Source organism: Muscardinus avellanarius, assembly GCF_963383645.1.
Source record: "Muscardinus avellanarius genome assembly, chromosome: 5".
NCBI lineage: Eukaryota > Metazoa > Chordata > Mammalia > Rodentia > Gliridae > Muscardinus > Muscardinus avellanarius.
In genome coordinates, this window is record NC_137790.1 from 52054791 (window position 1) to 52126879 (window position 72089).

The 72089-nt window shown below is 36.7% G+C and overlaps 1 protein-coding gene across 1 annotated transcript; it reads left to right on the forward strand.

Annotated features, from left to right (window-relative positions):
- Positions 1-6011: 6011 nt before the first annotated feature.
- Positions 6012-43856, forward strand: ZPLD1 (zona pellucida like domain containing 1; the record flags this gene model as incomplete). Its single annotated transcript, XM_080696360.1, has 10 exons — positions 6012-6147; positions 19691-19911; positions 23625-23806; positions 25592-25664; positions 30189-30286; positions 31716-31796; positions 37113-37284; positions 38452-38560; positions 43219-43248; positions 43681-43856. The coding sequence occupies 10 exons, from the start codon at positions 6012-6014 to the stop codon at positions 43854-43856; spliced, it is 1278 nt and encodes a 425-aa protein (XP_080552486.1).
- Positions 43857-72089: the final 28233 nt, after the last annotated feature.

Genomic DNA, 72089 nt, shown 5'->3' on the forward strand with positions numbered 1-72089 from the left:
GATGGTAAGGTCTCTATTGCTATTTCAATCTCTTTGATTGTTATTGGTTAGATTAAGTGTTCTATATCTTCTTGACTCCATTTAGGTAGGTTGTATTTATCTGGTAAGTTGTCAATTTCCTCCAGCTTTTCCATTTTGTTGGATAATAATTTTTTAAAGTACTTTCTGATAATCCTCTGGATTTCTAAACTGTCAGTAGTAATGTCTCCTTTTTCATCTCTTATCTTCATAATTTGGGTTGATTCTTTGTTTTAGTTATATTGGCTAGTGGTTTATCTATCTTGTTAATTTTTTTCAAGAAATGAACTTTTGGTTTTGTTGATTTTCTGTATTTTTTTATTCTCTACTTCGTTAATTTCTGCTCAGATTTTAATAATTTCCTGTCTTCTACTGGTTTGGGGGTTATATTGTTCCTGTTTTGCAAGGGCTTTGAAGTGTGTCATTGGGTTATTTATTTGAAGATTTTCTGTTTTTCTTATGTGAGCACTCAGTGGTATAAATGTCCTCTTAATAATGGTTTCAAAGTGTTCCAGAGGTTTTAATATGTTGTATCTTTATTTTCATTTGTTTCTAGGAATTTTTTTATTTCACCTATTACATCTTCTATGAGCCATTCTTCATTCAGAAGTGTGGTGTTCAGTCTCCACATGTTTATGTTGTTTCTCTCGATCTTCTTATAGTTGATTTCTAGTTTCCTTCCATTATGGTATGAAAGGACAGAGAGAAGTATGTAACATATTTTTAATTTTCTTATGCTAATTTTATGGCCAAGGATGTGATCTATTTTGGAGAAGGTTCTGTGAACAGCTGAGAAAAATGTAAACTCTGCTGTAGTTGGGTAAAATATTCTATATGTGTCCAACAGGTCCATTTGATTAATGGTATTCTGTAGTTTTGAGGCATTTTTACTGAACTTTTGTCTGGAAGATCAGTCTAATATTGTAAGAGGCATGTTGAAGTCTCCCAGTATTATTGTACTGGGATTTATGTGTGACTTTGTGTCACAAAGAGTTTGTTTTATGAAAGTAGCTGCACCTATATTTGAGGCATAGATGTTGATTATTGTTATTTCCTCTTGCTGGATTATTCCTTTTATCAGTAAAATATGACCTTCTTTGTCTCTTCTAATAAGTTTGGGCTTAAAGTCTAACTTGACTGATATCATGGCTACTCCTGCTTGCCTTGGAGTTCTGTTATCATGAATTACCTTTCTCCAGCCCTTTACCTTGAGTTTGTTCCTATCTTTACTTGTAAGGTGTGTTTCTTGTAAGCAAAGGTGTATGGATTCTGCTTTTTAATCCATTTTGACACTTTATGTCTTTTTATTGGAGAATTGAGGCCATTTACATTCAGTGTGATTATTGAAGATAATTTTTAATTTCTAACATGTTAGATTTATATTTTGTTTGAAATACTGTTTATTCTTCTTTGATCTATTGTCTTGCTGGATAGAGAATCTTATTTCTCTGGTTCTGGTGTGTATTACATATTCCTTCTTTGTAGTTAATCTCTTTGAGTATTTTCTCTAGCACTGATTTTGAAGACATAAATTTCTTCAGTTTCTGTTTGTCATGGAAGCTATTTATTTTCCCATATAATTTGATAGATAGTTTTGGTGGGTAGAAAATTAGGGGCTGGAAGTTGTTTTCTTTCAGAGTTTTGAATAAGTTACTCCAAGCCCTTCTGGCTTTCATGACTTGGTTTAGGAAGTCTGGAGTGATTCTAATTGGTTTGCCTCTGAATGTCACTTGGCCCTTTGTTTTTGTTGCTTTTAATATTCTGTCCTTGGCTTCTACATTGGTCATTTTGAAAATTATGTGGCATGGTGAACCTTTTCTCTAATCCAGTCTAAATGGAGTTTCCTGGACCTGTATATCGACCTCTTACTCTATGTTTGGAAAATTTTCTGCTATTACTTCTTTGAAGATATTATTGATCCCTTTGGTTTCACCTTCTTTTCCCTCCTCTATGCCAATAATTCTTAGGTTAGCTCTCTTAAAATGGGCTCATATTTCTTCAATGTCAAATTCCTGCTGTCAGATTTTTTTCCTAAGTTATAAACTATGCATTCACTTTTGGAGTGATCATCTTCTAAGAGTGAGATTCTATTCTCCATGTGGTCTAATCGATTGTTTATAGTTTGAATTGATTCCTTTACTTCAATGATGGCATCCTTTATTTCTTTTAGACTCTCTCTAAATTCTTTTTGATGGTCCTGTATTATTTCTACAGTTATATTCCTGATTTAATCTTCTGGAGATCTCTGAAGTTCTGTGCTAATAGGTTCTGATTTTGTGGGGTTGTAGGCATTCATTGCTACATTGTTGTTCCTATTTCCCATGATTTCAAAAATTTGTGCCTTCTCTGGTTTCTTCCCTGGGTCACCATGACTTCACTTAGGGTATTCTGGATTTCGAGTGTGTGGTAATCTCAGCCACCACTACTCCTTTATTGGGTTGTATTTCAAAGTCTCAGACCCAGGGAGTTAATTGAGGCTGCGCAAGACTGTGTGGGTGCTGGGCTGGGCATTTTCACACAGGAAGCTGCGACTAGGGTGTGGTATCTCTGCCACTGCTACTCTTCACTGGGTTGTACTGCACAATCTCAGACCTAGGGAGATTATCAAAGCTGTGAAAGTCCCTGGGGGTGCAGTGCTGGAATTTCTCTTTTAGGGGCTGCGATTTCACTTACAGTTGTTGTGTGCACTGATCTGGAGCTGTCACGGGCATGGTAAACTCATTGCCACTGCTGGCAATATTGACTTCTCCTTCTTCTAAGGTTTTTAGTCTCTATGACAGTGCTTTTGTTTCTCCTCAAAGTATGAAGGATGTTGGCATGCCTTTTTTGGATAAGCATAGGTATGATTTAAAGCTATAAGGCTAAGACTACCATTGCCTTTAGTAGATTGTTTTAAATAGCATGAAGTTTATATCTATTTTTGTTAAGGGATACGTATCCAGTTTTGTCTATACAAATATTTTTATTGTTTTCATAATGAAAAATGAGGGTCTCCCCCATTTCTAATAAAACATTTTCTCTTATAGTAACCATATGAAATATAATTATTTAAAAATTGCAATGGTAGTTTAAGAATTTTTTATTGTTTATTGGGTGAAAAGATCTATTAAAGTGTATATAATTTAAAAAAGCTAAGGGATACATCATCTTGTCTAGCTTTGAGTCATGTATAAATTTAAGACTTTTTCTGATACTTAAATTTAATTTTTAGTAAAGAGTTTTAATTTAAAGAGTGAATATGGGCAGATATTTGTAATTCATTATAGTTAATATTCATATCTGGAAAAGTTAGGAAGAAAGGGATACTTGTAAGACTTTAGTCTATTTCACATGTTTTAAGATGCAGCATTTTCTGATTTGATTATTTTAATTTTATTCTAATTTCTATTTTTTATTTATAATCTTTTTAGAAATGCTTTTTGTATGTTTCTTTTAAGTTATTTTAAAAATCAGCTCTACCTAAAAGAAATGGATTATCATAAATGTATACCACTTGTCAGTTACTTTTTGTATTTGTTTGAATCTTATTTTAGTGACCATGGCATAAGAAATTCTTTGAAAAAATTGGGAAATATATGCCACATGAAATGGTTTATCAATAATTGTATGCCACTGGTTAGTTAATTTTTGGATTTGTTTGAATCTTATTTTAGTGACCAGGAAATAATAAATTGTTTGAAAATGGGAAAAAAGTTAAAGAAAGCAGCCAGTGATGGAAATGTCATCTGGCAGAATTGCTAAATTTATTTACTAACAATGTTTAAATAAACTGGTGCAGCCAACTTGATTATTAAAATTTTCTGGAATTGGAGTGTATTATTTAACCATTCAAACCCTTTTTCTTTTCCCTCTATATGCAGTAATAATTCTAAACTCATCTAATCATTACAGGTATATAAATGTGAAACTGTAGGTAAATGATCTGGCATATCTTTTGTGAAGTGTGCCTTCAAATGTTTTTCTCCTATTAGCAAAAATAAAAGCTAGAAAGCATTTCAGTATAAAACTAGCTTACTAACTTAGACTCCTGACTCTTAGTTCTTAGGACCTATTTCTATTCTGTGTTGGAAGACTGTGACAGTGAGGGTCTAGAACTTCCAGTAGCTGCTGGAGATTATTGGGACACCTTGCAAAAAAGGAGTGGCGGGTTGTGGAATAAATGTGTGTATGGTGGTGTGTAGCACTCTGAACCAAGCTGTTCTCTCTCCCAGCAGTCTTACAGAAACTACAAAATTGCAGGGTTGTTTTGTTCTTGCTTTATTTTAGGTTTATTTAAGAACTAGATAATAATGGTGTAGAAATTATGTATTTGGAGATGGTACAGAAGTGATGGCATAGAAATAGAAAATGAGGGTATAGATGTGGTTATTGGAACTCAGGTGTGAGTTGGCCACTTCTGTGAGTCTTTTGTTTGTGGACTGTCCCAGGGGATCAGAACTAACCAGACATATGGCTGTTCTTCCCAAAGTCATTAGGTTTGTGACTGGGTTAGTATATTATAATACCTAATGAAGAAACCTACTGTTGAATTAATCTTTTTGCAGACTATTTTTGAGACTAAACTCCTGTCTTCCTTTCCCACATCCTCGCCAAAATGACTTTGTTCACCATAAACTTATTACTCTAAAATGATGATATAAAAGCAAGATGTATTTCCTTCCTTTGGCTAAAGAATAAGATAGTTCTTTAATAACAGCTTAAACATCATTTTCACCCCAAACCCAAGCTTTTAAAATGCACTAAATTATTTGAGTAAACCTTTATAATTTTATTTTCTTTGGCTTTTTTTGTTTGTTTGTTTGTTTGTGGTACTGGGAATGGAGCCCAGGAGCATTCTACCGCAGAGCTAAACCTCCAGCCCTATTTTTTAGGCTTTTTATTTTTGAAACAGGGTCTCACTGAATTGCAAATAGCTTCACAAAGTAGCTGAGACTTTCTGCGAATAGCGATCCTTCTGTCTCTTCCTCCCTAAAGTTGGGATTACAAGCCCACCATGGCTTCTTTTGGCTTTTCATACATAAACCAAAGCCAGCAACATGAAAAACTTTAATTCAATATACAAACAGTGCTGTATAAATGAGTTGGGAGTTTCTAAAGGATGTTTTTATTTTAATCAAACCAATAAAAAGGCACCCAGAAAAATTATTAAACATCAGTCTGACTGGTGTTTAAGTATTAAAGTCATTTCTACTTATTTGTTTAGCTGTTGCCCATATCTTAAAAAAAACAATTCTAATTACTTTATGCTCATATATCCATATCAGTCCTCATTATATATTGGGGAGTAGTCATTGTAGGATCTATGACATAGTTCACATGATCTTGCTGTTCATTCTTCCCTTGCTTTATCTATATATTTTCTGAGAATATAATACACGAGCCATTGATTTTTTGAGAAGTTACAGTAACTTTTTTCAATTGAGATAAAAAATTTCTGACAGTGTTTGGTCATAAAGAGTATTGACAATTCTCTTTGATTATGAGTATGGAAACCACTCTGACTTTATGTATGTTGATATTATATGTGTTCAGTTGTCTCCAAATGGTAAGTCTCCTTAGCAGAGCTGTTCTACTCTTCTAGATACTTGGTTTGAACTCCTTTTATGTAATTTTTTTTATCAACTTTATGATTTATACCTTAGACTTTCTTTTTTAAACATGCTTTTATTGGTGTGTTATAGTTTCACATCATAATATAAATCATGTTGACTATGACATAGTTTAGCTTTTATAATGCAAAAGCCTAGCTTTATTTCTATTAGAAGATTGAAGTCAAATTACAAAAATAACATTGAGATATTGTGAATAAAATATCTGCCATCATTTTTGTCATTATTTCTGACCATCTTCGTTTTTCATGAGTTTTGACCACGTGAGTAAACCTTTATGATTTTATTTCCCTTTCGCTTTTTATGCATGACTCTGTATCCATCCATGAACTGACTTCTCCTTAGTTTTATCAGTAAGTAGGAGTGAAGGCTGGTGATGTTAACATGATAAACAACTCTTTTCTAGGTTTTGCAATGGAACAAGTATGGTTGTTGCTGCTTCTAACAATAAAAGTGCTTCCAGGTTCTGCTCAGTTCAATGGTTACAACTGTGATGCCAATCTCCACAGTAGATTTCCTGGTAAGTTTGAACCTAATCTATTCTCTAATTGCTCCTGGAATAAAAAAAATTATGTTTGAATAGTAAATCATTTAAATACATATGGAAAATGTGGGTTTATCCCTTTACATTACATGGAAATTAACAAGTGGCAAATTACAAGAGACATTTTTCTTGAGTTGTAATTTATATCCACATTAACATACAAAGTGTTCATGACAGTTAATATTATAATGGCTAATCCCAAATGTGAAAAATTGTCTAGTGGGTCATAAAATAGGGAGAGTCTGATTTTATTCAAAATTTTGTCTAATTGATGACTGTTTTATAAGTTAATTTAGATTTGTAAAACTGCCCTTAAAGGCAAATAGAGCTATCTAGGAATAATGATTAAGAAAATGATTGTGAAATATTATGTGAAGCCCCCAAATACTATTTCAATGAGATGTGGGTTATAGCCAAAATATACAGGTGAGCTACAGAATTAATTTCATAGAAACATTATTATTATGATTAAAATGAAATTTTGACAATATTAATGAGCATGTTTCAAAGATTTCTAAGGTCTTTGCTCAGTGAGATTCTCCATATTTTCTTAAAGTGTTTGTCATTTTGTAATCACTAGAATTGTAGAACCACATTTCAAAATTTACAAAATAATGATTAGAGAATTTGAAAATACTTTTCCAAGCCTGCCATGTAAACCGTGTACATTTGACTCTGTTTTGAATTTTCTAAATTCCCCAAACTTCTGTGTTTGGAGCATGCGAGGGCAACAATGCTCCGTCACAGCAATCAGGAGGTAGCTACATGGCTGAAGTGAGATTTCTATTTTAAACATGGCCTACTTTAAACATGGTTTTATGAACCCAGATCTAGTGTTCAAGTTCTTTGCATGTAAAGTGAAATACAGAGGCTGTGGTGTGGAGTGTCTAAAGGTTAATTTATGAAGTGTGATAAGGCAGCGTCCCTAATGGTTTTAAACATCACAAATTAATTATTTTTGTAGTTTTTTATTAAGAAAAAATTCAAACATAGAAAAGTATAGAGGTGAGTAAATATAGCACTTATACTGATTTCAAAATTTATTCAACTATAGACATTTATAAATTATGTTTAATGTATCTTTACCACTTCTATCTCTGGAATATTATAAAGTAAATTTATTTATGCTTCCTTATACATTTTAATGGAAAAGAACTTTAAAATCATTATACTTCATGTATACATCTAAAAGATTTAATATTTCATTCAATATCTTCTAATATTCATCAAGTTGTGTCTAATTTTTTATTTGTTCTGCAGAATTCTGACACTCTAAATTTGGCTGATTGCAGTTCAGAGATGTAATTCCACATGGCCCCTCTCTGCCTGCATAGCCTATAAACTAATTAGAACTAGATTATTAAGCAAATTCGGGTTCAATTGTTTTGGCTTTATCTATTATGTTGTATAATGAAAGTGGTCTGCCTTTATTTGATAGATAATGAAGAGCCTTTGAGACCTCTTAAATATACTTTTAAAAAGGTTTGATGAGGTCACCTTTCGTTTTTAGAAAACAGATATTGGGAAAAGCGAAAGAACCAAGTTCAAAGGGACTAGAGGCATAGAGAAATATTATGAAGGCAATGACAGTGTGAGCAGAGAAAGGAAACAACTTTATCAGGTATTTTTGTGGTGGACTCAGTAGAAACTGAAAACCAACTAAATTTAGGAGGATGAGAGAAAGGCAAGATTAAAGGAGGTGTTGGACTTTGATACCTGGATGTTGATACTGCTAACTGACACCCCAAACTACAGGGCACTTGCATAATTTAAAGAAAGAGTTTGAGTTTGGAAATAATAGGTTAGAGGCATTTTTAAAAAGGATGTATAGTGACATATTCTTTTGAATAGTAGGAAACAGAGACCTGAGTCAGAGAAGTCAAAACTGATGACAGCTCTGTGGGAGTGGAATCCCTGTGCAGTGTGAGAGCAGTGAGTCAGGGAGAGGAAAGCAGTGAACTAATTGAAAAAAAGGCCATTACTTAGATAATTTTGTGGTGAAAGAAAAAGAATAGTAATCTGAACCTGAAATTGAAATGATAAAACAGTATGTTTGGACTGGAGAGCCTCAAGGAAAGGGAAAGCATTCAGAGATTGGAAATACTACTAAAGGAATAATAGATGTAATGAGAAAGGAAAACACAAACAAGATGAATGGTGAAGGAAGGGAGCCAACCTTGGCAAAGTAGCTACTGTTTCTTTGGTTTAAGACAGGAGAGACCAAGACCTAGAAAGAGAAGGTTAGAGATGCTGACTGCATTCACTTCCACATGCAGTGGGAAGCAATGGTCTTCACGGAAGGCTGGGACAGAGGCCTGGCCAGGGAGGTAGGAAGGGTATTAAGTACATGGTACTGCTATGAGGGCGTGAGAAGCTGTAAAGTAAGTGAGATAAGATACAAAAAGATTGCTCAGCAGAAAATTGGCTGATGTTGCAGTTATATATATATTTGTAAATGTGCACAAAACTGGTTAATCAACCAAGAAGTCACTAAAACAGCATAAGGACAGTAAAAGAAGCATATGGTGAATTTTTAAAAAATTACACTAAAACATTCATTTATAATGGCCTATACTGACCACTTGCAATAAAATCACCTTGGATAGCTGTCATAGGTGTGGCATTCACGACTTCATTCCAACATATTCAACCCGAATGTGTTGATGAAAATCTGAATTTTAAACCCTGTAGATGAGTCTAAAGTCTATTATGGCTAAGAACAAGCAACACTGTATTCTGTTATTTTATGGAGTCAATTATTCCAATTAAAATATATATCTTGAGAAAATAGGATTAAAAAGTTTCTAATCTTCAAATCCTTTCCCCCAACTTAGTTGAGAAAGAAAACACTTTTTATCATCAAATAAGCATTAAAATAAGGATTTAATGCACATCAGAGTCAATTACTAAGAGATTGCAAGGAGCCAGGCATGGTGGCATACTCTTGTAATCCCCACGCTTGGGAGGCAGAGGCAGGAGGATTGCACAGGTTTGAAGCCAGCTGCACTGGCTTAAGAGACCCTGTTTCCAAATAAAAATATAAAAAAATAGGTGTCTGGAGTGTAGCCCAGAGGTAGAAGGGTTTCCAGGAACCCCAGTACAACAACAACAGCAAAAAAGAGATTGCAAAGACAAAAATAAATCTCACCCTTTTATACAACCAAGCAGATGCAGCCTAATATATATATATATATATATTTTTTTTTTTTCAAGGTAAACAATAACTGGTCCTCAAGTAAGAGGACTTGACAGCACCATTTGTCACACATCCTAATTCCACCTGGTAATTGGGGTGACCATCTGTGTTAGCTTATCATCCTTATCCAGGGGAAAAATAAGCTTTTTATTTCCTTATGATAGGAAGCAGTTTTGAAATTTGAATCAAGGTTCACACAAGAAGAGGTTAGCTCTACATCTTTTCATAAAAACTGGAAGATATTAGTGGTACTTCACTTGATGTTTGCAACTCAAATAAAGGGCTCTCAGATCATTGAGAAAGACATACCTAGGTCATAAGGCTTATAAAGGTCCCATCTGGTTTCTGAAAGGATTTTTATATATCACAAAGTTAGGAGAAAATACAAATTTCAATGTCCAAAGTAAATGTTTTAAGAAAAGGGAGGGAGAAATATCTTATTTTCAAAAGAAAAAGTCAAGCCTCTTATTTTAATGTGAATTTTTCCTTAATAGAGTTAAAGAGTTAGCAGTTTTAGTACCATCTGATTTAGGCAAATATATATGAATATATATATATATATATGCAAATCTATATATATGAATATATAATGTATATGAATATATGTAACATATATAGATATATTAAATATAAATATGTAAGAGAGAGAGAATGAGAGAGACAGAGAGAGAGACAGAGAGAGACAGAGAGAGACAGAGACAGAGAGATACAGAGCTTGTTATAATTTAACATTTGTATTTAAAGAGAACCCTAACAACTAAATCAGAAGTTCTAAAAGAGACATGAAAATATTTTATGAGTGTTATTTAATACCATTTTTGCAGGTTGTTTGCAAAAAGAACAGAGTGAGCAAATAAAGCCTGAAGGTTAATTGCTCATTGCCCTCCTGCCTTTTGGCTTCTTTTCCACATCAGGATCATCCCTGATGTCATTGGAAGTTCTGTGAGCTGATCAGACTCTAAGCAATGAGGCAGAATGAGAATGAGCCTGGCAAAGGAGAGGGCCATCTAAATGCAAAGCACTGTTAATAATGATGAGAGTAATCATCTCACCCCATCTGACCTTTGCTGTTTCCTGACATTAGAACTATTTTCTTTAATTTCCATGGCATTTATTCTTGGGCCAAGAGAACCACCATGGTCTAATTCATTTAAATTTAAAGAGATATCCTCTCATTTTAGATGTAGTTAAATTTCAGCTATCCAAGCCAATAGTAAGAAGCAGACTCATTCTTTACTGAAATTATAATTGTGCTATTCCCAGACTAAAATTCAAAACACAGTTGACTGTTTAGAGTAACAAAGAGATACATTTGGCCAGGTAAAACCTGCAGAGAAATGCACCTGGTTCCTATGATTGATTAAAGATTTCTCTGGCACTAGCTGATATTCTGAAAGAAAGTAGCATATGAGGTTTAGGCTAATCTTGCAGACCTCTAAAAAGTATTTAGGTGATATTGACACAACCAAAGAGATCAATGGATTTATGGCACTAGAGACTTTATGGCCTGGCAGTGTTTCATGGTGAACTAAGGAAACTCAATGTAACTTGTAATTTTTTAGATTGTAATTTGGTATTCTATTAAAAATATCACTAGCCGGCCGTGGTGGCGCACGCTTGTAATCCCCGCGCTTGGGAGGCGGAGACAGGAGGATCGCGCAGGTTCGAAGCCAGCCGCGCTGGCGTAGGAGACCCTGTTTCCAAATATAAAATAGGTCTGGGAGTGTAGCCCAGAGGTAGAAGGGCTCCCAGGAACCCCAGTACCACCAAAAAATAATAAATAATAAATAATAAATAAAAATAGCACTAATATGGAAGGAAATAATATGGTCCATATATTGAGTGCTGGGCATATCACAGAATTTCTTCTTCTACTCCTCACAACACACATACAAAAAAAAGAAAACTAAGAATCACTGATTCCATTAATAGAATTCATAGGTGAGTTTTTTTTAAAATGAGCTATTTTTTTCTGTTAGACTTTGCTTAACCATTGCACTGACCTGTTCTCAATAACTAAATAATAGTGGATAATGAAGTAATTATCCCAAGGAACATGTGCTAGCCTCTGTGTAAAATAAGAAATGCCACTTCTCCTGCCTCACAGTGGTAGCAGTGTTTTGGTCTCCATGTTGTCAAGAGGATGGTTGTTTTCTGGTTTGTACCCGTGAGTGTGATTACTGAGAGAAGAAGCGGAAGAACTGATTCAGGCAGCAATTACTAATAAAAATCTTACTAACCTGCAGTGATAAAATGCAGCAGAGAAGAGAGCATTCAGTAAGTTCAGTGAATGAGTAATGCTTAGTCCATGGACTTCTTTATTTTAAAAATGAAATTATCTATTGCATTGAATTTGCACTTCCTTTGCATAAACACAACCTATGTGCATTTATTTTTTTATTGCCTGAAAAGTTGACCAAACTCTTCTGGTTCCAAAGAAGATGGAGCAGCAAATGTGATTATAACTCTGCAAAGTTTGCCTCAGACTGCATATGAACTTTCTACAGCAATGGAAATAACAGCTTGTATTTGCTAACGAGAAACAGATGTTGCACTAAAAAACTAAGGTGGCAAGAAACCTGTTCAATGTAGAGAGGAAACTTGAATTCCTAATCCATTTTAAATTCTTTATCAGCTGTTGGTATTTTGTATAGATGCAATATCAATAGCCCTTTAGGAATTCTTGCTGTTTTAGTACCCAAATCTTAATCTTGTATAAAAACTTGGTGGGGGGAAATATAACTACTTTAAAAATCAGTTAAAACAACATACATAACATCTGTTATTCATGCAAATTGTAACCCTCCATAGTGAAAAATATCACCTCTCATTTCAGAAATAGAAGCAGACATCATATATAAATTACTCCTAGAGTCTAGTGATATAGAATAAATTAGTATTAAAAGAAGTAAATTATTGGCAGGTGATATTTTCTGAGGCACATCAGAGCACTCTTCAGCATACAAAATAGTTTCCTCCTACTATATTGAATAGATTTTTGTTTAAACTATTAGGTTTTATACCAATTCTTCATTTAAGTACATAGATAATTCCATGGATATTAGTATGGTCACGTTTCCATGATCCTTGTATCTAAGTTGTGCAGAACCTCCACCGACTTACTCACTGTGGCCCTCCCCACTCTATCTTATGCCTGATCTATTGAGTTTCCAAGGTAGCATCTTGCCAGGGGCAGGAAGTAGATTTTTCCTCTGGATTCCTTGACCATAGTGGGATAGGAAATACCTTTCTTAGAAGCACTTGGCATAATTAACTTTTGAAGTAGCCATTATGCTTCCTCTAGTTATTAAACTGTTGTAGTTTGTGAAATGGGTAGACAGGAAAAGGAGAAAATGGAACATTAAAGTATGCTTATTTAGGCTACACACATGGAGACATTTTTATGATAGAAACTTATAACATTTTAATTATTTTATTCTTTCCCTGTAATCATACATTATGATGAGGCTTTGAATGATAAAGGTATACATGCACACAGCACTCAGCGAGCCCTCCTCCAGTTTCCACTCCACTTATTTACCTCCCCATGCATGACATTGTGATTGACATGGATAAATGTGTGTATTTTTGAAACCAGACTACCAAAATAACACATGCATGTCTATGTTTATAGCAGCACAATTCATAATTGCCTAACTGTGGAACCAGTCTAAGTGTCCATCAACAGATGAATTGATTACAAATTATGACATACATACATTGGAATTCTAAAGAAGAACAACATTATGCCATTTACAGGGAAATGGATGGAACTGGAGAATATTATGCTAAGTGAGATTAGCCATCCACATAATACGAAAGGTTTAATGTATTCCTCTTATGTGAAAGTTAGGAAGAAATTGGACCATGGTGCCTTTTTATGAGCCATCTTATTGAGATTTAAACCCAGTTAATTCTTCAGACAAGGAAGAGAGTTACATATAACTTATCTCTCCTTTCTGACTCTTTTTCATTAAAACATTTTCCTTTTCCAAGCATATAAATTATACAAAGTGATATTTGGTGAGTGTGCTTAACTTCTCCAAGTGGAATCCACCTAAGAGCTCTGTCCGGGCAAGAGATATAGTTGTGACTTAGCAGGTCAATTGGCTGAGAGACGTGTAACATTGGCATCATCTAGGTGCTTGTGCAAAATTCTGAAACTCAGTCCCACTCCAAATCTACTGAATAAGAATATGCATTTTAACAAGATTCTCTGGTGATTCGGATGCATGGTAAAGCATAAAATGTCTGGTTAGAGAATGCTACTCATAATGATCTTGCTGACTTTATGCAATGAAACAATACTGTTTATGTCATCCCTGACTGGACATTATGTACTTGTTGCTGCTAAAGATAATAATACATGAACAAAATAAATATATCCCTATTAAAAGGAAGTGACTTAAAATCATTACTAAAATGAAGCTATATAACTAGTCTCATACAAGTCTCATATTAAGACTAATATATTAGAAAGGTAAAATACAGCTGGGCGTGGGAAGCTGAGACAGGATGATCTCACAGGCTCGAAGTCAGCCTCAGCTACTTAGTGAGGCTTTCAGCAACTTAGTGAGATGCTGTTTTTAAATAAAAATATAAAATTGGTCTGGGAGTGTAGCCCGGAGGTAAAATCCATAAGTTTTATAGTATTTAATGGGTTTAATATTCTCCATTCAAATTCAGCAAATTTGGACTTTAAAGAAACTAAATTCCATTAAAAATTTTGAAAACAGAGAATGGCAAAGTACACATAGGATATATAAAATGTGGACACTCAAGAAGAAACCACATCAATTGTGCATATATTTTTGTGAATCTTGGAACGTGATATTAAAGAGTTAGAAACCATGAACATTATTTTGAAAGAACTATAACTTATTTAATAAATATTTTCTGAATATTGTTACACACTCTGTAAAAACCCAGAGCTCTCAATGAGTTCACAATCTAACCAAACAGCAAATATTTACTCCCAGATATAATGTAAAGACTCACAATTGAGGTGATACGGGCACAAGAGGATACTTATATTTCGCTGAGAAAACTACGGAAAGTTTCATCAAAGGACAGCATTGATACTAATTTTCTGTTCTCAACTTATCTATTTTTATCTGAACGCTTTCGTGGGTAGCTTCAGCTGTTATTATGATTTATTATGGATATACTAAGAATTTGGTGATTCTTAAATTGATATTTTTGCTCTTTCTATCCACAAATATTATACTCACACTTCCAACTACTTGCTTTGCTTTTCTGCTTGAATGTCCCATATAGACCTCAGCCTCTCAAAGACTGAGCTCGTCTTTTTCCTTCTGAATTCTTTATCTCAGAAAATAATTTACTCCACCCCCCAATCTAGAAACCTAAACTTTAGTAACACCCCTTCTTTTCATATAATCATCAAATCAGTGCTTATAAATTTGAGACAGCTAACGTTATTTTATTTCTTCATAATAACCCTCCCCTACCAAGACAAGGCTGTATAAGATATTGTTCATAAACCTGTCATATTATAATCAAGTTGTATTATAATTGGCTGCTTGTCCTCTGTCTCCTTTATTTGACTACAGGCTGCTTGAAGTTAAGGAGTATTTTTGTCTTCAGTCTGGCCCAGAGACTGACAATGTTTTTATTTTTAATTACTTTGTTGATAGGAGATAGCATGTAGTTTAGAGTTTGAAAATAAATAGGGTGAATAATAAAATCAATGTAAAAATTATAAAATAAACTTTAACATAAGTAAAATAAATACTATACGATAAAAATAAATAGGGCTTTTATCTAGAGCATTAGTACTGATGCACTGACTTTGTATGTTCAGCTCTTGTAGCTCTTCCCTTAATTTTTTGATAACATAGACTAGTCTCTAGAATTGCTTTTCATACAGATGCTTACTTTTTTAGATCAACAGTGAACTCTTTAAAATTAAGTACACACATTAAGAATCCTACCCTAAATATACATATATACATATATAAATATATATACATATATATACATATGTATATATATAGTCTTCAATATTAAAATCAATACTGATTTTGATATTGAGTGTATGCCTTTATTTTTTGTCATTTATTTGTATTTAATAAGAGGTTTAATACCCAAGTATTATACAATGGAATGTAGTAATTTAGGCCAATCATGGATAGCAAAAGACTCAAAAATTTTACTTGTTCCAAACAGTGGTTATTTAGTAACTCTGAAAAATGTCTCTACTTCTGGCAGAAATTATCCTTTGTCATCTTGAACTGTCATTTTTTTTCCCTCAAAGCCTCTGAAAGAGTAAAGTTGAGGTGAACAAATTTTTTTTAGTATTTACAACTTGGAAAAAAAATGTTTCTCTGAAGAAAAGTGAAAAGTCTTTAGAAGACAGAGTTAGAATAGATTTGAGCAGATTTCAGTTTTTAGACTGCAAAAGCCTTTAATTTTTTTATTATATCTTCAAGTGGGATAAGCTTATAGTGAATTCAGTTCCACTGCAGGGGTTACAGGTCTTCAATTGCAAAGCAGAAAATGGTAAAGAGCTTTATACCTAAATACAGCCATCATATCTACTTGTTAAGATATTTTAAGCATCAGTTATTCCCATCAAATAAGTGAAGAAGTTGATGTTTTGGGCTGGTTTAAGTTAAGGATGATGATACCTCTTTTTGGGGACAAATTTACTGATATCTATTTAGTTCAGTACCTTTATGAAATGCCCCGTAATGCAATGATACTTGTTCAATGAGCATAAAGCAAATCTTAGTGAATTCTAATAGTTGAGAATTTTATTTGATAATCAGGTAGACATTTTATTACCATAAGTAGACTATTTTATATGTATAGTTTTCCTACGATTTTCTCTGTGCCTACCCCATGGCTTCATTCCTGTCCATTTTTCATTCGCATTTTAAATTCTAATAAAAATGGAACTGTCTGGTTTCCAAGTAGACTGGGCATATTTCATTATTTATAATGTACCCTCTGTGTTATAAAATGTTCACTCCTTCCCATAGAGAAATTTTACTGATATTTCAAACTAAGATCAATGGATCAATGGCATCTTCTCCGGGATGCCATTCCTCACTGGCCTGTACAGGCCATGTTGGCTTTCTCTGCCACCCTATAGCTATCTACACAAGCTGTCTGTCCTTTGGGCCATGTTAATATGCCTACTTGAACAGACTTTGATACTTTTTTGTATTGTCAGTCTATTGCCTCAGACTTTGCGTAATTAATTAATCACTCATGAGGTACATCCGTCAATATATTTCCTGCTTTCTAGGCACAAATGCACAAATCATGTATGACTTTAAAGCAACATAACAGCATAAAACAAAGTGGCATACTTTAGACATTGCTACCAGGGGAAACTTTGGTAGAAGAAAATGAAATTCAGTCTCAACAGATGAGTAGGAGTTACACAGGTAGACCTTGGAGATAGGAGGAACATTTCAAGTAGAAGAAGGCACTGACTGAAAATCTCCTGTATGAATCTGTATTGGGATTTTAAAAAATGTTCACAGTACTATGTTAGGGAATAATTTATGTATAATAAGATGTAGCTTGAAATTTTAACATTTATATAACCCCAACCAGATCAAGATAGAGATTATTTTCATCTCTCTCCAATTTATTTGGTGCCCCTATTTGAGAAAATTCTGTTCTAGGAGGTACCTGCTATTGTGGCATAAACACTGTGATAGATTTTTAAATAATTAAAAACATTCAGTATAAACAATGTAGGAAGTTATGAAGAGTCCTGAGGATATGAGCCTAGATGTGAATATGGCCAAAGTGAAATGAAGGACTGTTGAAAATATGAGTAAGAAGTTTCCATGACTGGATTAACGTATTACACACTACACCAGTTGAAGGGGGTTAAGGGCGGAAATAAAGAAACCAGTTAGGAGGTTGATGCAATATCCCAGAGGGAAAGATAAAGATAATGGGCTAAGGAATAACAGGTAGATAAAGAACAATAAATACATTTAGAATGCATTTTGAACTTTATAGATACTCAAAAACATTATTTTAAATAAACAAAATAGAGCCAGGAGTGGTGGCAGACTCTTGTAATCCCACATTTGGGAAGCTGAGACAGGAGGATAGCAGTTCACATACAGACTCAGCTACTTAGTGAGGCCCTTTGCAACTCAGTGAGACCCTGTTTCAAAATGAAGAATAAAAAATAGAGTTGGGGTTGTATCTCAGGGGTAGAATGTCCCTGGGTTCCATCCCTAGTACCACCCACAAAAAGAAATAAACAATATAATTATAGGAAAGGGCATCACTTAAATGTTATGGATGCTGTTAAATAGTTAATGTTACCAAAGGCCATAGAGATATTTTCCCCAACTTAAATGGTATTTATTATTTTATTTTGGTAAAGGCAAATATATTTTAATTAATTCATTTTTTTTCTATCAGGAACATTGCTTGGAGTTTTCTACAACAGCTATTCTATTATTTGTCTTTTTTCCATGAAAAAGATTTCCCAGTTTTTGTAGGTAATTAAAATGAGTTTAAAATTATTACCATAGATATTTGTAATTGACTTATTCACATCTTCAAAATATGACTCATTTTGCCAGGAAAAAAAACAATATAGAGAATAAATATTCCAAAATGATGTGCTATTGAACACGTCTTCTCTTAAATTAGGACAGAATTATGTAAGCAAATTAATTCTATGCTAAAAATCTTCAGTGGCACTTACATATTTCTTAAGTGAACATCCTATCATTTGCCAAAAATATATTTTATTTTGTTTGACTCTGATTTTTTGAACAATCAAGGTAATTTATCCAAACGGCATAATCAGTTCTTATTTATTTGTTTTCACATTTTGAAAATCTGATGCTTTTTTCAGGTTCTTTATTTAATAGGTGAAACAAGGTTAAAATGTGGTGAGGTTACTGTGTATAGTTTCTTGATGCTGCCCATAACAAAGTACCATAAAGGTGACTTAAAACAATAGAAACTTAATATCTTGTGGAGACTTAGAACCTTGGAAATTTACTGTTTCACAGTTCTGAAGGCCAAAAGCTCAAAATCACAGCAGGGCCATGCTACCCCCTGAGAGCCCAGGAGGAATCTTTTATTGTCATTTATTAGCTTCTGGCAGTGTTCCAGGACAAAGTAGTGCACACCTGGGCTTCCAGATGCATCCTTCCATCCCTGTGGTCACCTGGTGTTCTCCTGATACCTGTCTCTTCAACTGCAGGCATGTTCCTCGATAAGTGCATCAGTCTGATTTGAGTGGAGCCACCCTCTACTCCAGTGTGACCTAATATTTATGTACCTAACTGAATTTTACAGCAACTCCATTTCCAAAAACAGGCTGAACCTAGGACATGGGTTAGGACTTCGCCACTTCTTTCTGGGAATGGGCAGAATTTAATCCATGGGAGCCAATGAAACTGATAAAAGTGAAATCTGCCAACAGGGAAATTATTACTCCCCAGTAGTCAGACTGTCTATTTTCTATGTACATTTTCTTTATTATGTGTAGAAAAAAATGACTCGAGATGGGAAGATGTGTGTGTGTGTGTGTGTGTGTGTGTGTGTGTGTGTGTGTGTGTGTTCTTACTTCTCTAGACCTGGGAAAGCCTTTATAACTGATAAATCATAAGGTCTTTGAGAACCAGGCAAATGTTGTTTTATAGTTTCATGCCTAGTTCATTCTTTTATTGAGGCATGAAAAGTCATTTGCAAAAATTTTCTTAGAGCAAGGCATGCAGTTTTGTTCATAATATTTACACACTATTTTTCATTTCCTTTCTCTGATGTGATTAAATATAGGCTAAATAAAATGGGATTCTTCAGGATGGCTTTTGTTTTTATATCCGGGATGAGTTACCAAATACCAAAGTGCTTAGCAATTTGGTTAAAGGTGAATTTTAACTGCTTCATTTGTACACTTGGGAAAATACATCATTTGTGCTGAGTTTTACTTCTGACAGGTGATCTGAATAATTCAGTTACACTAGTTCTGAATTTCCTCAGTAACCTGATTTTTCCACTCAATTCTCCTATCATTTAACAGTACTCAACTGACATTTAATGCACATCCACTAAACAGCAGGCACAAGGAAACAGAGGTGAATTATAATTTACACTTGAAGGGGAATGGGTCTCTCTAAATAACCAAATCAAAGACTGTTTTTTCTGGCTTCTTTTCTTAATAACTTGCACATGGGATTTTGATGTATTCGAGTCTAGAAATGAGTGAGACTAAGAAGATGGTAAATGTAACAGGGAATATAAAAGTTATTTGTATACTTTTTGCTGTGCTTTTGGACTTACAGTTTTTTTTATATACCTTTGTTTCAGCTGAGAGAGACATCAATGTCTACTGTGGGGTGCAGGCCATTACGATGAAGATTAATTTTTGCACAGTACTTTTCTCGGGTTATTCTGAAACAGACCTGGCTTTGAATGGAAGGCATGGGGATTCCCACTGCAGAGGTTTCATCAATAACAACACCTTTCCAGCAGTGGTCATTTTCATCATCAATCTCAGCACGTTGGAGGGCTGTGGAAACAACTTAGTGGTAAGATTAGTGTGAAATTGTGTGCTAGGTCTGGGGTCATAAATAAAAAATATCCCCATTTCATAAAATAATCAGAAGCCTGATATGTCTTTCCAGAAAAAAAAATTCAATAAAATGAAACAAATCTCTTTCTTTTCACTCTAAGAGGCTGGCCCTCCCAAATACACAATTCTATCTTCCAATAATGTTTCTGTTTATAGTAGCTGGGAAGTTGAGAGCCTGAGGTCAGCTGTGTTCCTCTAAGCAACATTCTTTTATGTAAGGTGACATGGATGGGCATTTCTTGGCAGTTCATCATTAGCCACGTTCTTGATGATTTTTAGGAAAACATCTCACCAGGCAAACAGTGTTTCAGTGAGCTTGGCTGCAAACCATTTGGCCTGCTGCTTTAGTGGCCTTATTCAGAAAGAAAGATTAAAGATAGAATGGGAAACTTGGGATCTTCTTTCATGTTTCCCACTGAGTGACTGACCTCAGTGCTTTGTAAAAGGGGGATGTCAGTGCTTTTGGCACGAAGTTCTTTATTGTGTGGGACTGTCGTTTACATTGTGAAATGTTTTTTACGCTCAGTTGTACCCATGAAATCCCAGTAGCATACTTTATCCAGTCATCTTGAAAATCAAAACGGTGCTTTGAACATTTCTGCCTAAAATGAAAACTAGTAGTCTACACCATTCACTTATTTATTAATTAATTGAATACAAAAACATAATTGAATAAGGAATTGACTCTCCAGAGAATTAAGTGAACTGAAGTGAATATATTTTGATGGCGAGATTTCAGTAACACCAAAATACACTTACTACTATATTTTTCTTGTTTAGATATGATTTTTTGGTTAATTATAACAAAGACCAAAAGGAAATACAATGCATATGATTGCTTAGCCTATTGAAAAAAGAGAAAATACCTTTTAGTTTTCACAAACTATTGTTTGAAAATAAAAGGGAAAGTTTGATTATTCTAAGGCCATGCTTTCTCAGATTTGGTGGGGCCTAAATGACAGGGAAAGAGATTTCATTTGAATCACCTTATTTATCTCTTCCCAAAGGGCAGTTAAAATATTACGCCCAAGACCACTTCCAAGCCTGCAGGTTGAGTATTGTTGACTCTTTTTATTAAAAACGTTTATTCATCTCTCTGAATTGTGTGCAGAGGTTATGAAGTGGGCCTAAGGGAGAGTGAGGTAGGTTGATTATTGCATGTCTTGTTTCCCTGTAGAGGGAGGGAGCTGGTGTGGAGGCTCGTGGCATTTCTCTTCCTCCTACCATGCCAGAGATGGATGTAAACTGCCTAGAAATAATCCAGGCAAAAGGCTAAACTAAAAAAAAGTGTGTGCCTTTTGCTTTTATAAAGAGATGTATAGTTCTGATATAAAAACTACTGTATGTGCATGTGTTCCCAGACAGAATTGTTATACTTAGAAAAATCAAGCAAATGGTAGGAGAAGGGGAAAGCTTACTTATTTTTCATATTGTGTCTTAAATGTCCCCTGCTTTGGAGTCAACTGTGAAGATATTCCTACATGAAAAAAATTAAGTAGACTACTAAGTCACTGGTTTAGCATAAAAATGTTTTCATTAATAAAGCTTCTTGCTTTTTTCATCAATTAGGTAATCACCTCAGCTTTGCCCATGCATTATTAGATTATTATATAAAATTTATTCTTCTATTGTTGAAAATACTGTATCTCAGGTCTCAGTAATATCAGGTGAAAATATTTATTAAATTGTGGGGAGCCATTAAGGCTTTCCCCTAAATGAATATTTCTGACTCAGCTGACTGCCCTTTGCCCAGAGTTAACAAGGTTTGGGGTCATGGAAAGTTAAAAATAAAAGGTCTGGGAGAAGCCGGGCGTGGTGGCGCATGCTTGTAATCCCCGCATTTGGGAGACGGAGACAGGAGGATCACGTTGGTTCAGAGCCAGCCTCTCTGGCTTAAGAGACTCTGTTTCTACATAAAAATGTTAAAAAATAGGTCTGGGAGTGTATCCCGGAGGTAGAAGGGCTTCCAGGAACCCCAGTACCACCAAAAAAAAAAAAAAAAAAAAGGTCTGGGAGAAGATCAGATGGTGACGGCATGAGGGTACTGATTAACCTATCTGTAAAATATGTGCTTTGGATTGGTCTTTATTGTATTCTGGTGGTGGTAGCACAATGATTTTGATTGACCTGTAACTGTATAAATACCTCTGGAAAAACAAACCCAGTGTTGGTGCAATAGATGATATTGACCCAGAAGTAGGCGTCGGCCGGTAAAGATATTGACCCAGGAGCAGGGGTCGGCCAGTAGAGATAGTAGGCTGGTGCCTCCTCCATTTTAGAATAAATTAAGTATTCTGAGAATCAAATTCTTAGAGTTGAATTCTTCATCCTCACGCCTCTCTTCTGAACCCGTACTTTTGCCGGCTGGCTCTGGCATTAAATACTCTTGTATATTTTCATGGTGGAAGAAGAAACTAAGTTCTTTGTATGAAGATCAGGAACATTTTTGATTATTCCTAAAATGGTGGTTTTTCAGTTTCACTAGGATGGGAGAATCCAACGAAAGCTAAGCCTTCCCAAGAAAATACACAGACATCATTTCCCCATAACTACTGCAAGTTTAGTATCCTTTTGAAACTGATCTATGAACTATTACAACAGAAGAGAATGAGAAACTCTGTGAATTATAGAGAAAGACCTTGGGAAGAATAATACTTAGAAAATTTGAGATTTTCATTTATGTGTTCAAAAATTATTTGTGGGGTCCACAGTGCTGATGATGTGTTGAAGATGTGGAAGTGAGCAAGGCCAGAATGGTCCCTGCACATAAGGAGCTTACAGATGACTGGAGGGTACTGTGAGCAGGCTGCTCCTGTGCTGTTCCTACTCCTGTGAGAGAAATAAACACCGCATGTAGGGGAGCCAGGGAAGCTTACCAGGAAGACTGAGATCCTAAGAGGTAGGGAGGAAGGGGAGGGAAAGGAGTATCCATCCACAAAGGCCAAAGTAACAAGGATGTTGGAGCAGGAGCACTGTTATCAAGAGTGGCATCCAGGAGATATAAAGCCTGTAATCCCAGTACCTGGAAAGTTGAGAGGAGGACCACAGATTTGAGGCCAACCTCAGCAACTTAATGAGGCCCTAAGCAACTTATTGAGACCCTATTTCAAAAATTTTAAAAGTTAGAAAGGGCTGGGCATATAGCTTGTAGTTAGAATGCCCATATTCAATCCCCAGTAATTAACACATACACACATACACACACACACACACACACACGCATTCACACACGCATAGGATTAAACACATGATTGCACACATGTTAGCATGGAAAATAGGGTGAGATTAACAGGTGAATTTTAAATCATGCAAAAAAGTTGGACTTTATCCATGATTTATTTTATTGCTGCATTGTAGTCATAGATCTTAAGAGGGTACAAGATGGTAGAGGCATATATGCACACATCACCATTATTTTTTCATTTCTTACTTATAAAAGGATAATAAAGTGTCTCTGGTAAATATGGGGTTTCATTTATGTAAAAAAAAAATATATATATATATATATATTTCATTATGAATAAAATTATGTGTGTATAATTTTAAAACCACAGTATATTATTACAGTTGAACCAAAACTCAGACCTTCCCTGCTCTAATGTTGCATTTGCATATTAAGTGCTTAGATTTAAACATTTAATCATGGATCTTGATCTTCCATTCTAACAGGTATCCACAATTCCTGGTGTCAGTGCTTATGGAAATGCAACTTCAGTGCAAATAGGAAATATTTCAGGATACATTGATACTCCAGACCCACCAACAATCATCAGCTATTTACCTGGGCTTCTTTACAAATTTAGTTGTAGTTACCCATTGGAATACTTGGTTAATAACACCCAGCTTGCTTCGTAAGTTGATGTTTTATTTCTTTTGGAATACTTTTATTGGTGGTTTATAATTGTTCATTATAGTGAGGTTCAAAGTGATAAAAACATACAAGCACCTAGCACTTGATGTGCTTCCTTCTGTGTCCCACCCCACTATCTGCCCTTCCTAAACATATTAGTAAGGCTGGTAGTGATGACTTCATAAATGAACAAACATATCACTATTTGAACTGCTTCCACCATCTGTTCTTTTTCCTCGTCCCCACATCCATTTCTGGTCCCTTCTACTATTCTACTGACCTTTTTCTTCATTCATCTAAAGTCTCTTTTGTTTCCTATTTTCTCTCCAGCTTCCAATTAAGAAAGTAAACACATGACTCAACTATCTGAGGCTGACTGATCTCACTTAGCATAATATTCTCTAGTTAATCCAATTTACTATAAATGACAGAATTTTGTTCTTTATGGCTGAGTAAAATTCTATTGTGTGTATATACTACATTTTCTTTATCCACTGTTCTGTCAACAGATACCTAGGTTAATTCCATAATTTTGCTATTGGGAATTGTGCTGCTATAAACGTGGGTATGTCTATATCACTGTAGTATTCTAATTTTCTTTTGGAAAGCAATTGAAGGGTAGTGTGGCTAGGTCACATGGTGATTATATTCCTAGTCTTTCAAGAAACCTCAAGAATGAGTCTAATTATCAGTCTGTCTATCTAACCTCAGATTTTCCTTGTCCCATTTTCCCAAGAACTATGAGTAATTGAGCAGCACTGAATCCTTGTGATGCTTCCAGTGTGTAAGGCATTCAGTAACTGTACTGCTGTGCCCTGCCTTATCTCTGCCTTCTGTTATATATTTTCACTGATTAATTCTACTGCACCAGATTCCAGAGTCTCTGTGACTTTAGCAGAGGTGTACAAATACCTGTGTCTACAGGAAAGGTGGCACGACACAAAGACATGGAGCTCTAGATGAGGACAGACATTGTTCATCTTCTTGTATTCATTTATCATCACAAAGTATATACTCCAAGGCATAACTACATCTACACTGCAGCCTTGTTGCCTGGATTTTGTCAAATATTTTTGACAAAATGAACTGACTGAGTGAAAATGTTTCCTCTCCAATTTTAGGGCTTGCTATTATGAAGTATTATTTATTGTTTAAGTTTAGTTAAATAAAGAAACAAGGAAGCTACATTCTGCTTCAGTTAAAAAATAGCTATAAATGTTTTTAATAGCATAGTGATTATAAACACCTCTGTCGAAAGCAAAATTTTGATGTGGAAAATGATAAAAACAAGCCTTTTTGGTCCAAAGGATACTGATGTAGAAAGAACCCCCTCTCACTCAGTCCCCAAACCCCACACTGAACACAGTCATCAGCTTTAATATCCACAGAAATCCACTCATTCATTCAATCAATATTTATCACAAATCTACTATTTACCACGTAATGTTCTAATAAAATTGATGGAAGTATACTTGCATTACATTCCAGTTTTTATGGAATGAGAATAAGGACTTTTATTATTTTAAAAAAGTGTTATGTATGTAATGCAAAATTTAAAAAGATGACTTTATAAATAAAATGATCATGGAGGGCAGTGTCTTTACTTGGTTCTCCTTTATGATTATTTATCTTTTCAATGATTTAAATAGTATACCCACTCCAAGCCTACTTAGAAGTGTGTCAGGCTTACTCAAGAGTTTTGCTGCCTGAAATCTAACATTCAGATATAACTAACAAATTAATTTAAAATCTCATCAGTGCTTTACCTCTTCTAAATCTCTCCCAGATCCTCAGCTGCTATTTCTGTGAGAGAGAACAATGGAACATTTGTCAGCACTTTGAACCTGCTTCTTTACAATGTAAGTTGATGAGTGAAGGATGGTATTTTCCCTTTCACTATTGTGAGGAGCCCTTTATGTTAGTGGCTTTTATATAAATATCTACTGAACGTCATATTAACCCTATTATACTTTGGTAATTTTTATCTATATTTACAATTATTTTCGTATTTCTTAGTCATAAAGGTATACTGCTAACTCCATCAAATATTCTAAAAGTTGATAAAAGATATAAATTCCATATTATAATTGTGATTCTGTAAGATACTCCAAGTATCTTTCTACATTTATATATACATATATTTTTGTCTCTCTGTGTGTGTGTGTGTGTGTGTGTGTGTGTGTGTGTGTGTACAACCACAGTCAGCGTCAAGATTTTTTTTTTAATTTTTTTGTTGTTGTTGTTGTTGGTATTGGGGTTCTTGGAAGCCCTTCTACCTCTAGACTACACTCCCAGACCTATTTTATACTTTTTATTTGAAAACAGGTTCTCTGAAGCCAGTGCGGCTGGCTTTGAACCTGCGCCATCCTCCTCTCTCCGCCTCCCAAGTGCAGGGATTACAAGCGTGTGCCACCATGCCCAGCAGCATTAAGATTTTGGGAATAACATTTTGTCATACTGAAGGATGGAAAGTCCAAATGCATCCTTGGTGATGAAGGTGTTAATATTTTCAATATGGGTTTTAGATGATGATAATTTTGTCACACTCAAAGTAATCTGGATGGACGACATGGCATTGTCTAAACTTTTATCATGTAAATATCGACAGTGGCAGCAAAATGTGAAAAATACATGGGTTTCTATTTATAACTATAACATTAATCCCCCAAATGATATTTTCATGTTGATTAAAAATTTTTATTCATACATTTTAAATGCCTGATTTAAATATCAATTTTTCAATCTATCAACCAACATTTTTGTAAATTATGAATCTGATTTTTGCATTATTATTCATGTCATCATGGTTCTGAGTTATAATTCATGCAACTGATTTAAAAGTCAGTGCTTTATACTTTGAATATAATGAGCTATAAATATTGTAGTAGGACATTTTCCAAAGGCATTTTAAAAAATCATGTTTATAAGTTTGTAGTCTGACACCACAGAGTTCCAAACAACAAATTAAAATGTGTTGGAATGAAGATTGCCTTCTTGTCATTCCTAAACTTTCTTCTGCAAAGAGAAATTGCCATGTCTCTTAGTTTTATAATACTCAGCAAATATGTGCCAATATTCATAGCTGATATGGCCAGATATTTATTATTGTGGCGAGAACTATTTATATAAAAATATTTAAATTGAGAAATCACTATCTGTTGACTTATATGTGTTCTCTCTGAGGTAGAATTGAAGTAACTGGTTTGGCTTCAGTATTACTTATTATAATTGAATGAGACAAAAATGAGAATTCCCAATTTAAAAAAAAAAAGAATCTATCTACATGGCTTTTAATGATATCTTTGTTTTCTGTGAAATTAAACTATTCTCTCCCTGGAAAAGAATAAAAATCAAAATGTATTTGATTTTTCTGATGTTTGGCTTTGAGGACATATTTTTTGTAAATTCTCTCTTTTATATTAAAAGTGGTATTGTAGCTTTGTTTTTAATATTACATGTGTTCAAAAGTTTCTGAAACATTGATGCTAAATAAAAGCCCATAATTTAATAATAATTTTAATATTTTAATTCTATAGTAAAGGTAACATTTTTGATATCAGACTATAAATGAAATAGGTGGTGCCAGAGTTTTTCATTTTTAATCAGTTTGCATTATAAGTCTTATTAATGGTTAAAAAAAACTAAATTTAAATTTCAAAGTTCCTTACTAACTAGGTATTTAATAAAATCCAACAATTTTCGATGAACTAGTTTTATATTTATTTTATTTATTAGTTATATGCTGTATAAGCCTGAAATGTCTATTACAATTTGTAAGCCAATATTGACACATTACTGTTAACTAAAGACCATTATTCCCCTTTAGTTCATGCTTCCTGTTCATTCTGCGGGTTTTAACCATTGTAATCACTTGCATCCATATTGCTATGTCCTACAGAAGAGTTCCAATGTCCCAAACTGGTTTTTAATGTGCCATCCTAGTATTTCCCTATCAAGACATTAAAAAATTAGTAATTATATTAGAAAAAATAATCTTTTTTCCTAATTCATTTCAAAATGTGCTTATTTTTCTCTGGAACACTAACATTTAGGTATCCAAGTGTAATTCTGATGTAGCATTCAAAATTAAATATCATTTTCCAAACATTAGTGGCTATACTTATCTATTTCACATGCAAAATTTACTTATTTGTAGCTCTAGGAATGATGGAAATCACATTACATAGCTACTACTGCACACTTATTCTTTGGTTTGTTATTTTTTAGTAAAAAAGTTGCACACAATTTGGATATAGCACAATATTTTATTTTTGTGTATGCTAGGATATAGTAAATGTATTCAGGAAAATTATATTTATAAAGGCCAGTAATTTATTGTCAGTGAGATTTCCATATATAAAGATTATTCTGAGTTAAACCTTGGCCTTACTTTTGTATAATATAAAAATAACAGTTTTCTCTTCCTTGGAAACTGAGGATGCCATCATGTATTTGAATTGTACTTAAATGTTATTACATTCTGAATTGGGACAGAAACAGCAAATCTCAAGTTGGATCGTGGTAATTATGAATACTTTAAAAAGTTTAAGAAAAGCTAAAATAAATATAACTTAAGGAACTGTGTAGTACTAATAAGGATAAAAACAACCATACCTCTTATAAGCAATTTGAGGAGGAAAGAAATTACGATATATAAGTAAAACCACAACTGAATCAGATATCATTTACAAATGACTTCATGGAGTATTACTTGTAAAAATGTCAACATCCTTTTGGACAATATTGACACAATTATAAGATGTAAGAGCAATATAGTTAATGAAGTATAGTTTATTTGGAGAGTTTAGAAAAGGAGACAAATAACGCTAGGCGTGGTGGCGCACGCTTGTAATCCCCGCGCTTGGGAGGCGGAGACAGGAGGATCGCGCAGGTTCGAAGCCAGCCATGCTGGTTTAAGAGACCCTGTTTCCAAAAAACAAAAGTATAAATAGGTCTGGGAGTGTAGCCCAGGAACCCCAGAACCACCAAAAAAAAGGGGGGGGGGAGGCAAATAGATTGTTAAATAATAATATCTGGATTAGACATGGTGATAGTAAAAACAGAAAATAATTAGAAATGCAGAAAATAAAATAGGAGGGTACCAAGATTAATACATAATTTCTCATTTATTTGGCTCTGTGTGGGCCTGAAATGTCCCACACTAATGTGATGTTTTCAAAAGCAAAACATTAGAATTAGTATAGTTTTAGTTTTCCAAATTCAAAATATGTTGCTTTCTTCTCAGCCTTCTAGACTTTCACCACATTGTGTTTTTCTTTGGTGAGTCTGATATTTCAATATGAGCATTAAAAATATTCTTTTGCTACAAAACAGCAATATAGTTAAGTTACTAAATTGGTAGGGGGCAATACTATAAGCTAAATGATTTAGTTACTAGAGTTTGTTTTGTTTGTTTGTGTGTTTGTTTGTTTTTTTGGTGGTGCTGGGGTTCCTGGAAGCCCCTCTACCTCCGGGCTACACTCCCATACCTATTTTTTAAATATATTTTTTATTTGGAAACAGGGTCTCTTAAACCAGCGGGGCTGGCTTCGAACCCCACGATCCTCCTGTCTCACCTATCAAGCGCCGGATTACAATCGTGCGCCACCACGCCCGGCATGTTACTAGAGTTTTTTTTTTTTAATTCTATAATTTAGGTTTTGTCCACTATCAAATTTTAAATGCCACTTTTAAATTTCTAATTTACTGCTTTAATCTAATATTGGTTGGGAAGTGATACAAGTAAACACTAGAACTGATATAAAATTCAAGAGGTTAAAATGAAGCCCTGAGATACCCTTTCGTGAAGCACCATGAAGGAATTTGAAAGTCTATGCCATGCATTTTGCAACATACAGAATGTCTTGTTTTCACTTTTTGGCTTTAAGTTAAATTTCAGTAATTTGAAATTGCCAGATAAGTGATTTGGGATAAGTGAAAGATTATTAAATTTTATAACCTAACACCCCCACAGTAAATTACTTAATTTAAAGTAAATATAAGTTAAATAAACTGAATATTGGATACCATTATTATTTAGATAAATGGAATATCAATTTAAATAAGTGGAACATTGGCCACTGAATATTGAGCAAACTGAATATTAATCATTAACCATCAAGTGTAATTTCAATACAATGAACATGAACTATTACATATGATTAAACTACAGAAACAGAAAAGATTTATGTATATAAATCAACTTGTTACATTAATGTGATTTAAGAGATGTTCAGCCAAGAATAAGAGAATTAAATAAATCCTTTTGGGAATTGGTTGTATAGATTCAGGGTTATTTACTTGCTCTTTTTTATTTTCAACAGTGTTTTAATTGGTAACCGTTCTATTGTTGGGGAGGTAATTGTTTATTATTTCATCATTAGGATTCAACCTACAGTCAGCAGTTAATTATTCCAAGTATAGGATTACCTTTGAAAACCAAAGTATTTGCAGCTGTACAAGCCACTAATCTGGATGGCAGGTATTTTCAAATTCTTATCTTTTGCTGATAGGAAGAATAAGTCTCCTGAGTCATGAAGTTAGCTCATACATTTTAAAATTCAATTTTAAAAGTACTGTCATTGCCTCACCATTTAGAAATGTTAATAAAATAAAACCAATCATGAAGTTTATATCATTAATTGGAAAACAACAAGTCTTCCCATAAAGAAGGAATGGTATTGACTGGTAGATGGACATGGGGAGATTTTGGGGACGTTCTTTCTTCATCACAAAGACGATAAATCAGATACAGTCATTCTGTAAAAATGTTTAATTAGTATACTTTTCTGTATTTATATTTCTACTTTTTTTGGTGGTATTGGGGTTGCTGGATGCCCTTCTGCCTCTGGGCTACACTCCCAGACCTATTTTTACATTTTTATTTGGAAACAGGGTCTCCTAAGCCAGCGCGCGAGGCTGGCTTGGAACCTGCCCGATCCTCCTGTCTCTGCCTCCCAAGCGCGGGGATTACAATCGTGCGCCACCACGCCTGGCTATATTACTACTTATTAAAAAATGAAATATTCTCTTAAAGATCTGGGTGAAAATTATGTAAAACAACCCCTAGAAACATCCCATCAAAGAACAAAATCAGTAAAGTCTTCTATTAATTCTTAGAACATTAAAAATGTTCACAACTGAAAGAGAACTTAAAAGCTGAAGATCGAATACTACCCTGTGTGCTATTTATACTTTGCGTCCTCAAGAGATTGACATATGATAGAGATTTTTTTCTTTACTATTTCCCTTTTTCACTAATAATGGAGATATAATTCTTTAAAATTTTATTACTAAATGCAAGATTTTTCCGTATTATTTATTAACTTCTCATAAATTAGTATTTTTATAGTAAATCTAGGGCCAATATGGCCTTGTGGAGGAAGGTTATGCATTTGCTTCATGGATTTCTTCTATTTAATAAAGTACCTATCATGAATTCCCACTTTTACCTCCACTGATTCTGACATATGCACACAACTCCTGTTCTATATTTTTTATTTCAATTATCTGCCAGTGTTAGGTAGTAACTTATGTAAACTAAAGAATAATCATTGTTCATAGAGAAACATCACAGCTTCTATGCATCTGTATAGATCGCTTGCAGTTTTGTTCCTGTAGACTTTGACTGCTTGCCTTAAACTATGTTTTCTTTCTCTCTTTCTCTCTTTTGTATGTTATCATGAGCCTTAACTTCACTTGATGGAGGTTTGACAGTTTGTTACAGAGTTTTTAAATACTTTGGGTTTAGGAGAAAAAATTTAATAAGCAAGAGGCATCTGTGAATAACAAGTAATAGAAAACTATATTCCATGAGATAAGAAGTTTGTCAATTTTTATTTCCCTGGGACTATTTAACCTGCACCCAAAAGAGGATTATGACTCTAGATTTTGTTTGTCTTTCTCTGCAGATGGAATGTCTTAATGGATTATTGCTACACAACCCCATCAGGAAACCCAAATGATGATATTCGATATGATCTCTTTCTTAGGTACGCATTCAAGTCTTGAATCAATAAAAAAAAAACAGCTGTACATAATTGAAATGGAAAATCTAGGTCAGATAAATTATGGAACACTTGATGCTTTTTAATTTAAAGTTTTACATTTTGAAATTTTAGTGCTTGTAAAACTGAAAGCATAAAAGTTAATTATGGTTTTCAACACAAAATTCTGCTAAGGATATTGAATGGAAGTTGTAACTAATATTAGGCCCACCATAAAAATATGTTTAGGAGATGTAGGGATAGGATGGTTAAGAATAGCACAGTTAGGATTTGTTTGCAGTAAGAGAAAGACAATGGAAGGGTGTTACTTATCTGCAGCTAGATTCTCATCATATGTCAAAAAGAGAGTAAAATTAAAGTAATGGTCTGGATAATTTAGACCCCAAGATGCTTTTGTTCATTTATCAGTATTTAATATGAAAGTATAATAAAGCCTACCACTCTTTTTTTATCAGAGCCAATAGCTTCAACTTCATCCCCCAATAGACAGTGATAGAGTGAATGTAATCTACATTTGGAGAAAGGGGACATTGATCATAAAACCGTTCCATCATCCTAGTTCCCTTTTAGTGTTTTTATCTGACAGCAGAAAGACTTGAGAGTTAAGCAATGTCTCCTAATCATGCTTATAAAATGCAGCTAGCTCAGATCATTGCTGCTATTGACACATGATGGGAGGAATATAATGGGAAACCAAGAGAATATGTCTTACTGGCTAATCAAGGTTAAGATGATGTTCAGAATGTATAGTCAGATTGACGTTCATATATTCTACTGCTAGAAGTGCTAAGATAGGTGAAATGGGGGGATGTCAATGTATAACAAATGCTTTAAAAGACTTCATATTGCTTGTTTCTATTTTTATCATTTGAAAAGTATATTTTATAATATTTTTATGTTCTAGTCTATCAGTGTTATTTAAAATAGTAAAACATGGGAACAAACTATATATTTAGCAATAAAAATGGCTAGCTGAATTATGGAGAATCAGTAAATTGAGAGTTGAAATAGGTATTATAATCATATAGCTATTTATTAACTGGAAGAAATAGTTCTACTTTACCTTCTCCCTTTTTGTCTTCTTGGTACTTCAATACTTGGAAATTAGTAATTCTTTAACATTTAAGTATATTAAAATATGAAGGGAAAAATTACCATTTGCAGTTGTATATATAATAGGTCTCATTTATATGATAGAAAATTTCTAAGGAAAAAGCCTAAAAAGGCTCACAGTGGTATTTATACATGATGTGATTATGTATGATTTTCTTTTCTGAGATTTCTAAAATGATTGCATACTGATAATCTGAAATATGTTTATCAGATTTCTCATATGAATGTAGTTGCAGTTTATTTCTGCATCTTCTCAATTTTCTTATTGGAAAAATGAGATGACAAAATAGATGAAAAACAAAACAGAACAAAGATACTCTTAAAATATTATTGTAGTTAATGTAGGAGGAAAAAGAAAATCTATAAGTTACAAAATATGCACTCATGTTAATAAAAGCAGCTTAGGAGAAAACAGTGTAGGAGGCAGTGGGTGGGGGGGCAGAACAAGCAGGGAAGGAAAGCGGATGCTAGTGTGTCTTAATGACAGCAGATTTCAGAGGCAGCTCAGAGATCAAAGGAGAGGGCGCCCCCTGGGTGGGAGTGGTGAGGAACCAGCCTAGATGGGGAGCCACCAGGAGAGGAAGATGAGGAACCAAGGGAAGAGTGCCCAGAGCCTGAGAAGGGGTGGATTTCATAAAGTCAGAGCCCCCAGGACAGACTGGTGAAGGGATTTGTGGGACAAAGTGCTTTTGGTAGAACACCTTGAATTTATGCAAGTTTAGAGTTAGAGAGTACTCGTGCACAGTTGCCTCACACCGAGACAGCTGTTTGGCCCTGTACAACAACTCCTTGATTTGAGGAAACCCTTGGGGAAGATCATTATTATCATTCTACATTGCCTGAGGGCACTCCTAAGAATAGCAGGTCAAGGAATAACCAAATCTTTCATTTAAAAAAAAATGCAGGCATTTCCTGCAGTATTCCAGTGTTCTATGGAGAAAATAATAAAAATGGTGGGAAAAATTGCAAAGATGAACTAAATTCACCAGAAAAAATGTCGTGGAACAGCTAGTATTCATAATTAAACATTTCAACATCAATTGAAAAATAATTAAAAAGCAATCAAAGTTATGAAGATAGAATAGCAGAACTTAGGCAAATAAAAATAGAACAGTAAAAGGTAAAGCTATGAGCAAGCAATGAGGGAATTGGAGCTCTTAAGAAGAAAATAAAATAATAGATACATTATATAAAGGGAGAGAGAACTAGAAAAAATCAAGGGAGTAGAGATACAGCAGGAAGCATGAGGCGTGGAAGACAGAGTAAGAAATACAAATAAAAAGAAGCAGATATAAAGGAAAATGTAGAATAGATTAACTTAGAAAGATACAAGTAAAATGTGGTCATGAGAATTTATTAAATGCACAATATGCACGTCTTGGTCAACAATCTCACTGATAAAATCTCTAAGAACTGACAATACAATTTAGAGGAAGGAAGGTTTATTTGCTCATGGTTTCTTTGGAAATCTTGGGTTCAGTTCATTGTGAGGCCAGCATGGCTGCAGAAAGCAGAGAGAGGGAGAATGCAAGTCTTTGATCTCACATCATGGAGACCAAAAACACAGAGTAAGCCAGCAAGGAGATTCCAAGATACAAGCATAATCCCTAAGATTGCACCCCCAAGTTCTCACTTTTTCCAGCCACAGCAGCCTAAATTACAACTCTCATGACTTAACTACATTAACTCTGAGATTTATCAGGGCTCACTCCATGTCTGACCATAATAATACATAATTATAATCTCTACAAGGAGCTAAATTAACAGAATTAATTATTTAGAAATAAAATTCAGAAATATTTTCTCAAAAGAACACTTACACTGATATAATGAAAAGATGCTGTAAATGAAATTAAAACTTTTATAAAATATAAGCTAGGTTACTGAAAAAGACATAGTCAGAATACAATACAATTTGGAGAGTTTCTGTCTCTTAGGAAACTTAATATTAGTAGCAAAAAATGAAGTGTGGACAATGAGGATCTAAGTGACAAAGTTAATCATCTATATGTAGAGAGGCAACAATTTATTTCAGTATCAGAAAGCAAATGTCCTCACCACTAAAAATTTAAACTAATTCACAACTAACACTTGAATATAAAAATGAAAATATAGTCCAACATTTCACAATACAATAAGGAAAAGTTGGTTATTTGAAAAAGTAAGTTAAGTAGAGAACCATAAACTAGTATATTAAAAAAGAGACCAATACCAAAACAAAGCACAGAAAGACAAGTAGGGTATCGACATACAAATGAAAAGAGTGTAGACCTCCCAGGTATTGTAGTTAGGAACAGCTCCAAACTTATTAGAGGAATTTTATATTATGCATGAATAGATACACTGAAGAATATTACAGAATAGTATGCTAAGAAATATGTCCCAAAGTATGAGAATTTAGTATCTGATAGAGTGTCATACTAAAAATTGGTGGAGAAAATGGGAACTTTTTAAATACCACTGGGCAATTGATAACTATAAAAGAAAAAACAGTATTTGATCTATAGTTCACTTAGCATAACATAGTAAACTCAAAATCAATTATTATTTTAAATGTAAAAATACAGTTTTAAAGTGGTCGGATAAAACATGCAAAGTACCTTTAAAACTTTGGAATAGAACTCAGCAAAAAAGTTAACTTTCAATTTATGTAGGAAATCATGAGCTGCTCTTCCTAATACATACAGAGCCAAATAATGTTATTCATATATATACATATATGAATGCCTCGCTATGAACCTCACTATTACATTTAATCATAATGCACCTATAATTAAAAAAGAACTTAAGAAACAACAAAAAAATGAAAACATCACAAAAGAATTTGGGCAAAGGAAATGACTCTATGTATATAAAAATATACATAAACACATTCACACCAAGAAAAATGTAAATTAAAATTATATGGCAATAGTTTACACTATCAAATAGAGAACAATTCAAAATTCTTATCCAAAAATATTTTATTGATGAAGCTCTAAAAAAAGGATTGCTTTTATACATTGATGGCAAAGTAAAAAATGGAATATTTATAGAGGTCAATGTGGCAATATTTATTGAATGATCATAGAAATATATTTTACGGATAGTATTTTTACATATTCAAAGTGATGTATTTCAAGGTTATTCATTATTGTAGTGCCTTTAAAGAGAAAAATTATTTTTTATTGGTGTATTGTCATACATCTTTGTTTTGTTTTTGTTACTAGGGATGGAACCCAGGGGCATTGTACCTCTGAGCTACACCCCAGCCCTATTTTTTAGCCTTTTTTTTTTTTTTTTTTTTAGTTTTGAAACAGGGTCTCACTGAGTTGTGAAGGGCCTCGCTAAGTAGCTGAGGCTACTTAGCCTCCGGTCTCTGCCTCATTAATGCTGGGATTACAGGCATGTGCCACCATGCTTGGCTTGTCATACATCTTAATTGGGTACAAGATTGTAGAGGCATACATACACACATAACTCATTTAGCCTTTTTCATGTTTGGATTAGTGATCGACTTTGATAGGTTTGTGAATGTACATCATGTACATTAGTAAATTTCCCTTTCTCCCCTCCCATCCACCTCAGGTCCCTTATTTGATTTTCTAAAACACTGCAAGTGTACATAAATAGGAAATGGAAGAAATAAACTTTAGCACATATGTGTTAAAATACTACCCCATTTCGTGAAGAGAATAAGGAGGTTGCCTAAATATTAATATGAATAACCTTAACATACACTGCTATATTTGAAGAAAGTATCATTTTCTTGGGGTGGTAACAATAAGAATTTATTATTTTGCTTCTATTTTTATATAAATTGGAAAAATATACAATTATATAAGACAATCACTTCTGGAAGATTAGTGTGTGGATATGGAATAGTATGGAGAAGGGCAAGGTTGGGAGGTATATATTTGCTATATATTTTATTATTTGGGTTTTTGGATCATATAAAAGCATGGTACTACTAAAATTTGGCAGTAATATTATAATCAGAAACTGATCTATTCAAATTTTATGATTCAGGTTATTCTTGTCAAAAGCTATTGAATTAACTTATGTTCGTATGAAATATCTGTTATGTGGAATGGTTCTGTTAGCTCATAATGTAATGATAAACCCTTAATACTACAGAAATTAATTCACAAGTCCCGGTTGTTTGACACTTTCCAATGATACCCTGTTTTCACATTCCCTAAAATGTAGCTGTGACAAAGATCCTCAGACCACCGTCATTGAAAATGGAAGAAGCCAGAGGGGCCGATTTTCATTTGAGGTGTTCCGGTTTGTGAAACACAAGAATCAGAAAATGTCCACCGTCTTCCTGCATTGTGTTACCAAGCTCTGCAGAGCTGATGACTGCCCCTTTCTTATGCCAGTATGTTTTTAAGCAACTTTATTCTGAATTGTTTGATTGATCTAAAATGAAAAGTTATCAGATGTCAGGATCTAATCTCTGTGTAGAAGGTGGACATGCATTAGGTCAAATAGTTTGGAGTAGAATTTATTCATTCATCGAGTAAAGATATATTAAATGGTTACTTTGTGCCAAGTATTATACTGGGAATACAGAAATGAAATGTTCACAAACTCTGATTTCAATTAGCTTATCTTTTAGGATCATAAGATAGCCATGAAAAAAGAAAGACAAAAATCTTGTGGCACAAAAGCAGATAAATATATGAGTTTTAGAAAGAAAGGGTACTCAACCCTGTGAGAAAGATGGAGAGGAGCAGAAGATGAGCCCCAGATGTGTCTTTGAAGATGAATGAACCCCAATGGAACAAGATCAGGAGAGAGAAACACCTCATACCAAAGTGTGGCCAAAGTCTCAGACACATAAAACAACCTGAGAAGACTAAAGGATGATGGGAAAATCTGGGGAGGGGGCCAGGCTGGTACCAGGCATCCTTTGAATTAAAAGTTAAAAGCTATGAAAGTATGAATCTGAATTTAATGTAGCCACCATTAAAATAGAGATGCAGTTAAGTAGTGAATAAAACATGTTTTAAATTCTATTCTGACAGGCTCCCTAGACTCGCATCAATATCAATGAGAAAAATGCGGATGAAAAAATTTTTGAAGTACCTTTAATATGTTTATATTTTTCTCAGTTCGTGGATAAATAGGAAACTATTTCTTCACGCTCATTGATCTCTTTGGTCTTAACTAGGAGGTAAATGGAGAGTTCCACATTACCTTGGGTCTGTGCTGACCAACATTTTAGGAAGGAATTTATTAAAGGCTTGAGAGAAATAAAAGTAGAAGAGTTTGATAAACACAGCTCTTTTTCAGAAGCGCCATTGAGCTATGTAAATTAATGAGGCAGTATGCAATTATAGCGGGAGGAAATAAGAAATGTGGCCCAAGCCAGGATAAGAAACACTGTAGCAGTTATATGCAAAGTAATTAAATAAATGCGCAGAAGGGAATGAATAAAATTAAACATGTGGTGTCTCTTCCAAAAGAATCTGCTTTCCAAGTGGCCATAAAGAAACAATTTTGTGCAACTGCAGAATTTCATTTGTTTTCATTAACACCTCAGATTTGTGGCAACAGAAAAAGGAGAGATGCTGGGAGCAGGACAACTTGGAGCCCCCAGAGCACTTCCGGAAATGCGGTCCTCTCTGCTGGCCCCATCATTACCAGGAGCGGTAGGAGTACTCTTTCTTTTGTATGGAGGAATAGGTGATTCCAAGATAGCTTGTTTCTTGGCTTCGAAGCAGAAATGAAAGTGGTTCCTAAGTAGCAGGAATTAACTGAGAAAGGATAGACTGCTAAGCCACTTTAATTTCACAGTAGATTCCTGTTTACTCAACTTTCACACAAAAGACAATATCGTCCTCCCTACATATGCCTACACACACACACACACACACACACACACACACACACACACACACACACGTTTCATTACTTGCATGTATCTACTGTAGACTCCCTGCCCTGCCCTCTACTCTGTGGACAGCAACCCTTAGCCTACTGCTTTGCTTTCTCTGTGATGTTATCAGAGGGTGGACATAACCATGGGAAGTCTATACTGTTTCTGACAGACAACTTTCTCCATAAAACTATTGTCTATTTTGGAAACCCTTTCCTTAACCCACAGCTCAGAAAACTTATCTTGTAAATTTTCTATATCTTTGCAAATATTTCTATTAAACAGTCCCTAAATTGTCCAATTTAAGTAACATTTGCTGCCTTCCAGGATTCTGTATATTATGTGCTCCCATCCAGTGAATGTATTCATGCTAATGATTTTATATGACAAATAGACACCATTGTTTATACACATATAATCCCATGAAAACCTTGTGGATACAGGTATACACATTTTTTACAAGGGGGTATAGTTTTAAGTTATGTGAACCCAGAGTCACTTTGTTGTTTGGATAAAACAGACTACACTGTAAACAACACTAAAACTAAAGTTGAAAAATCTCGTTGATTCTAGGACTAGATTTTTTTTTTCTAATAAGTTATATGACATGGAACTTTAATTCATTTCTCTGAAACAATGATTCTTCATGTTTAAATGAGGGGTTTTAAAAATCAGGCTTCAAGACTTTTTCTACCTCAATTAGTCCTGAATTAGCCTAATAGAACAATAATTCTGATTTGGATTATATGCTACTCCTATTATCTTCATTTGTTATTAGCTGTAAGGCTGATACTCATTTTCAGTTAGATTTTTCTGTCCATCTTGGTGAATTGCTTTTCATCTCTTCTTTTTTTTTTTTTTTTTACTTGGGCGAAACTAAATTGTAGTATTACAAAATTTGAATAATTATTAGTGTAAAAGAATTCTTAAAAAGTCCAATTTTTTTCTAGGATCCCTAAAATTCCAGTGAACATTACCAGTTGGCAATCTTTAATTCTAGTATTGCTAACCAACTATCCAGGTTTGCAGATTTCATCCATCCATGTCCAACTGGCCAAACTATCTAAGCTAACTCCTCAAAGAGCTAGCACAGGGCCTTGATATCAAGCTTGGATTTCTTTCTTTCCAATTTCTCTCCTGTTTCTATTTCAAGTGTGTCACTTCTTCACCAACACACGACAGTCATCTCTGAGTCACCCTAGTTTTCCCCACTGTCCATGCACCTGAGGGATCATCTTTAAATCTTCTTGATACCTGTCAGCCCTGCCTCACTTTCTCTAGATTTATTTTGACAAAGAGCAGGAGGATGTTCTCCCTTTGTGGTGATCAGGGTGACCTCACTGCTTAGAGATTTCTATACAACAATATTTATTCTAATACTATAATATCCATATTTTTTTCTTTTAATTCCCCATGAATATAGAACTCAGAACTCAAGCCATGCCCATCGACAGGCCAATCCTATGTAAACTTAATGTTTGGCTTAATGACCAGTGTTACTCTTTTTTTCTTTGTCCTTTTTAGCCTAGGCCAGCTAAAATTTATCTACAGGTCCTAGGGCCAATTTCATGTAGACAAGTCCAATTTCAGGCTTGATTTCTTCTCCCTTAAAAGCTCTAATACTTGGAAGTTTTGCTCTATTTATTCCTTTGAACCACTATTTTCCCCTAGATATCTGACTTGGGTAAACTTAATAATTTGTTAAACCTCAGAAACCTTGCTTTCCTTTTTTAATGAAATAGAATCTATTTTAGTTATTTTATTCCAAAATGTTAACAATTTTGCTAGTTGATCTAGAAAAATATTCAAATTTTTAAAAATGCAAAATTCTTAACATCCTGAAGTGTTTTTACTTAAACTCCCAAATGTTAAAACTGCTAGATGGGAAATACCTGTGGGTCCAATTCTGGCACAAAAACAGGGAAGCAGTAATACCTTATTATTTTGTAATCTAAATTCCTCTGGAGAAATCTAAGCCAAACTCTTGTTCAACTAGTATAATTGAGTTTTATGAATAGTTAATTATTCATGAGTATATTTATTTAGACTCTACATAGGACAGGCACTCTGTAAGATCCCAGCCCATAGATTATGCCCTCAGGCATCTTAGAGTTGAGGGCTAGACTGTTAGCATACATGACACACTGGAAACTAAAAAGTATAGAGGTTGTTGATATTACTACATAGATAAAGATTTTTTAAAAATAGTTTACTAGCAATAAAAAGAAAATCATTTATTCTGAATATATCTTTGTACAGATGTTGATATTTTTATTTATTGCAACTTTCTCTATGAGATAAAGGCAGAGAATGATAATTTGTCTGTCATTTCTGGAATTCAAACAGCTGTGGCATTGCTGCTATTGCTGTTCTCCTATGGATCCTCAGGTAGCAATATAATATTTGAAGAGCTCACCAAGTTTAGTGTTCCAGTATGTTCTAATTCCAGAAGCTTCATGTGCTTCTTTTAGAATATATGTATAAGTTAAGGCCAAAAGGGTTTGATGGAAGTGTGGGGTGTGAAAAAGTCTCCTAAAAAATATCTACTTCTTTTTGTTGGTTCAGATGGTGCTTTTTAGAAAATGTGGAGGCTATCAGAAACATCAACCAGATAAATTAATTCTACCTTTATCTACCTTCAAATGCAGTTCCAAACAGTATTCAAATATAGCATGCTTTGATTTCAACCATCTGCCAGTGGTAGGATACTTTTTTTATTTTTATTTTTTTTCAGTTCAGGAACCTGGAGCTTGTGTGTTAAATTAGCACGGGAATATTTGTTCTAACACACAGGGATATTGTGTCAACAACTTTGTGGGTGACATTTAGAATACTGCTTCTATTAAAATTAGCAGTAATTTGAAGAATATAGGAGATATTCTGACTTCTCTTAACCTTAGGATGCAGACAGTAGTGGGGGATCTATATATAGCATTTTTGCCTTATTTGGCACACTTAGTATTTTAATAGAAACATTTAAAGCACTTAAGTATTATTTCCAAAACACTGTAACTTTTAAAAGAGAAATTTAGAGCAGTGTATATTCTCCTCTGATGTTCCAGGGAAGCTGGTTTTCCTGGCAAGGATATCTTTTTCTGGGAAAAAAAACAGTTTTGTTTTTTTTTATATGAGGAGTACTTTTATAAAGTAATGTTAGTTGGTGGTTGGGACTTTTCTAAATGTGTCCTCTAATAAAAATTTGTGTTATCTCTCTTTTTTATTCTATTTCAATGCACTGTGGCATGATTTAATATTCCACAAATGAGTCTCATTAATTTTATACACTGTACTTTAGGATCAGACAGCAGAACTATCATTTCTGCCATGATTCATACGTCTGAAAATAAATGACGTCAGATATTTGACAAATATCTCACCAGTTTCTCCCATTAATTGCTTAAAATACTAATCTGAGAGTTTATAGCTTGAGGTTACAGTTCCATAATCAAAAAAATAGTTTCCATACTTGGCCAGTTTAGATTATTTTGGGAAAAAGGACTCTGAAACAGAGCTCTGATTCAAGCATATATTTACTTTAGCACAGAGGTTGTGACAGATGGAAGTTTCTTCATCTGTAAAATGGGGGTAGCAATAATATCAAAACCATATGGCAATCAAGAGGATTAAATGTGATAATATATGATATAACATTTTATAAAATATATGGCAATACACACATTAGTTGTAATAATATTTATACTACATAGTCAACTGTACACATTTTATAGTTCAAATAACACTAATAGTCACAGTTGCACTACCATCTTAACACAAATATGAAATCCACTAGTAGTAAAAGCTCAAGACTTAGTAACGACATGATTATAAATTAAACAAAAATTAGAAAATCAAGTGAATGTGTTCATTGTATCTACTATGCCTGCCAAGGGAAAGTGAAAAATAAACATCCTCAATATTTTACTTAAGAGATGCAAATAAAACTCCAACCAAAGCTCAGGAGTCATGTTTTTCTTTCTTTTAGTTAAGTGTGAATTTATCTTCTTGGAACTTAAAATGATCTTTTTGCAGATTATGTTGAACAATTTGGCAGCATTTAAAATAGCACTAAATAACGAATATTTTTCTATAGCAGAATAACAAATGGTAGGGTATAGGGCCATAAAAAAATGTCGAATAGCTGTTAACAATGACTGCCCCATTAACCTGACCGAAAAGATCACGATGAGACAAGGTTGGCAGAATGAATACAGCACAATATATTTTATGAAAAAGACAGACAAGGAAATGCAGGACATGTGGAACAGAAAATGGGAAAACAGAATGGTTTAGGGGAGGCTTTCATTCACAACTTTTATATGGCACTTAAAGGGAGATAGAGGTTGAAAGTTATTATGGAGTCAGAATAAACAAAGGTAAATATTTGAGGTGACTTTTTCACTTCTCTTTTATTGTTATTTATTTTATCCTTAGATGAAACTCCAACCAACAATTCACAGCTTGGTAAGATAATAAATATACATTTCAAATAAAAGTACTAGCCTTAAAATTTGGGGGAATCAGTTATAAAATTGTAATCAACTAAATATAATGAGCTCTAATTTTACATACCTGTGATATTTTCAATAATAGCTTACTGAGGATTTTTGACCACATATGTGGTCTGTTGGTAAATCTTTGTAGTCCTTTTAGTCTCTGGGAAGTGTTGTTATGGTTACTATGGTTACTATTGATTTTCTATGTGGTGCTGGAATTCTAGCACACAGTCCTTTAGGTGTTGGATTGTATTATAGTCAAATAGATTATAGCATCATCTAGTGTTATGCTTTTATTCTCTAAGATAATTATGACAGATGTATTGCAGGTGTAAACTAGCAGAAGGTAAGATAAATACAATTTGGCACCTTTATGACTATGTGTGTCATTTATTTGCAGGTTCTCCGAGTGTGCCTCCTTTCCAGCTGAATGCCATCACCAGCACACTGATATCAGGAATGGTCATTCTGGGTATCATGAGCTTTTCCCTTCTCCTGTGCTCCCTGGTCCTTCTACACAGGAAGAGCTCCAACAGTTTGGTGTTGAATGGCATAAGAAACCCAGTCTTTGAGTAACTGTAAGAGGTTTTGTTTTGGGGAAAAGGCGTCGCTGACTATTCTATGTGTGATTGGAAGTCAGTGTTCCATTTTAGTTGAATAGCAGACAGAATTTTATATTTGTAGGTTTGATAGATTTCACAGTGTACCTTGTCAACATGATGATAGTGAAATAGTTTTTATTATATTTTTATTGTCACTTATATATGTGGCCAACCCCATTTTTATGACATCAATGGGTATACTGATAATAAGTATAAACTATTCAGGACTTATATTCTATAGGACCAGTCATATTCTATTTTAATTTTTCTATGATTTTGGTATAAGAGATAAAGGGCAGGCATAGGAAAAAATGATTTTCTCCATAAGCATCAAACCACAATGCTATGTTATTATATTTGTTTGTGGTCTTATAATGAATGGCTTTTAAAAAATCCCAAATAATTCTAGCTTGAGGGTATATATTAATTGGATTGTCCATCTTTAATACCTGAGATTTAACTATTTGTTTTGATATCTCCTATGTTTTGGGATGATTTTTATTTCTGATAATATTCATTTAAAAACAGACAAGCATATAAACAAAAAATCAAACTCTTGGAAAATGCTTCTTAACCTGGAGTGTCCATTTGTATTGAAAATTATAAAAAATAATTGTTACCTTCCAAAGCATAGCTAAAAATCAACTTAAATAGGATGTTGGTGATAGATTGTCTACTTCTGCTTCATATGAAAATATCAGCACATGTTCATTGTCCTCACAGGTGAACTATTCACCTCTGGCTGTAGCTGCATGCCCAGCAAGTGAGTAACTGTGCAAAGATGATCCTTTTTTTTAATTTTGTGATTTTAGCCATTTTTTTCTCTTCAATTCTGGGTATTGAGCTCAGGGCTTTGTACATGCTAGGGAGTGACCTACCACTGAGCTTTACCCTAGTTACCATAAACTTTATTAACTCAAAAATCATTACATGAGAAAAAATATTATAAACTTGGTGTTTTTTTTAACAAACTGTGCTTTTTTTCCTTCAACAAAGAGGAAGTTTAGATTTAATGTAATTTGCTAAACTTTATTAGAGTCTACAGGGAAAAGGTCACTTTACACCCAAATTTTGTATTCCAGGCAAAAAAGAGTTCAGAGAAACCTTCTTTCTATCATATCTTCCTGTAGGTATCATAATCACCATGGAATAAAGAATATTTTTATCTAGTAATACACTGTGAGTGCATTTGTTCCTTTATTGGTTTTGCAAAACATAAAAATGCTATGCTTTAAGCTACCCATGTTTTTACAAAAATATTAAACTTATCCTTGATCAAGCTATTCACACAAGTGAAAAAATAAAACAATTCAATAGTGAATACCAAAACTTAACATGTACCTCTATTAGAAGTGCTATGCTAGCTATGAAAATTGCTGTAATAACTAATTTTTATTCAACATTTGTGACCCATTATTCAGGACCTATTTTGCCACACTACATGCAAATCATCATGCAAATTTAGATTTGCTTCAAATGGAGTGTCTACACTGTGAGTTAATAATTAAATCAATCAAGTCAAAAACACTTTTTCTCCAATTTGCCTGAATATTTCAGGAGCAAGTGTTTATATTACAATGATTAGCTATAAAACTGGCTCAACTTTTCTATTTTAAGGTGTAGACACAAAGTGAAATAGGATCTGGAAAGTCTATGAATAATTTCTTCAATATGAAAAAAGTTTAAATCACTTAAAAAGCTCCTCTTCCCTGTAAAGTAAGTCTGAAATGACTGTTCTGAACTTTATTTATGTTAACATCATTGACTATGTTGCTCATGTGACCCTATATCTGCATGGGTAGCATGGAAATGCTCTGGTAAATCTATTTCAGATATCTTAAGTGAATTTTCATCGATTTGAGGATTAAGTTCTGTGCATAAAACATTATATCATTCAAGTTAGTTTTGTCAGTTTGTTTTCTTTGGTTTGGAGGTGGCTACTGTTTCAGCTGTTGGCCCTTTTAAATTTTATACTTCATTTGATAGAACAGAATAGTGGGCATATATCATTTTGAGAACAACTTAAGTCTTACATTATTTTTTGCCACCTTATCTTCATAAGTGGGAGAACCAGAATTATAATGACATAAACCAGGTTTGTTTCATATAGCTTTGTTCTTATTAACCTGCAGTTATATATAGTATTTAGTTTACTGAATTTTCTTGTTATTATAGTGTGAAAACCTTACAAAATATGTGCAAATGTTCCTTCAGTTTTAATACCTCAAACTGTTTTGTTTTTTTTTTTTGCACTTCAGGGGTAAGGTCTGATGACATGTAAAAGATGATTGTTTAATAAAATAATTATAAATGGAAATCTTAAAACATTGGACTATTTTTTAAAGATATTTCTCATTTCTACTCTCAACATCCTATTATTATTTTCCTACATATATTGAGACAATTTAATATAAACAGTGCATCTAGTGCAACAAGTAAGGTTGGTGGATTTCTGCAAGTTGATGGTGTCTGTCCCTCAATACTGGGCTTCCTGGCTAAGGCCCTGTGTTGGGGACAAATCCTTTGACAGCTGAAGGAAGGAACTACCCTCTACCGTGAGTTTGAGTTTTGCCTACAACAGACCCTATTATTTAAAAACACTGATGAATGCAGTAAAAACTGGAAAAACAAGCAATTCAGTTTCTTTCCAGAGTTACATAGGCTCTGAAAGCAGTTCAAACAGGGTCTAGCTGCAACTACTTTGTCTTGGGGAAGGTAAATTGGGAAGTGATAGAGTATAGAAAAAAAAATCCTTCTGACTTAATGGAAAATCCAATCTTAGAGACATGGGCACTACTGCCAACTCTCAAGTTTTGGCAGTTAACATTGAGAGCATCATGAGATCTGATGGTTTGTGAGGGACATTGTCAGCTATGGATTATGTAAGGCCACCTAATGTAGCCTCCCAAACAGTGAACTTCAAGAAGATTAGAGCGAAAGTGGATGGAAGATGCTTGTGATCACATATGAGGCCTGGTGTGAGGAATTCTCGGAGCACTTAGCAAGAGAGAATTACAATAGGATGAAGGGCCAGCACATATTTACCTTCATTTCATATTTATAAGAAAAAAGAGTCATAGATCAATTGCTTTTGGGAATGAGATTCTTCAATTATTTATAAGTAGAGACATCTCTAAAATAAAAATACAAATTTGTAATTCAAAAAACAAACTTTCAAACTATGTGGGTAGTAAACAAAATAAATACCTGAGTGAGCTGATGATTTAAGTCTCTCCAGAGAACAAATATAAATAAAGTAAATATAATATCACATAATACTACATAACATAATATATTAAGGAATATAGGAAGAATTTATCATGTAATTATGGAGACTGAATAATTCCCAGGACTGTAGGTGGTACGTTGAAGATCCATGGGACCTGACCTTGTGCTCTCATCTGAAATATGGCATGCTGCAGACCAGGAAGTTTTGATGTGATAGTTGAAGACCAAAGTCAAGAAAATAACCAATGTCCAACTTAAATGGGAAGGCAAGAAGGAGGATTCCCTTTTACTACAGAAAGTTCAGACTTTTTGAGAGATTGAGTATATTGCCCTGCCCAAAAGAAAAATGTCCTACTTACATCAGTGACATTAGGAATTGAATAAATACAAGTATAATTAAATTTTAAAATATTTGAAGTAGTTTTGAAACATTTAATATCTAGAGATGAGGATCAATGCACAGACAGTCCTATTTTATACAAACTGAAAAATACAGACATAATGCAATAAAAAAGAGCACTTGGATCATACCAAATTGTCCCATACCATCAAGAGAAACAGGTATGAAAAAGCATGGACCAGAAGTACCCACTGAACACACATCCTACAGGGTTGCATTGAGATGCTAGTAGCCAAGGAGAAGAGTAACAGCATCAGCATTAACATCAAGTCAGAACAGTGAAGAACACAGGACAGGGAAGTAGAGATAACAGGGAGAAATGTATCAGGGGAGTGCTAGGGCTCAGGAGAGGCCACTTATTAAAAGAAGCCAGTTCTCAGGCAGGCAGCAGAACTAGGATTTGGATAGCTATTACGCATATTTCACACAATATCAGCCTGTCTCCTCCAGAAGCCCAAGGTAAGTGGAAATTAGATTTAAAAATTTACAGTTTTTTGTTAGAATATCTTGCCTGACAGTTTATTGGCCAACAACATCAGTTTCTGCAAATTTGAATGTCATAGGAGAACTAAATGGCCTTGATTGATGCCACTTTTGCTGAGGCAGCAAGAAAGGAATTGGTTTGGGGGGCTTCTTACTAGGCACAGTATTTAGAAATCTCTGCATGGTAATATAATCTTCACTTATAAAATACTTTGTATTCTTGGCCAAGTGAAATTGAGAATCCAGCCTGTTATCTGCGTAGTTCAAACCTCCAATCTCTCTTGCCTCAAGTATCTGGATATTTCCTTTTTCACTTTAATTGCTGACATAATTACCACCATTCTCATTTTCATTTTCTATATAGATAAGAACAGTGCTGTCATGACAAGGAGTTTCTGTCAAAGGAAATGTGGTCCAAATCGTGAGGTTAGTTTTTATCAGGAGCAATCACGTTAGTGTTTCCCGAAACAGAATCTATTTCTCTATAGTCCTTTCCAATAGGTTAATCAATTAACACTGGAAATACTGGGAGTGTTATGGTTTGGCAATTTTATGCAACTCTGACTCGAAGTTATTCAGTTCCTGAAACTATTTTCCTCTTGTATGTAGTTTTATAACTTATATTTTAAAAGTTATGAACAGTTGACTAAAATGAAAAATTACCTTAGAGAAATTATAGTTTGTGTTAATGTTTATTATTTGGAAATAAGAATTTATTTGCTATTTAAAAGCTGTTGTTTGGCTTCCATATTTATGTAGTAAATAAAACAAGATGGCTGAAAATAATGTACTGTGCCTATTGCATAAGAAATGGAAGACCGTAATTCCACTTAAATCTTTGATAAATCATGGAAGCTTTTCTGGCATCTCACCTTACTCTAACGCTGTAGAAAAAAGGTGATTTGTTATCATTCAAGAAAAAAACTTATCAAAATGAATGAAAAAACTTATCAAAATGTTAATACTTTATCTTCAGTTTTTCCATGAATACGTACCAAAGGCTTTTTTATTTCATAAATTAAACATTTAAATGCTTTGTAGCAACATGCAATAGATGACTTGTGCCTTTTTCAGAATCTCATTTAAAGTTATCATGAACATTATGATTAAATTAGTAGAACAATATGGTTATTTGATTTTATCTTATTTTATTACAGTACTGGGAATGGAACCCAGGGGGATTCTACCTCTGAGCTATACCTCCAGCCCTACTTTTTATTCTTTAGTTTGAAACTGAGTCTCACTAGGTTGCAAAGGGCCTCACTAAGTAGCTGAGGCTGCCCTTGAACTGAGATCCTCCAGTCTCAGCCTCCCAAATGATGGGATTACAAGTGTGCACCACCACGCCCAGCTCCATGGTTATTTTATTCATAAATTGTTACACAGATGGTCTAGGCTAAAGAAGTGTTCAAACATTTGGACTTGTATTCACACTTGTGTGTAAATTTAAATATGCCTGATTATCACCCCAGCAACTTTCAAAGTCATGTGTTCCCTACCCTGGAATGGTATTTCCATAAACCCACAGGAATTTTCTTCACCATGTTTTTAATTTCTGTGTATGAGATTTGATGTGGTGGAAACTTTATACATTTTTTTTGTTTTGATGTATACTTAAGTTAGTGGAACTGTTGTTTGAAAATAGAAAAAGGAGGCTAAGTGGATGGCAAGCTATAAAAAAATTTAGAGGTATCAATAATTTTCTTCCTTTTTAAATTTTTAAAAATTTTAAAGGTATAGGATAATACATAAAGCAATGTAACAACCACAGAAGTTCTACCATACTGAATGAACAAGTATGCATATTTTATTTTAATTGCTCCAGAAATATAAAAAGAAATTTGCATTAAGTTGAAGTCCATTTTCACCCCTTTTTCTAATCTAATTCTCTTATCTCTGTACCTAGAAGGAATCACTACCATAAAGTTGATGTGCTTTCTTCCCATTCATGTTTCTTTATTTACTAAATTTGTATATTTTCTAAATACAGAGAGCTTTATGTTGTCATACTGTTTATGGTATATTCCCTCATCACGCTTCATGTGTTTTGAACCTTAGATTTTAAAGTCAATAGCATGTTATTGAAGTCTCTTCGTCCTGATACAGACTAGTTTTCTCTTTAAATGGGGAAGATGGCTTATTTTATACCTAAGTACCTGCATGATAGTGATCCTTTGTTCCCTGATTTTAAAGCCTTCAGATTGTTAGGAGATAGAGAACCAGGCTACTTGTAATTATGAATTTCTTTCCAAAGTAATCATTTACAAATCACCCAATTTTTTTTCAATTTGTAAGATAAATCTCACAAGGTGTTTAAAACTAATATTGCTTTTCCTACAGATTGTCAAGGAATATTTACATTAATTCCAAATTTCTTGGCCTCCTTGATAGATAAAGAACTGTAAATAAATTATATTAATTCCTCTCAAAAGAGAAATCTTTGGGAATAGTAATAATACCACTTTTTTTCCCCCCTAGAAACCTGGGCGTAATAAAATCTCCAGTGCAATTGAAATCTAAGTGTTTCTCTACTAGAGTATTGTGTATTTCAGTTGTTTTATAAAAATATTTTTTACTTTTAAAAGAAACCTAATTTTTAAAATTTTATTAGTGCATTGTAGTCATACATCTTAATGGGTTAAAAGACTTGTAGAGACATACATGCACACATCATCCAATTAATTACTTTATTTTTATTGTAAGGCCATAACAGAAGGTGATATCTTCATAAACTACAGGTTTAATCTTTTAAGAAAATTTATGGCTCATAATTTAATCACTTGGATTTTTAAAAAATTTTTATTGGTGCATGTAGCTGTACATCTTAATGGAGTACACAATGTTAGAGACATACACGCACACATCACCCATTAGCCCTTACCCAATTCCCATCCCATTTGATCCCGCCTCCCTTTTTCTCATGTTTGGCTTACTGATTGACTTTGATATGTTTGTTAATGTACATTCTGCACATTAGGAAATTTCCCTTTTCCCCCTTCCATCTCCCTCAATTAGGTCATCTTATTTGTTCATCTATGGTTTCTCCTTCCTCATCTAGGGATCCTTCTCTGACCCATTTTAGTCTTTATGTAATAGAAAGGAAAAAATGTAGAAGGGAATTCTTATCATTTATTATTTATAGATGCTTTAATATATATTACATAATTTAATAATCGTATAAAATAAATATTATTTTTCTGATTTTTACTTAGAGCAATTTGAGCTATTTTTTTCAAAAGTTGCATGAATTTGGACCATAATCTGCATAGTTAATTCACATTTTGGAGTCATAACTTTTTTAATGTCTTAAGTATTTCCCTTAATCAGGTTCTTATTATCCACCTGGGACATAACAGAAATGAAAAAGAATAAGGAACTCTAGATTGGATAGAGTTGATCAAAATTCATAATATCTTAATTAGTATGTGTCTGTATTTATGAAAGATGAAGATTAAAAAATGAATACTGATTATTAGGGAAGTATTCAGTATTGATATGATTTTATAGATTATGTTCTGTTAATAGAAGATCATGCTACAAAAATCTTGGTTTAGCTGTGTAATAAAATTATAATTATTAGATAGCACTAACATGTATTAGATTACTTTGTTAGTTTTTTATTAAAAATAAATACTTTTGTATTGGTTAGAATTACATTACATTGCAATTAACAGAAATAAAAAACATCAGCAACTTAAATTAAATAGAAGTTTCATGTAATTGTCCAGGGCTGGCTGGCAGCCATGTTCTATGCAGGCCTCAGGAACTGAGCCTCCATTAGTCTCACAGATTCTGACCCATAAACATGTCTTTTGGCCCCAAATAGAGAAAAGTAGAAAAAAAAGGCACAGAAAATAAGAAAGGCTCTGGGAAGCTGCCATAGAACATTTTCACAATTTTATGGCCAGAACTTAGTCATGTTATCACTGGATTGACAAGGATGCCTGGGACACGCAGCTTTAACTATGGATGTTTATATATATGTATGTAGTTAAAGCTGTATATATATATATATATACATATATATATATATATGTATATATATATACATATACATATGTGTGTGTTCATATATATATATGAACAAATACAATGGCATTACACTAAGCAGATGTGGGGGGCTATGGCTCCACTGACAACAGTGAATGGCCTGACTTCCCACTTGTGCATTTGTTTTTCCCACATTGTAAGCATCTGTTATGGTTACACAACCAGCACCATATAGAAAACAAGTTTACACTCTGGGAAATGGTTTAAAACTCATCACCTTCATTATGTCAACAATTAAAATGATGTTTGTCAGGATTCTCTAGAATGGATGGCTGGTATGTTTAAAAACAACATCCAGGCATTTTCTCTCTTACTCTGAGAAAAAATATCTATGCCAATTTGCTTTTTAAACAAAGAATCCATTTTCTTCTTGCCCTTTAGAGCTGAGAAAAGCTGCATGTAATGAATGCTATTTGTACATAAAGGCAATTTCCAGAATGACCATGCCACCAATGTCTGCTGATTCTTGAGAGAAATGGCATGTGAAAAAGAAAATCTTCAGATTATGCCTTTCGATTGATGACTATCCAGTTTTTGGAAGCAAATAAGTAACTACATCCAGTGAATTTCCACCTCATTTCATGTTCCCATCAGGACAACAAAAATTGCTTTGTCTACCCTCCATATTCCCTATGTTACCTATTAGGTGTCTCTCAGATTGGGTGGTCAGAACTCTATCATAAATATAACTACAAGTCTTTGGTAATGTAACCATAATTCCTGCAAGTCTGAAAAGAAAGGCTGTGGCTACTTCCTCCATTATCTCTGTTCCTATCAAGATCCTTCCTCAAAATGGCAACCAGTGAAAGTAACTTCATACATACCCAGGGGTGTTGAATTAAAGCTGAAAATATTGTGTGGTTTTCCAAAATGTCAACTGTACAGTTCAAAAAGAATCACATTTCGCCTTGGATAAATATCACCATTTTTCCTTTCAAATAGGGTTAAGAGAATAACAGCCAAGGATAGCACATCAATGTTTTTATCTTTTGCTCTTTAGTCAAAATTACTTTTCCCAGTATCTAAACTCTGCACTAACTCTAAATGGAAGTCAGGAAGCAAAGAATAATGTACTGCTTTAAATGTAGATGGAAGATAAGATGTTGAGACTAAATTTTAAAATCCACACCAAGATATATTCATTCCACTCACACATTTAAATAATGCTCACATTAAATAATTGTTCCAAAGGAACTGTCAGAATGAAACAGTCAGTCATAGCTTTCCGGAGCTCAGCTATGACAACTATAAAACTTGAAGGCTCACAGTGAAGCTATGAAAGTTATTTTTTTTTAAAAAATCATTTGCAAAACATGAGCAAAATCTTATTTCTATCTGATTATTGGTAGAAAAATGAACCAACTCTACAATATTGATGAGGTGACTTTTTCTAGATTATATTGATTATGCTGGACTAGCCCAAGAAATCTAAACTGCATAGGATCTATGCATAAATTTGCAAAGTTATGGGCATTATTGTTTTATACTTTTATCATAGTTGTCATCTGTATCTGTGCATTCTATGCTCAGGGAAAAATGTGAAATTCACTATGATAAACACAAACTCTGCAAATGTCTACATGGATCCTTCTGGGGACCTTGACACACGTGAAGTTAAGAAATTGAGCACTTATTTCAAAGGTATCTTGCTCATTTCTGATAATTGATATCATATAATGACTCATTCCTTTTTGTAATTGGTACATTGTAATTATGCATAATAACGAGATTCAGGGTGATAGAAATATACATACACACAACAGTTGTTGTTGGTCTTTCCACATCCCACTCTCTCTCCTGCTTTCCATACATATGATTGATAACTTTGTGTGGGTACATAGCATTATTTGAACTGGGAAAGGAAACCTGATGACTCACATTTCTAGAGTAACAGTAAATTAATTGGAAACCTGCAGTAACTCTAGTGTGATAATCCTCAAAGTACAAATTTCTGAGCTGTACCATTAGTATTACTTGGGAATTGGTTAGAAATGCACCTCTAGACCTACCTAGCAGTAGAAACTCTGGAGGAATATATCCATATTTTCTATTTAACAAGCACTCCAGTTGGTTCTACTGCTTGCTAACATTTGAGAACCACTGATTAAGAATGAACTCAATTTCAGAAAGATAAAAGGAGATAAAAATAGAAAAATGGTTTCACGTGGATCTCCTCAAATGGAAAGAAGGCTATGCGCTACCCAGCATCTAGAACTGGAAATGTACCTCTGTTATGCAGTCAATAGGCTCTCTGATGTATAGAATTTCTATTTTTTTATTTTTTGGTGGTACTGGTGTTCCTGGAAGCCCTTCTACCTCTGGGCTACACTCCCAGACCTATTTTATATTTTGAAACAGGGTCTCTTAAGCCAGCTCAGCTGGCTTCGAACCTGCGCGGTCCTCCTGTCTCCGCCTCCCAAGCACGGGGATTACAAGCGTTCGCCACCACACCTGGTGATGTATAGAATTTTAACCTAATTCCTTACAAGTGCCTGTCAATTATTAATTACTAGAGCTGTTCTAAGTGGTCTGATAGGGCAGACTACTTTTTCATAGCTCCTTATTTATTCTCTGGAGGCCATAATACAATATGTTAGATTAAAGAAGTTCAGTTTTCCAGACTGAGAAAAACTTCATTGTTCAAAGGTACACATACCTGCTATTCTGTACCATTACGGACAAATAATACTCCCAATAATGGAAAATGTTTATATTCTAGATTGTGTTGATTTAATTAAATTTTAGGGTTAAGTCGAGGAATAGGGTTAATCTACATAAAACATCTAGAATAAGGCCTAGTGTGCAGTCAGTATATATTAGACCTACTCTGAGTTTCCCTTATGATTGCACCTGCTATTTAACATTATGTTTACCTACTTTCTAGTGTGTGTGCATGTGGTGCTAGAGATGAATTGAGGGGCATTATACCTTTGAGCCACCCCTCCAGCCTTTTTTACTTTTTGTTGTTAAATGGTCTCACTAGTTTGTTGAGTCTCACTAAATTTCTGAGGCTGGTCTCCAACCTACTATACTCCGATATTTGCCTCCCATGTATTGGGATTATAGATATGTTCTATCATGATTGACTAATTTGTGATTTCTTAATTTGCTTCTAAATGGACTGGTGGAAATTTGAGAGCAGAGGCTCCAGGGTCAGTCTATGTCAGTTCAAACTATGGCCTGGAAACATATCTTATGGTTTTTTATATATAATATGAAAAATATTACTAACTTCACAAGTTCTTGTAAGGATGTTAGTACAAGGCGTTTACAAAATGACATATAGTAAATATATATTTAATATGAGCTATTACTTCTATTTTTATTTCTCTTCCTTATCCTGTATATATTCTAAATGATAGTACATTGGTGGGAAAAAATATCCATTCATTCATTTATTTGTTCAGCAAATAATTGTGAGGATCTATCATGTGAGTGGACTTGAGCACAGACAGATCCTTTACTTCATTGTTCTGAAGCACAGATTTGCATTTACTACTTACTATTTCCCCAAGTTAGTTTCCTAATCCATAAAAGGAAGATAATAAAACCTTCTGTATATATGCTAGGGTGTTGTAAATAAAATGGAGTAATTAACATTTTTCAAAAACTGAAATGAAAATCTTCAAGACTATACACAAGTAATCATTCCATCAACACCTCTCCAGCTTAGACAGCCTGAAAATAGATGTGCATAGATGTGGCTTCTCCTCACCAATATACACCATAGATGCTATTTTCATTATTATTTAGTAGCCTTAGTTCTCTTAATAGAATAAGGAAAAAAAACGAAAATGATCTAACAAATAAGAAAATAAGCAGAAGAACCACATTCCCAAGGTTTTATTCTTGTTCAAGAACTAAAGCTTTAAATACTGCATGAACTACATTGTCTATGAACAAGGATATTTGTTGGGACAATCATTTATGTATCACCAAGATCATGTTTGTGTAACCCTAAAATTCCTATGTCAAAAATGAATCCTGAAAACAAAAGTATTAGGTAGTATGGTCTTTTAGAGGTAATTAGGATGTGATACATTCTGTAAGGTGTCAACAATGCTGGAAGATTCTTTTTTAAGTCTTTTGAATAGAACATAAAAAGAGGCTTAAGGGAAATTGTTCCTTTCATCTGGTAAAAAGATTCATAGAAAGCACTACCTCTGAGCAAATGGGTTCTCACCAGACACTGAATCTGCTTGAACCTTGATATTGGGCTTTCAAGTTTCCAGAACTACAAGAAATAACATTTCTGAGTTTATGAGCCATTAAGTTTACGGAATTATTATATCAATCTGAATAGGGTAGAATAAAAATTATGCCGTTATGGTTTGATAGGAAATGTCCCCAAAACTTCATGTGCTAGGCAATGCGGCAAGGTTCAGATATATGACCTATCTGGAGGAGGGGGCTCTCTGAGGGTGTGATATTGGGGTCTATCTATTTATTTATCTATTATCTATCTATCATCTATTATCTATTATTTATCTATCTATCTATCTATCATCAATCATCAATCTATCATCTATCTATCTGTCATCTATCTATCTATCATCTATCTATCTGTCATCTATCTATCTATCATCTATCTATCTGTCATCTATCTATCTATCTATCATCTATTTATCTATCTATCTAATCTATCTCAGCACCATTTATCTACAATGTTCTGATACTCTCTCTTGCTCCTGCTTCCATACCCTGAGGACCTGCTACCAATTTTCCTTCTTGGAAGCCATCCAACCAAGAAATGACCTTTGAAACATCTTATTCATAAATCCTAAATAAATATTTCCTTCTCTGTGTTGTGCTTGTCAGGCATTTGAGATTGCAGAAGAAAATGATATCTAAAACATATACTGAAAACAAGAATTGGATTTTTGAGCACCAAATTAAGACATTTGAGCCCTCTATCTACTGGAGAAAGTGCCAGTCTTTCTCTGCAACAGTATTCCTTCCTGCAGAGTAATGCAGAGCCAGTTTTGTGGTCAATGAAGACAAAAATGTGACAGTATGCTAGGGGATCCTAGGGTGATAGGGACTTAAGTTTTTCTTGCCTCTAAGACCCATTGCCACAGGATCTCTGGGCATCTATATGTCCATCAAACCATACCATTTCATTACTGTCACATCTCATGACTAGATTTTATCTCTGGTCTTTGTCTAGCCCTTTGTCTGAAAGCCTGCATAATCTATTGCCTCTGTTTCTATCAGCTGTTACCTAGTCTGCTATAGACTGGAATCCATAAGCCCTAGTGTTTCTTGACCAAAGGTATTACCAACACTGAAATATTCCTCTTCGGGGTTTTTTCAGTCTCTTCTCTTTTTTGTAATTTTATGCTGGTCTAGATTATGTCTGAGTCTGTCTGAAATAGGATTTTGAATTTTAGGTCATTGGTCACCCTCTGTGGGCTTAGTGCACATGGTTCTTATCTATTCTTATTCTCATCTCACTTCTCTAATGCTAGAGTCTGATGAGCAGTCTCAGAATCTCTAACAACTTGGATTGTGTTGGGTAAGACATGGAATCTTTTGAAGAGAAAAAGCTATTTCAAACTGCCCTACACAGCAGTTTAAGAGACCCTGTCCATGCAAATCATAAAATGCCTAAGACAGCAAGCAAAAATATTGTTAATTAAATGTTTAATCTTTATTATAGCTAGCATATTAATGTTAAGTAGTTTTAATTTATAGGATAGTAGAATTTTATTTATGTGCAGCATGTATACTTTATAGCATAGAGTGCCCTTTTGAATAATCAATGTGTATAAGATATTTATGCTCATTTTATTGGGCTCTGAGCATAATTTTACCATTAAATATATGGAAGAGTTTTATGGTTGTTTTTATGATATCATTGGCCTAAAGTGGGCTTACTTTTATGCCAAGTTTCTTGTCAAGAACAGAGCTCTTGTTTCAATGGGAAAATGCATAAATATATGGGTTTTTATGAACATCTGCTTGTCTGTAATTTCAATGAAGCTAATGGACAGAGACTGGGGTTTTCTTCTTGTTAGAACTTTATTTCTTCCTGTGTTTCTCTTTAGGGATAATGATTCCTCTGACAATTATGTAGTTAAATTATGAGTCTTTTACTAAGAGTTAAATATACATTTCCATGCAATGAAAAATTCACAGGAGACTGTACTTCCTAGAAAGGGCAATTGTATTTTTTTGTGTGTGTGTGCCTGTGTGAGATACTTATATAAATGCTTTTCAACTCCTCCCCTTCAAATCTTTAGTTAGCAAACGTTTCAGCCACATGTTATAGTGCATGCCTGTAATCTCAAAATTACAGAGGAAAAGAAAGGAAGATCACAGGTTCTAGGCCAGCCTCAGCAATTTATAGAGATGCTCAACAACTTAGTGAGACCCTTTTTTAAAATTAAAAAACAGGAGCTGGGGGAATAGCTTGGAGTTAGAATGTCTCTGAGCTCAATCCCCAGTATCAACAAAAAAGAAAGAAAACAATTACCATGACGAAGAAAGCTACTGAAATAGAAAATAAGCCGGGCATGGTGGCGCACGCTTGTAATCCCCATGCTTGGGAGGAGGAGACAGGAGGATCACGCAGGTTCGAAGCCAGCCATGTGCTGGTTTAAGAGACACTGTTTCCAATTAAAAAGTATATTAAAAAAATAGGTCTGGGAGTGTAATCCGGAGATATTGAAGGGCTTCCAGGAACCCCAATACCACCAAAAAAAAAAAAAAGAAAAAGAAAAGAAAGTAATTTTACTTATGTCTTTCTTTTATTGTTAGTGCATTAACTCAACCAATGCATTTCAATTCATAGCCTTGTTCAGAGATCCGGATTTTATTTTGCTGGTAAAGTCTGAAAGCTCTACCTGGTCATCTGAAACAAGATGGAACCTGACACATGTAGGTTTGGCAGCTTGTGTCCACATTAGACACTTAGTGGCAACTATTAGAAGCAGGTATGAAGAGTCTTAGCTAATTTACCAATAGTATGAATGTGTGTGTGTGTGTGTGTTGTGTGTGTTGTGTGTGTGTGTGTGTGTCTGTGTGTGTGTGCGCGCGCCTATAAATACATATAAAATGGTGAGCTACTTTTCACTTTGGTAAATCATCATCTCTCAAGAAATATATGTAGCATTTACTCTACTTTATGCATCAAATCTTTTTAATATAATAACATTTCAACCGGGCATGGTGGCGTGCACTTGTAATCCCCATGCTTGGGAGGTGGAGACAGGAGGATCGCGCTGTTTCAGAGACAGCCTCACTGGCTTAAGAGACCCTGTTTCCAAAAAAAAAAAAAAAAAAAATTATATGTATATAAAATAGGTCTGGGAATGTAGCCCGGAGGTAAAAGGGTTTCCAGGAACCCCAGTACCACATTAATAATAATAATAATAATAATAATAATAATAATAATAATAATAAATAATAAACGTCAATAAAATAGTGTATTTACATATGGAAACATATGCATTGTAACTTGAAATTTTCTTCACACGGAGAGAGAGAAACTGTTAGGCCTTGAGTTAAACCAGCAATAAATATAATTTGATAATTTAAAAGCCTCATCTTCAGATTTTGTGTAATAAACTATATGTGCTAGAATAATAAGATCTCATACACAGCAAATACCTAATCATCTTTTCTTTATTATTGAAAGATTTTAATTTTCTGCCAATTGTTGTTTGTCATTACATATTGTAAGAAGCAAATTCTTGCAACTATCTTTTTATACTAATGAAAAGTCATTTAAAATTAGAAACAATTTCGTTTCATCTACACAACGTTAATATTAATCCAGAGTAAGCACAATATTCCACATGCACACAATGAATTCTCTTACAGTCACATTTTAAGGTTTTCACATATTTTGATTTCAATCCTACTTGACCAATTTTAATTGCAATTTAAATGGTTAGATTCAACCATTAGATTTTTTTTAATTAATTTATTTTTTAAATTGGTGCATTGTAGTCATATATCAATCACATTGGAGTACAAGACTTGAGAGGATATACAAGCACACATCATCCAATTAGCCCTCCTCCAGCCACCGTCCCATTCCCTCCCCCTCCCTCCATCCCACACTTCTTTGGTGATTTACTTTGATATATTTGTTTATGTACCTCCTGCATTTTAAAGAGGCTCCGTCCTCCAGTATTACATACCCTCTGATTGATCACATTAGTTGCTTCACTATAGGGCCCTTTCTATAGCTCAACCTCTTCCTGTTGCCCTTTTCCTCCTAGTTATTGATGATTAAGAGAAGCGTCTGATTTATATTTTCTGCGATATTTCTCTGTGCATGCTGCGTTGCAAGTACCAATCCCACTCTTGATGGTCCCAGTAGTGGCCTGGCTACTCAGTGGACTGATCCAGACCTCGCTGGCTCACGCAGCGGCCTTGCCTCATGGGAGGACCCAGTTCTGGTCTTGCTGGCCCCTGAACCGGTCAAACCCCTAAGCTGGCTTTGGTCCCAACCTTGGAGGCCGCAGGAGTGAACTTGCCTCACGCCAGGCTCCGATGCTGGCCATTGGCCCCTGCACCGGTCTAACCCCTTGGCAGGATTCCAATCCCGGCCTCGGAGGCCCCAACACTGGTAATGCCTCACGGCAGGCTCCGATGCCGGCCTCACTGGCCCCAGCACCGGCCTAACCCCTTGACAGGCTCTTAAACTGGCCTCAGAGGCCCCAGTACCGGCCTTGCCTCACGGCAGGCTCCGATGCCGGCCTCGCTGGCCCCAGCAGCGGCCTAACCCCTCGGCAGGCTCTGATCCCAGCCTCGGAGGCCCCAGCACTGGTCATGCCTCAAGGCAGGCTCCGATGCCGGCTTCGCTGGCCCCAGCACCGGCCTAACCCCTTGGCAGGCTCTTATCCTGGCCTCGGAGGCCCCAGTACTGGCCTTGCCTCACGGCAGGCTCCGATGCCGGCCTCGCTGGCCCCAGCACCGGCCTAACCCCTCGGCATGCTCCGATCCCGGCCTCGGAGGCCCCAGCACAGGTCATGCCTCACGGCAGGCTCCGATGCCGGCCTCGTTGGCCCCAGCACCGGCCTAACCCCTCGGCAAGCTCTTATCCTGGCCTCGGAGGCCCCAGTACCGGCCTTGCCTCACGGCAGGCTTCGATGCCGGCCTCGCTGGCCCCAGCAGAGGCCTAACCCCTCGGCAGGCTCCGATCCCGGCCTCGGAGGCCCCAGCACTGGTCATGCCTCAAGGAAGGCTCCGATGCCGGCCTCGCTGGCCCCAGCACCAGCCTAACCCCTCGGCAGGCTCTTGTCCTGGCCTCGGAGGCCCCAGTACCGGCCTTGCCTCAAGGCAGGCTCCGATGCCGGCCTCGCTGGCCCCAGCAGCGGCCTAACCCCTCGGCAGGCTCCGATCCCGGCCTCGGAGGCCCCAGCACTGGTCATGCCTCAAGGAAGGCTCCGATGCCGGCCTCGCTGGCCCCAGCACCGGCCTAACCCCTTGGCAGGCTCTTTTCCTGGCCTCGGAGGCCCCAGTACTGGCCTTGCCTCACGGCAGGCTCCGATGCCGGCCTCGCTGGCCCCAGCACCGGCCTAGCCCCTTGGCAGGCTCTTATCCTGGCCTCGGAGGCCCCAGTACCGGCCTTGCCTCACGGCAGGCTCCGATGCCGGCATCGCTGGCCCCAGCACCGGCCTAACCCCTCGGCATGCTCCGATCCCGGCCTCGGAGGCCCCAGCACCGGCCTAACCCCTCGGCAAGCTCTTATCCTGGCCTCGGAGGCCCCAGTACTGGCCTTGCCTCACGGCAGGCTCCGATGCCGGCCTCGCTGGCCCCAGCACCGGCCTAACCCCTCGGCATGCTCCGATCCCGGCCTAGGAGGCCCCAGCACTGGTCATGCCTCACGGCAGGCTCCGATGCCGGCCTCGTTGGCCCCAGCACCGGCCTAACCCCTCGGCAAGCTCTTATCCTGGCCTCGGAGGCCCCAGTACTGGCCTTGCCTCACGGCAGGCTCCGATGCCGGCCTCGCTGGCCCCAGCACCGGCCTAACCCCTTGGCAGGCTCTTTTCCTGGCCTCGGAGGCCCCAGTACTGGCCTTGCCTCACGGCAGGCTCCGATGCCGGCCTCGCTGGCCCCAGCACCGGCCTAGCCCCTCGGCAGGCTCTTATCCTGGCCTCGGAGGCCCCAGTACCGGCCTTGCCTCACGGCAGGCTCCGATGCCGGCCTCGCTGGCCCCAGCACCGGCCTAACCCCTCGGAATGCTCCGATCCCGGCCTCGGAGGCCCCAGCACTGGTCATGCCTCACGGCAGGCTCCGCTGCCGGCCTCGTTGGCCCCAGCACCGGCCTAACCCCTCGGCAAGCTCTTATCCTGGCCTCGGAGGCCCCAGTACCGGCCTTGCCTCACGGCAGGCTCCGATGCCGGCCTCGCTGGCCCCAGCACCGACCTAACCCCTCGGCAGGCTCTTATCCTGGCCTCGAGGCCCCAGTACCGGCCTTGCCTCAAGGCAGGCTCCGATGCCGGCCTCGCTGGCCCCAGCACCGGCCTAACCCCTTGGCAGGCTCTTATCCTGGCCTCGGAGGCCCCAGTACTGGCCTTGCCTCACGGCAGGCTCCGATGCCGGCCTCGCTGGCCCCAGCACCGGCCTAACCCCTCGGCATGCTCCGATCCCGGCCTCGGAGGCCCCAGCACTGGTCATGCCTCACGGCAGGCTCCGATGCCGGCCTCGTTGGCCCCAGCACCGGCCTAACCCCTCGGCAAGCTCTTATCCTGGCCTCGGAGGCCCCAGTACTGGCCTTGCCTCACGGCAGGCTCCGATGCCGGCCTCGCTGGCCCCAGCACCGGCCTAACCCCTCGGCAGGCTCTTGTCCTGGCCTCGGAGGCCCCAGTACCGGCCTTGCCTCAAGGCAGGCTCCGATGCCGGCCTCGCTGGCCCCAGCAGCGGCCTAACCCCTCGGCAGGCTCCGATCCCGGCCTCGGAGGCCCCAGCACTGGTCATGCCTCAAGGCAGGCTCCGATGCCGGCCTCGCTGGCCCCAGCACCGGCCTAACCCCTTGGCAGGCTCTTATCCTGGCCTCGGAGGCCCCAGTACTGGCCTTGCCTCACGGCAGGCTCCGATGCCGGCCTCGCTGGCCCCAGCACCGTCCTAACCCCTCGGCATGCTCCGATCCTGGCCTCGGAGGCCCCAGCACTGGTCATGCCTCACGGCAGGCTCCGCTGCCGGCCTCGTTGGCCCCAGCACCGGCCTAACCCCTCGGCAAGCTCTTATCCTGGCCTCGGAGGCCCCAGTACCGGCCTTGCCTCACGGCAGGCTCCGATGCCGGCCTCGCTGGCCCCAGCACCAGCCTAACCCCTCAGCAGGCTCTTATCCTGGCCTAGAGGCCCCAGTACCGGCCTTGCCTCACGGCAGGCTCCGATGCCGGCCTCGCTGGCCCCAGCACCGGCCTAGCCCCTTGGCAGGCTCTTATCCTGGCCTCGGAGGCCCCAGTACCGGCCTTGCCTCACGGCAGGCTCCGATGCCGGCCTCGCTGGCCCCAGCACCGGCCTAACCCCTCGGCATGCTCCGATCCCGGCCTCGGAGGCCCCAGCACTGGTCATGCCTCACGGCAGGCTCCGCTGCCGGCCTCGTTGGCCCCAGCACCGGCCTAACCCCTCGGCAAGCTCTTATCCTGGCCTCGGAGGCCCCAGTACCGGCCTTGCCTCACGGCAGGCTCCGATGCCGGCCTCGCTGGCCCCAGCACCGACCTAACCCCTCGGCAGGCTCTTATCCTGGCCTCGAGGCCCCAGTACCGGCCTTGCCTCAAGGCAGGCTCCGATGCCGGCCTCGCTGGCCCCAGCACCGGCCTAACCCCTTGGCAGGCTCTTATCCTGGCCTCGGAGGCCCCAGTACTGGCCTTGCCTCACGGCAGGCTCCGATGCCGGCCTCGCTGGCCCCAGCACCGGCCTAACCCCTCGGCATGCTCCGATCCCGGCCTCGGAGGCCCCAGCACTGGTCATGCCTCACGGCAGGCTCCGATGCCGGCCTCGTTGGCCCCAGCACTGGCCTAACCCCTCGGCAAGCTCTTATCCTGGCCTCGGAGGCCCCAGTACTGGCCTTGCCTCACGGCAGGCTCCGATGCCGGCCTCGCTGGCCCCAGCACCGGCCTAACCCCTCGGCAGGCTCTTGTCCTGGCCTCGGAGGCCCCAGTACCGGCCTTGCCTCACGGCAGGCTCCGATGCCGGCCTCGCTGGCCCCAGCAGCGGCCTAACCCCTCGGCAGGCTCCGATCCCGGCCTCGGAGGCCCCAGCACTGGTCATGCCTCAAGGCAGGCTCCGATGCCGGCCTCGCTGGCCCCAGCACCGTCCTAACCCCTCGGCATGCTCCGATCCTGGCCTCGGAGGCCCCAGCACTGGTCATGCCTCACGGCAGGCTCCGCTGCCGGCCTTGTTGGCCCCAGCACCGGCCTAACCCCTCGGCAAGCTCTTATCCTGGCCTCGGAGGCCCCAGTACCGGCCTTGCCTCACGGCAGGCTCCGATGCCGGCCTCGCTGGCCCCAGCACCAGCCTAACCCCTCAGCAGGCTCTTATCCTGGCCTAGAGGCCCCAGTACCGGCCTTGCCTCAAGGCAGGCTCCGATGCCGGCCTCACTGGCCCCAGCACTGGCCTAACCCCTCGGCAGGCTCTTATCCAGGCCTCGGAGGCCCCAGTACCGGCCTTGCCTCACGGCAGGCTTCGATGCCGGCCTCGCTGGCCCCAGCAGCGGCCTAACCCCTCGGCAGGCTCCGATCCCAGCCTCGGATGCCCCAGCACTGGTCATGCCTCAAGGCAGGCTCCGATGCCGGCCTCGCTGGCCCCAGCACCGGCCTAGCCCCTTGGCAGGCTCTTATCCTGGCCTCGGAGGCCCCAGTACCGGCCTTGCCTCACGGCAGGCTCCGATGCTGGCCTCGCTGGCCCCAGCACCGGCCTAACCATTAGATTTTAATTACCTTCAATTCTGTCAGAGTGAGGTTTTACAACCCTTTGTAGTAAACTTATTTCTTGATTAGCCTCATTAGTTTTTTGTTTTTTTTTTTTTTGTTTTTTTTTAGTACTAAGGATAGAACCCAGGAACATTTTACCTTTGAGCTATATTGCAGCCCTTTTTATTTTTATTTTAAACAATATCTTGATAAGTTGCTGAAAGCCTTGCTAAGTTTCTGAGACTGGTCTCAAACATGCAATCCTCATGTCTCAGATTCCCAAGTACTGGGATAAGATGTGTGTGCCATCATACTAGGCTAGACAATACACTTTACATAGACTTTTTCCCTGGCAGTGATTTCTCTGGAAAGAAATACTTTTAACAGAGTCTGCTACTTATTTCCTCTGTATTGTCAGACACATTTAGAATTAAAATAACACCCATATGAGGGAGAGACAAGATGATAAACATGATAATCTTTTTTTTAATATTAGTTACTAAGTGGCTTTATCATTTGAACTAGAACCCTACGTTCTCATAATAGTATGACTGTACATTTAAACTGTGTTTCCATAGTTTATTTGAAATATAAAGTTCTCAAGAGTATAATTAAATAAAATACATGGGGGAAATAAATTCTTATTGGTTGTACTATAATTTGAATCACAAATTAGATGGAAATCATACAAAATCCCTCTGATGCCTAGTGTGATGGCGCATGCTTGCAATTCCAGTACTTAGGAGGCTAAGATAGGAGGATGGAGGTTCATGGACAGCCTCAGCTACTTAGTGAGGCCCTCTGCAATTTAGTGAGACCCTGCAAAGTAAAGACTAAAAAATAGGGCTGGGGGGTGTAGCTCAGAGGTAGAATGTTCCAGGTTCTATCCCCAGTAACACAAAAGAAAAAAAAGAAAAAGAAAAAACCTATATGAAATGTATACATTTATACTACATAAAAATGAGTTATAAAAAATGTAGCAAGCTGGGCGTGGTGGCACACACTTATAATCCCAGTACTTGGGAGGCTGAGACAGGAAGATCACAGGTTCAAGGCTAGCCTCAACTACGTAGGCCCTCCAATATTTAGTGAGACTCTGTTTCAAAATAAAGACTAAAAAATAGGGCTGGTAGTGTAGCTTGGAGGTAGAATGTCCCCTGAGTTCAATCCCCAGTACTGCAAAAAAAAAAAAAAAAAAAAAGTAGCAATTGAGTGCCTCATGCTTATTCTTGATTTTAAGCTATTAGCATGGCATTTCTGAGCAACTCCTGAATTGCTTCATGCCACCACAGGCTCACTTAGTGCACAGTAGTGACCTTCAAGGGATCTCCAGTTGGGCTCCAAAATAATTCTATTATAGTTTAGATAGAAGTGCTAAAAGTCTAGTGTATTTATTGGTTTGTTTGTTTTGGTGGTACTAGAGATGGAATCCAGGGGCCTTCTACCTCCAGGCTACACTCTCAGACCTATTTTATATTTTATTTGGAAACAAGGTCTCTTGAGCCAGCAGAGGCTGGCTTCGAACCAGTGCAGTCCTCCTGTCTCAGCCTCCCAAGCGCGGGGATTACAAGCCTGAGCCACCACGCCCGGCTAAAAGTCTAGTGTATTTGAAGCATTGTTTCTAACTGCATAAATGACTTTGGGAATGCAAATACTGTCATGTGTAAATGAGTGGTAAGAGTAAACTGGTTTTTATCACTTAAGACTGGAGAATTTTTAATGGAAGAATGTCCAGGAGTGAAGGTGACTCCATCATGGTGCTCTAGCATTTGGCAGGAAAGCCTCCCATTATTTGCCTGAATCATGATTAATATCTAGTATGGAAAGAGATTGCCAAGTTTCTTTAAATAGGATCTATTACCATTATAATCAAATTTGACAGGCTCCTGAGTAATCATTTAAAATAAAATACTGTCTATCTTGAAGTAAATAATGAATAATCTAAAAAATAGTCAAATTAATTTTTTTTAATAAAGCCTACATATCTCACATTAAAACATGAAGAATGGCTGGGCATGGTGACGCACGCTTGTAATCCCAGTGCTTGGGAGGTGGAAACTGGAGGATCGTGCTGGTTCGAAGCCAGCCTGCTGGCTTAAGAGACTGTTTCAAAAAAAAAAAAAAAATATATATATATATATATATATATATATATATATATATATATATAAAGAGACTCTTTCCAAAAATAATATATATATTTGGTCTGGGAGTGTAGCCCGGAGGTAGAAGGGTTTCTGGGAACCCCAGTACCACACACACACACACACACACACACACACACACACACACAAAACAAAACAAACAAATAAAAAACATGAAGAAACAAAGAAACTACTCCTTTGCCCATTGCTAACCAGTATTATAGAAGGCATGTGTGTTAAAGTGCCTGTCAGCTTCTTTGACATGGGAGGGGATGCATACAGCTGTGGAGATCAAATGAGATCATCTGCTATAAATTCTCAGCACAGAGCCCAACACTTAGTGTGTTCTCAGGTTGTTGCTGGTGATGATGGTGGTGAGAATCATCCCTTGTCCAAGGCTGAGATCCTTTGACAACTTCTCCAGTGTCCATGTTCACAGATGGCTCAATTTACCTTCTGCAATACTCACATCTGTGACTTATTGTCAGTTCAGCCTTCTGCACAAAATCAGACCCTATTTAAATGAGAAAATGTGTATGAGAATATTTTGTAAATTCTGACATGCTACAGAATTGCTATTTTTAATGTTTAATAAAACTTAGCAGAAGTGTTATTATTAATTAACCCATCTTTACCTTTAGTCATTACAGATCTCAATTCTTTTAAATATTTTCTTCGGGACTGGGATTGAACTCACAAGCATTCTACCGTCAAGCTAACCCTTCTAAATCCCCCCACATTTTTTTTTTTTAAGAAAAGTTTTTGTTTTGAAACAGGATATTTCTAGGTGGCTGAAAATCTTGCTAAATTGTAAGGTTGGTCTTTAACGTAGATCTTTCTATCTGAGCCTCTCAAGAACTGGTCATGTGTCACCATACTAAGTTCTCAATTTTAAAGCTCTGCTAGAGATGCCTCTTAAAAACTATTGTTTCATATTGTTCCCTTGCTCTGAAACCTTCTACAGTCCCTTAGCATGCTGGATGACGCTCTACTGAAAGTGTCTGCAGTTTTTCTTTATGATTTTACCCTCTAATATTTCCCTCACATCTTAATCTATTAGCTGACACTTCCAGAAGATTCCCTCCTTTAAATTTTAGGGTTTTTTTTTGCCTTATAGAAGTAGTTAGATTTTTAATTAGTGGAAATACACTGACTGAGAAGTCTTCTATGTGCCTCCTCTGTCTACCAAACAGTCTATTTCTCTTTGCATCATTCTTATTCTCCTAAGACTAAGACCTTCCTTAATTTTTTTTTGTTTCTATTTAGCCTCCAAGAACTCCTCTGTGAGTATCAAGGTCTTTTTGACCTGTTTTCCATTTTCTGGATTATAGCCAGGTTTACCCTCTAGTTTTTCTTTCATAACATATACTGAGAGGTCTGAAGGGCAGGGGTTGCCTTGCAATGTTGACTGAGACATCTTTCACCAAAAAAGGTGCTAACTCTGGAGGAAAAATATTGTCTTTTTCTTTATAAGTGCATTTGATAAAACTAAATTGCAGTAAAGAAGTAAGGAATAAAAGCTGCTGGATTAAAAAAAATTCCCAAACCAGAGGGGATAGAGTTTGACTTTGATGCTCTCTTCTCTATTTAAATGAACATCTATTAGGTTGTACATTCTTTTGATGTTTATTTTAACTAGAATTCACTAAAATAAAATATTGGGTGGATACAGAGGGAGAAATTTCTCCCCAAAGTGTTTCTGTGGACTGAAATCTTTGTTTTGAATATTTTACTAAGACTTATTACAAATCCTCACTGTCATTCAGCAGCAGAAGAGAGCACATCAGTAATTCCTGGATTTTTTTTTCCTCATCCAAACAAGTGTTAACTTAATCTAGTGAATTTGATATGCAGAGTAAGGTATAAATTCATCACAGAATAAAATGACATTTTGTCAATTAAAAGTATCCTCATTTTCCCCATCTTGTTCTACTGCAATAATTTACAGTTTTCTTTTAATCCTATATTGCTTTTTTGGGTGAAATGTTGAAAATTGAAGATCAGAGTTAGAAAATATTTTTGGCCTCAAATCTCACCATGAAGGAGGATTATCAATGTTTATTACATCTATTAATCAAGCAACATCGCCTGCTTAAGGTTTCTCCAACCTGTCATTCTACATCTAAGTCACAGGGCAATACTGATAACTTTGTGTGCGGTAGAGTTAGAAAGGTCATTAGGCCCACAGTGTTGATAGCTATAGACCAGACACTGCTGTAAGATTTGCCATGACTTTGAACCTTTGATACAGTAATTTACATGATAAAAATCATTGTCCCTTTAAAAATCTTAAAATTCAGCCCAAAATACTTTTTTTTCTAAATAGATGAATAAAATTGGTCAGCAGGTAAAATTATATCTAATTTTGTGGAGGCCCAGAGAAAGTACAGGCTGGCAGTAAAGACATGACCCTGTGCCACCATAGATGTGTGCACATCTCCATGGCTGCAGATGTGTGCAACTAGGCAAAGGGTAGCAGGCATGCACACGTCACTCTAAAGGGGACGTGTGCCATTTTGCCTGGAATCCTATATAAAAGACAAGACTGTGAATGGAGTTCCTGTTTGTTCTCCTCAAGATTACATTTTCTTCATTCTTTTTGCTTGGGAACTTGCCACCAGAACCTCCTCAGCAATTGCAGCTGCCCTGTGATAGGGCCCCTGATAATTGGCATAGGTGGCAGGCTAGGATGAGTGCTTCTCCTTCCCCTATATAAAAACAGCCCCAGAAGGAAAAACCCAGGGTTGAGGGAATGTGGCTCTGGGTCTCCCTATGGTTTCTGGTAGCAGAATATCTGGTGATGTGGACCCCACCAGAATAAAAGTGCTGGAGCCACATGTCCCAAAACTCATTGGCAGGAATGTAGGCAGGCTTGAATGACCCAACTGCAGTGGTGGAGGTTGAATCTGTCTGACAGGGCATCAATACAGTAGCTCCAGATCAATCTTGGCAGACTCAGCTGGGCAGCTTTTGGTGGTGGTGCAGGGTGTGTAAGGATGCCAGTGGATAGCCCTTGCTGTGGATTGCTACAGTGGCAGTAGGCAGCTAGACGAGAAATTAAGCTGGTATACTGTGTTAGCTGGGGAATTGGCTGCCTCATGTGGAATTCACTATTTATTGCACCCCTCCAGTGTGCAACACATACTGGCACTAGTTGATGGTTTGACGTGCCCCAGTTACTTTGAAAATCGCATATATATATATATATATATATATATATATATATATATATCGCATATATATTTTTCCATAGCAGACAACTATTGGAGTATTCTAGCTATGAGTGTGTATAGTAAAGATTATTTATTTTTATTTTTTATTTTTATTATTTATTTATTTATTATTTATTATTACTAAAGGACATTCCCATCATGTTCATTAAAATTGTCCTAGGCCACAGGGATTATGAATGTATAGCAGTACAAATTACCATTGGACAAATGATACTAAAGCTAGAGAAAGTAAATATAATTCACTTGTCTCAGCCAATTGAACTTTCTTTTGTGGCCAGTGTGAAAACCTGACAGTTCCTGGTGCATGACAGTAGACTTTCAAGAGTTAAATAAAGTGACACTGGTCTTGGGTGCAGCATTAGTCAACATGTTAGAGTTGATATATCATCTGTTGTACAAACTGGGACAGTTCGATTATGTTGAAGACTTGGGAAATGTCCTTTTCTCTATTGACATTACTCTTGAAAGCTAGGGACAGTTTGCTTTTACCTGGGAAGGGTATCAATGGACCTTTTTTGACATTGCCCTAGGAATACCTCCATAGTCCCACCTTGTATCATGATCTGGTGGCACAGGATTTAGCCTCTTGACATAAGTCTGAGGCTGTACCATTGTACCATAATATTGATGACATTATTCTAAACTCTAATTCTCTTACAGAGTTAGAAACAGCTGCATACAGACTCTGAGCCACTCTCCAGGAATCGAGGTGGACTGTCAATGAAGACAAGGTCCAGGAACCTGGGTATTCTGTCAGATTCTTGGGAATTGTCTATTTGGTTAAGACAAAGGTAATACCCAAAGCAGTGATAAATTGGGAATAGTCAAACAGTTACAGATGTGTCTAGATCTTTGGGGGTTATGGCAGAAGCAAGGCACTAGAAATAGCCCAATTGGGTTTTAGTCATATCGATGGAAAGATGCAGGGGCACACTACTCTCTTATTGAGGAGCATTTAGGAGATACATATGATGCTCTTTCAGCTTGTGAACCCATTACAGATACTAGGTATGTGATGGTGAAAAACATCTACCTTTTTGAAGGTTGGCTGAAGTTCTGAACTCAGACTGCTATGGACGGGGAAGGCTCAAATGCCCACTTTGACAAAGTGGGGTGCATACTGAGTTGAGGGTTGGCTGATTTCCAGGACTCAGGCTCTCTACTCTAGACAAGAATAGTCAAATATCTAATGTTATCATTAGATGTAGAATATCCTCTTCAAGAGCTCACTTATTAATAGAGTTGATATAGTTAGGTCATGAGAGTTGTGACCTCAGCAGTGGTGGGTGGTGACCTGAGCTGGTAGGGCATGGCTGGAGAAGGTGGGTCCCTGTGGCTGAGGCCTTGGAGATTATATATTGTTCTTCCCCCCCTTGTCTGCTTTCTTGCTTTTGGCCCCCATGATGTCAGAAGCACAGACCATGTGTTCTTCCTTTCTCCCCTTCCTGCCACCATGCCTTGAGATCCAGTTGCGGGTCGGTCTCACATGGACTGAACCCAGAATTTACAAAACCCATGAACAAATAAATTTTTCTTCCTCTATGTTTCATAGTCAACTTTTTGTATTCTAGCTGTGAGAATCTGACTAATACAGAAAATGATACCAGGAGTGAAGTCACGGCTATATCTAAGTCTGACAAATGTGGATTGTGAATCTTTGGAAGTGTTCTGTGAGAGGAAATTGGAAGGGCCAGAATGTGGTTAGAATGGTGGATGGTAGAGACTGTGCTCAGGAGATTTGAAAGGGCAAAGGAGACTCTATAGGAAAATGAAACAGAAGTCATGTGTATTACATTTT